Consider the following 72,089-nt stretch of genomic DNA (forward strand, 5'->3'; position numbering starts at 1 on the left):
AAGCGGGTCTCGCTTTGCTCAACATTTTTGATTCTAAGAGAGACAAAACTCAAATAGAATTTGAAAATCCAAGAAAATATTCTAAAGACTTGGTCTTCACTTGTTTAAATAAATTTATTTATTTTTTTACTTTGCTTCTTATAACTTTCAGAAAGACAATTTTAGAGAAAAAATACAATCTTAAAAATGATTTTAGGATTTTTAAACACATATACCTTTTTACCTTTCAAATTCCTTCCTCTTCTTTCCTGACAATTTAAATCAATGTTCAAGTAATTTTTTTATTGAAAAGAATAATAAATACATTTTAATTACATTTTTAATTTTAGCTTCTGTTTTTTCGACAAAGAATATTTGTGAAATATTTCTTCAAACTTATGATTAAAATTCAAAAAATTATTCTGGCAAATCTAGAAAATCTGTAGAATCAAATTTAAATCTTATTTCAAAAGTGGATTTTAGCCTATTTAAAACATGTCATCAAAATTCTAAAATTAATCTTTATCAAGAAAAATTATTAATGATGTTCCATAAATTCTATTTTTTATTTTTTCAAAAATATTCGAATTAGCTAGTTTTTGACTTCATTTTTTTTTTCGGTTGAATTTTGAATTTTAAAGAGTCAAAATTGAAGATAAACTGTTTCAAAATTTAATTTAATTTTTTTCGTGTTTCTTCTATTCTAAACCGTTTGATTAGGTGTTTTTTTCATCATTTATTCTCTACAAAAAAAACGTACGTAAAAGGGAAAAAAATGTAAGACGGAATGACAGACAGAAACACCCATTTTTTATATATATAGATGTATTTATTAAAGGTAAATTGAGCAAATTGGCTATTTCTGGCAATGTATTTAAGTGTGTATCAAACTGGTAGCCCTTCGCATTAATCAGTACCCAAGAAATAGCTCTTGGTTTTTAAAAGGTTGGTGAATCCTGCTTTTACGCATAACCAAGCATGCATCAATATAGCTCTTGTCTCAAAGTAGGTGTACTGTCACCACCTGTCACATCACACCCTGACTTATTTCGACTTGTTTTCTGTTTTCATGTGTGTAGTGTTTTACTTCTTGTCTTGCGCTCCTATTTTGGTGGCTTTTTCTCTTTTTTTGTTATTTTCCTGTAGCAGTTTCATGTCTTCCATTGAGCGATATTTCCCCCATCTACTTTGTTTCAGCAATCAAGAATATTTTATTGTTTTTATCCTTCTTTGTGGGGACATTGTTGATTGTCATGTCATGTTGGGATTTACATTGTGGATGCCGTCTTTGTTCCACAGTAAGTATTTGCTGTCGTCCAGCATTCTGTTTTTGTTTACTTTGTTCAGTCTTAGTTTCGTTCTTCATAGCCTTCCCTAAGCTTCAATGCGTTTTTTTAGGGGGACTCGTCTTTTGCTTATTTTTGGTTTAAGCATAAGACACCTTTTTACCTTCACGCTGCCTTCCGCTGTTTACGAAATCTACAAAGCAATTATCTATCTGCTGCCACCTACTGATATGGAAGAGTATTACATGGTTACTCTGCCGAGCTCTAGACAGCACCGACCACTCAACAACAACGCATCAATTGCCGACTATAATTACTGGTTTGCAAAAAAATTGTTTTTAACCCAAATAGGTGAAATTAGATAATCTCCCACGGCACACCAGACTGCGTCTCACGGCACACTAGAAACTCCACCAGGTCGTCGTACCTTATTTTCAGTTTGTTGGTGTTTTCTTGTGTGTAGTGCTTTAGTTCTTGTCTTGCACTGTTATTTTGGTGGCCCTTCCTGTTTTGTTGATGTTTTCCTGTAGCAGTTTCCTGTCTCCCATTGATCGCTATTCCCCGCACCTGCTTTGTGTTAGCAAGCAAGACTATTTAAGTTGTTGCCATCCTTCTTTGTGAGGACATTGTTGATTGCCAAGTCATGTGCAGGTGTAATTTGTGGACACCGTCTCTGCTCCACATGCTGCAAGTTTTTGCTGTCGTCCAGCATTCTGTTTCTGTTTACTTTGTAGCCAGTTCAGTTTTACTTTCATTTTGCATAGCCATCCCTATGCTTCAATGCCTTTTCCTTTCCCTTTTGCGCATTTTTGGTTTAAGCGTTACATACCTTTTCACCTTTTGCAAATTGGGTTCACGACAAACCGTCCTCATCTCACCCGGCACATTCCGACTTTTACAAAGCAATTAGCTACCTGCTGCCACCTACTGACACGGAGTATTAAATGGTTACCCTACCGAGCTCCACACAGCACAGACATTAAGGAACAGCAAATTAGTTGCGGGTTATAATTCTAAACTTGCAAAAAAAAATTTGGGGACCAATTAGGTGGAGTTGCATCATTTCCCACTGCACACCAGACAATATCTCAACACCGGCTTACGGGGCACAATTTATTGTGACCTGAGAATTCCGCCTGGTGGCTTGTTATCTGCCTGGCAACAAGCGTCCATGCAAATAAAGCGTTAATTTATATTTTTGAGTTATTTATATTTTTGAGTAATCATAATCCCTGAATGCAGCTGAGATAGGCTCCAGCACCCCCCGCGGCCCCAAAAAGGACAAGTGGTAGAAAATGGATGGATGGATGGATGGATGGATGGATAAGCCATCCATTAGTTTTTATCCAGTTGCAGGTCATAGTGGACACCCCACGCAGTCCAGCCATGCACACGTATTCATTTTCTACCGCTTGTCCCTTTCGGTGTGTTGAAGGTTGCTGGACCAATCCCAGCTGCACTCGGGCAGAAGGCAGCGTACACCCTAGACAAGTCGACACCTCATCGCAGGGACGTCGATCCCTTGGGTGCTTCAGGACCCGAGCACCCACGGACGATGCCAAGCACCCACGTGGGATTGTTGGCAAATTCTTTCTCACCATCAAGCAAAAACTGCGCATGCTCAGAAAAGTAGCTTCAGATTAACTTCCTGTCCGATCACCCACTGGCAGAAATGTAGATCGGTGCCTATGCATTCACACACTAAAGTTAAAAGTTAAATTCAAAGTACCAATGATTGTCACACACACACTAGGTGTGGTGAAATTTGTCCTCTGCATTTGACCCATCCCCTTGATCACCCCCTGGGAGGTGAGGGGGGCAGTGAGCAGCAGCGTTGCCAATCAACCTATCCCCAGGTGCATGTCTTTGGAGGTGGGAGTAAGCTAGAGTGCCCGGAGAGAACCCACACAGTCACAGGGATAACATGCAAACTCCGCATCGAACCCAGGACCTTGTCATTGTGAGGCACATTCACTAACCCCTGCTGCACCGTGCTGCCTGGGTTTAAACCCACAACCACAAATTCACACAAGAAATGTGTGCATCATTCACAGTCCTTATGTAAGACGAGAAGACATACAATGTTATTTTTTTATGCATTCTAACTAGTAACTAAATACAAAAGTCTGCTAACAATTGAGCATGGGGATTGCTCTATTCTGTCTATAAAGCGCTTACAAAACATCCAAAAACTTCCATCACTGTTTAATATACACGCTGTAAGTATATACCGGTATGTAATGTAATAACATGCACATTGATAATAAAATGTAATATTTACGTAGTTTTATCAATTTAATTTCACAAATGCGACTTGTCCAGGGTAGAATAGAATAGAATAGAATATACTTTATTGTCATTATATCTGCATATAACGAGATTAAAGACTCCAATTTAAGGTGCGGTTGTGGGAACAAATATGGGGTGAAATAAATAACACAAGAGGTAATAAAGGAAAAACTAACAAATGAAATAAACAGACTACTATCCAACAAAAATAACAAGCAATACTGTACAATATACAAAACACTGTAGAAATACAAAATATTGTACAATATACAGAACAAGACAGGAGTACCGAAGTAATAAATAACAATCAGTGTCGGACGTATTGCACTGGAAGGGTAGTATTGCACAGTAGGGTATTAAGGCAGGATATTGTACAGGGGTGAAGTGAAGTGAATTATATTTATATAGCGCTTTTCTCTAGTGACTCAAAGCGCTTCACATAGTGAAGCCTAATATCTAAGTTCCATTTAAACCAGTGTTTAAGGGTGAATTATTATTGTACCCCGGTTTCCACCAGAATGTAGCTGAGATTAGCTCCAGCAAACCCCCCCCCCCCCCAAAAGGGACAAGCGGTAGAAAAATGGATGGATGGGCTTTACATTGGCATTTTCCTTTGACAGCATCACTGACTACTGCACTGCAGACACCATGTGAGCCAACAAACATATTTCAACATCACTTACTGTACAATGTCTGCTGACACTGGTATGCAGACTGGTAGGATGTTTATATATTTCCGTTTAATGAAAAATGCCTTACAGTCCACTCAAATAAAAAAGGGGGGTGAAACCAAAATTATTTTTGTGTCATTCTCGCCATTGCGAGTCTAAATTGGTTGTCAAACTTCACCAACTTGTTGGATTATGTCCTCGTCCTTTTACTGTGAGAGTCATTATCTACAATGTGGAATAAACTTTTACGAGTTCCGAAGCAAGGAAACAGCTCACCATCCGATTATGTAAATATAGCAGCACAAGCTCGTTAGCTCTCTGTGATCACGGTGCCGCTAAAAATAGTTTGTCTACGTTAGTGCTTATAATAACAATTATCACTAATACTTAATATTCAGGTCACAAAATGTCAAATGGAATATTGTTGGCGGTTTTTGGAAGGTTTTTAAGCGCACTTTATGGGCGAAATAGATCAGTGTTTTTCAACCTTTTTTGAGCCAAGGCACATATTTTTCATTGAAATATTCTGGAGGCACACCACTAGCAGAAATCATTAAAAATGAAACTCAGTTGACAGCAAAAAGTCATTGTCACAATTGTTGGATATGACTTTAAAGCATAACCAAGCATGCATCACTATAGCTCTTGTCTCAAAGTAGGTGTACTGTCACCACCTGTCACATCACACCCTGACTTATTTTGACTTTTTTTTTCTGTTTTCCTGTGTGTAGTGTTTTAGTTCTTGTCTTGTCCTTCTAATTTGGTGACTTCTCCTGTTTCGTTGGTATTTTCCTGTAGCAGTTTCATGTCTTCCTTGAGCGCTATTCCCCGCATCTACTTGGTTTTAGCAATCAAAAATATTCAAGATGTTGCTATCCTTCTTTGTGGGGACATTGTTGATTGTCACGTCATGTTCAAATGCACTTTGTGGACGCCATCTTTGCTCAACACGCTTTAAGTCTTTGCTGTTGTCCAGCATTCTGTTTTTGTTTACTTTGTAGCCAGTTCAGTTTTAGTTTTGTTCCCTAAGCTTCAATGCCTTTTCTTAGGGACACTAACCTTTTGCTTATTTTTGGTTTTAGCATTAGATAGCTTTTTACCTGTAACCTACCTCCCACTGTCATCTGCAGATTGGGATCACGACAAACCATGTTTCCGACATCTACAAAGCAATTATCTACCTGCTGCCAGCTACTGACATTGAAGAGTATTGATGAGCTTTTTCTTGAGCCCCGGTGTGGGATTTGAGCCGAGGATGTTGTTGTGGCTTGTGCAGCCCTTTGAGACACTCGTGATCTAGGGCTCTATATAAGTAAACATTGATTGATTGATTGAAGAGTATACATTGTTACTCTGCCAATCCCTAAACAGCACCGACACTCAAAAACACATCATTTGCAGATTATAATTACTGGTTTGCAAAAAATATTTTTACCCGAAATATGTGAAATTACATTATCTCCCACGGCAAACCAGACTGGATCTCACGGCACACTAGTGTGCCGCGGCACAGTTGTTGAAAAACACTGAAATAGAGGACAACCCGTTGACTCTGTTGTAAACTGACTTTTGTCTACATTTATTTACGATTTAGACTGCATAAGAAAAAAACATGTGTGTTCTCGTCTCTTATAAAGATTGACTAAAAAAACTGAGTTTAACCTTCAAGTCAAGCAGCGCTAGCTATTCAAAAAAATGTTATGGGCTGTCAACTCATTGTCCAGCACACTTCCTAACCCGTCAGGAAGTGAGGTTTACACAACATACTACAGTATTGCACACATTGCACGTTAACTCGCACTGTTATAGGCTCCATCAGGTTACAGTGGGGCAAAAAAGTATTTAGTCAGCCACCGATTGTGCAAGTTCTCCCACTTAAAATGATGACAGAGGTCTGTAATTTTCATCATAGGTACACTTCAACTGTGAGAGACAGAATGTGGAAAAAAAATCCAGGAATTCACATTGTAGGAATTCTAAATAAATGTATTTGTAAATTATGGTGGAAAATAAGTATATGGTCAACCATTCAAAGCTCTCACTGATGGAAGGAGGTTTTGGCTCAAAATCTCACGATACATGGCCCTATTCATTATTTCCTTAACACGGATCAATCGTCCTGTCCCCTTAGCAGAAAAACAGCCCCAAAGCATGATGTTTCCACCCCCATGCTTCACAGTAGGTGTGGTGTTCTTGGGATGCAACTCAGTATTCTTCTTCCTCCAAACACGACGAGTTGAGTTTAAACTAAAAAGTAATATTTTGGTTTCATCTGACCACATGACACTCTCCCAATCCTCTGCTGTGTCATCCATGTATCCATTTTGGTATAAACTCAACTCGTTGTGTTTGGAGGAAGAAGGATACTGATTTTCATCCCAAGAACACCATACCTACTGTGAAGCATGGGGGTGGAAACATCATGCTTTGGGGCTGTTTTTCTGCTAAGAGGACAGGACGATTGATCCGTGTTAAGGAAAGAATGAATGGGGCCATGTATCGTGAGATTTTGAGCCAAAACCTCCTTCCATCAGTGAGAGCTTTGAATGGTTGACCTAATACTTATTTTCCACCATAATTTACAAATAAATTCTTTAAAATTCCTACAATGTGAATTCCTGGATTTTTTTTCACATTCTGTCTCTCACAGTTGAAGTGTACCTCTGATGAAAATTACAGACCTCTGTCATCATTTTAAGTGGGAGAACTTGCACAATCGGTGGCTGACTAAATACTTTTTTGCCCCACTGTTATATCATAGATAACAGAAGAATGGATGAAAGTGAACATTAGGGGTCTGCTTTGAGCAACACTTTAAAACGTTTAAAATCAGAATCAGAAATACTTAATTAATCCCCGAGGGGAAATTAAGATTTCAAGCACAACCCCATTCAAGATCAGACAAACATTACAGGGAGACAGAACAGGATCGCTGATGGGTCTGCCAACTCCCGGCGCCCCTTAAAAAAAAGGTGAGAAAGAGGTAAACGCTGGGGAGACAAAAACATATTTAGTCTAAGCCTAGGCTCTTGGAGAAGGGGCCCAGACTGAGAACAAGGAGAAAAAACTCATATAGCCATAGGACACATAAATGTGTTTCAGAGGGTAACATCAAAAAGCACCAAGGATGTTAAATACGTACATTAAAAGACCAGAGCTGATGTAATCAGCCACTTCTACACACAGCCACAAAAGTAGAATAACAACAAAAAATACTTGTACACTGTTGTGGCCTCTGCAGTGTTTCATGCCATCCTCTGCTGGGGTGGGGTGAGCATGGCCTGAGACAGGAGCAGACCCAACAAAGCAACCAAGAGAGCCGACTCAACCCTCGGCCGCCCACCAACTCTCAGCTAGTGTCCAGTGCGCATAGATGAGCGAAGATACGTCTAAGGCAGGGGTCTCAGACACGCGGCCCGTGAGACGTTATTTTGCGGCCCCCACCTTAATATGAAAGTTTAACGTTAGTGTGGCCCGCAAGTTTTGTATGAATGCCGCTTGACAGAGTTGTGTGCGGAGCTGAAGGAATCTACTAATCACAGTGTGGTATATGGCTCTTGAAGGCCGAACATAGACGTCACTTGCGTGATGCAAGCAAAGAAACCCCTCCGCCTCCCATTTGCTCCAGACAGAGACGATTTTTATTATTTGGGTCCAAAATGGCTCTTTCAATGTTCTGGGTTGCCTACCCCTGCGTTACTGGAAAAGCGGCAAATGAGCGAAAGCAAAAGAGACGTTGCCGTGGAGACGAGGGTTTTCTAACGTGCCTGGCTGCAGTCGCACCGCGACATCTGTCCGTAAGTAATACCGTCAGTAATAACATTCCCCGATAACCTGGATCAATTCAAACCGTTATTTTTATTTTTTTATTTTATTTGCATTGCCTAACATTTTTAACCCTCATTTTGTTCATTTATATTTTGATCTGTGTTGGCCCTGCGATGAGGTGGCGACTTGTCCAGGGTGTACCCCGTCTTTCGCCCGATTGTAGCTGAGATAGGCGCCAGCACCCCCCGCGATCCCAAAAGGGAGAAAGCGGTAGAAATGGATGGATGGATATTTTGATTTTATTTTGTGTTGAAAATAAAGATAAAGACATTTAAAAATATTTTTATTAAAAAAAATTTCTTGTGGCCTTGCCTTACCCAGACTCTGCATCCAGTGGGCCCCAGGTAATATGAGTTTGAGACCCCTGGTCTAAGGAGACCGAGGTATCCGATATCTGCTCATTCAGCTTCATCCGCATCTCCTCCAGTCTCTCCAAACTGACTCTGGTGTGGCAGAGACCCAGCAGCTGGTCTCCATGGCCAAAAGGCTCCCGGGAGGCAGATACAGAAGTTCACAAAAAAACACAACAGAAGCCACGAAAGTGCCAACCTTTGTCGCACAGTCACAAATGGTACCGAACCATAAGGCAAAAAATCCCCACGTGAAAACAAGAGGGAAACATCAGAATCTGATTGTGATTCTGAATAAAACAAGCTGAAAGTGAGTCAGAATGGCCCACAGGATGTAAACAGAGCAGTTCTAATCAAAGGGAACACTGTGTGAGGCACCAGAGCAGCATAATGAACTTTCTAGTTCCTCAACTGGAAGTTACGCTGTGTGTGAGAGAAGAATGAATTAGGGGTACTGTCAGCTTTTAGAGGGGAAGTGACATTTTATTTTTTAATTTTTCCCAAGATGGCGCTGCTGTAGTGGCTGCTCTTGGCAGGAGCTCTGTGCTCTTGTGTCATCTTTTTGTGTTTCTCTCTTGTTTTCATGTGTTAGGTAGAAAATGGATGGATGGATGTTTTTTTGCCTTTTGGTCCGGGACCCTTTGGGACTGTGTGACAAGGGGTGGCACTTTCGTGACCTCTGCGGTGCTTTTTTTTGTGGACTTCAGGATCGGCCTCCCGGGAGCCTTTTGGCCATGGGGACCAGCTGCTGGGTCTCTGCCACACCGGAGTCGGTTTGGAGGGACTGAAGGAGATGCGGATGAGGGGACAGGGCTGCGGAGCTAGCACTGAGCGCCGGGACGGAGAGGCTTCGCGGTGTCTTGGCCGGGTGACCAGTTGTTGGACACCTCAGTCTCCTTGGACGTATCCTCGCTCATCCATGCGGACTGGACACTGGCCGAGAGTTGGTTGGCGGCCGATAGTGGAGTCGGCTGTCTTGGTTGCTTTGTTGGGTCTGCTCCTGTCTCTGGCCATGCTCCCTCCACCCCAGAGGACAATGGCGTGGAACACCGCAGAGGCCACCACAGTGTATATGTTTCTTTTACTTTTTATTCATAGCTGTATGTAGAAGTGTCTGGTTGTATCCGCTGCTTTAATGTCTTTAATGTCCTTTGTGTTCTTTGATGTTTGATGTTTCCCTCTTACGCACATGTGAGAGGGATGTGTACTATGGCTATGAGTTGTTTTTGTTATTTTTTTCCTTTGGCCTCAGTCTGGACCCCCTCTCCAAGGCCCAGGCTTAGACCGATTTTTTTATTTTATTTTAATCTTCTATTTTTTTCTCCCATTCCCCCCCACTTGTTTACCTGTATCTCACCTTTTTTGTAAGGGGCGCTGGAAGCCGGCAGGCCCATCAGCGATCCCGTTCTGTCTGCCTGTAATGTTTGTCTGATCTTGAATGGGATTGTGCTGAACATTTTTATTTTCCTGAAGGAATATATAAAGTACTATCTAATCTAATCAATCAATCAATCAATGTTTACTTATATAGCTCTAAATCACTAGTGTCTCAAAGGGCTGCACAAACCACTACGACATCCTCGGTAGGCCCACATAAGGGCAAGGAAAACTCACACCCAGTGGGACGTCGGTGACAATGATGACTATGAGAACCTTAGAGAGGAGGAAAGCAATGGATGTCGAGCGGGTCTAACATGATACTGTGAGAGTTCAATCCATAATGGATCCAACACAGTCGCGAGAGTCCAGTCCAAAGCGGATCCACCACAGCAGCGAGAGTCCCGTTCACAGCGGAGCCAGCAGGAAACCATGCCAAGCGGAGGCAGATCAGCAGCGCAGAGATGTCCCCAGCCGATACACAGGCAAGCAGTACATGGCCACCGGATCGGACCGGACCCCCTCCATAAGGGAGAGTGGGACATAGGAGAAAAAGAAAAGAAATGGCAGATCAACTGGTCTAAAAAGGGAGTCTATTTAAAGGCTAGAGTATACAAATGAGTTTTATCTAATCTGATCTAATCTAATCATATTTATGACACACATTTGTACTTTTACAAGGTCAAAAACTCATATTGAATCAAAGCATTTGTTTTTCCGTATGAAGAATGCATCGTCTTTGTGAAAAGTGTGAAATGCAAATGTATTACAATTACAAAATTGGTAATGTATTCATTTAGTCAAATTTTGCCCAATCACTGGTGCCTTTTCCTGCGATATACTGTATGTTTTATCAATGGCGATAACAGGATGTTATAGAACTCCGGTCTGCTGGGATATACAGTACTGTACGTCATGCCAGCAGAATTCTTCACACTCGGCTGCTAAATTGCAGGGTCTCCAGGAAGTTATTCAATTGTGCATTTATACTGTGGCAGCTACACAAGACACTCCTAAGGACACATTAAGCTGTGCTTTTCACTAAATAGAGTGGAATGCAACAGTACTTCAGTGTTACTGAAAGTGGCTGAATCATTTAATGAAGCTGACTTATCTGCTTGTCTGTTTATTTACAGCGTCACTTCCTGACCTCTTTGCTGTCTAAGCTCTCCTTCCCTGATTCACATCTGTTTATTTGCCAACTCTTCATTTACCCGAGGTGATTCATCCCAACTAGGATTGGTGTAATAAAGAGCAGGATGTGTTTACTCAAAAATAATTTTATTGTTGGATAGGGTTGGGTGACCAAAGTACAGCCAGGTTTTGATGGTCGCAGCATATTGTCAGAAAAAGAATATTTAAAACGGCAAAAAAAAATACAAATAAAATAGAAATAAATAAAAAACACAAAATCAAATGCAATGCGAAAAAGTGGAAATTTTCAAACTAAAAGCTGTTAATAATACACCATATCACCTATACCACAAAGCTGACACAAAGTTTGGTCTTTAAAGGCCTACTGAAACCCACTACTACCCACCACGCAGTCTGATAGTTTATATCAATCAATCAATCAATGTTTACTTATATAGCCCTAAATCACTAGTGTCTCAAAGGGCTGCACAAACCACAACACAAACCACTACGACATCCTCGGTAGGCCCACATAAGGGCAAGGAAAACTCACACCCAGCGGGACGTCGGTGACAACGATGACTATGAGAACCTTGGAGAGGACGAAAGCAGTAGATGTCGAGTGGGTCTAACATGATACTGTGAAAGTTCAATCCATAATGGATCCAACACAGCCGCGAGAGTCCAGTCCAAAGCGGATCCAACACAGCAGCGAGAGTCCCGTTCACAGCGGAGCCAGCAGGAAACCATCCCAAGCGGAGGCGGATCAGCAGCACAGGGATGTCCCCAGCCGATACACGGGCGAGCGGTCCATCCTGGGTCCCGATTCTGGACAAGCGGTTCATCCTGGGTCCCGACTCTGGACAGCCAGTACGTCATCCATGGCCACCGGATCGGACCGGACCCCCTCCACAAGGGAGAGTGGGACATAGGAGAAAAAGAAAATAAACGGCAGATCAACTGGTCTAAAAAGGGAGTCTATTTAAAGGCTAGAGTATACAAATGAGTTTTAAGGTGAGACTTAAATGCTTCTACTGAGGTGGCATCTCGAACTGTTACCGGGAGGGCATTCCAGAGTACTGGAGCCCGAAATGAAAACGCTCTATAGCCCGCAGACTTTTTTTGGGCTTTGGGAATCACTAATAAGCCGGAGTCCTTTGAACGCAGATTTCTTGCCGGGACATATGGTACAATACAATCGGCAAGATAGGCTGGAGCTAGACCGTGTAGTATTTTATACGTATATATATCAATGATGAAATATTAACATTGCAACACATGCCAACACGGCCTTTTTAGTTTACTAAATTGCAATTTTAAATTTCCCGGGTATTTCTTCTTGAAAACGTCGCGTAATGATGACGTGTACGCGTGACGTCACGGACTGTTAGGAAATATTAGCGCTGCACACACACACAGCTAAAAGTCGTCTGCTTTAATCGCATCATTACACAGTATTTTGGACATCTGTGTTGCTAAATATTTTGCAATTTGTTCAATTAATATTGGTGAAGTCAAAGTAGAAAGATGGAGTTGGGAAGCTTTAGCCTTTAGCCACACAAACACACGGTGATTCCTTGTTTAAAATTCCCGGAGGTGAAACTTTACTATGGATCAGAGCGGTCAAGCGAACATGAATCCCGACCAAATGTCAACCAGCAGGTTTCGGTGGGAAAATTGTGGTAAAAAGTCGCTTCTTACCGGAGATCAGCTGAGCTTGCGCCGTCGACTTCCCTCAGACACTGGCGTCAAAACACCCGTGGACACACCCCTCCGACTATCAGGTACTGTTAAACTCACTAAAACACAAGCAACACAATAGAAAGATAAGGGATTTCCCAGAATTATCCTAGTAAATGTGTCTAAAAACATCTGAATCCGTCCCAATGCAATCGCGTTTTTTTCCTCAAACATCCTCGCTCAAATTAATGGGGAATTTAGCGTTTTCTCAGTCCGAATATCTCTTTTTGTTGGAGGCTCCCATTAAAAACAATGTGAATATGTGAGGAGCCATCAACGGGTGACGTCATCGTCTGCGAATTCCGGTAAAGGCAGGGCTTTTCTGTTAGCGACCAAAAGTTGCAAACTTTATCGTGGATGTTCTCTACTAAATCCTTTCAGCAAAAATATGGTAATATCGCGAAATGATCAAGTATGACACGTAGAATGGACCTGCTATCCCCGAAAATCCCGAAAATCTCATTTCAGTAGGCCTTTAAATATAATATTTGTTTTTTTTATGGAGGTTCATTTTAGTCTTTAGAATAGAAGAATACAATAGAATAGAGTTTTATTGTCATTATTGCAATGAACAGGTTCAAAGAACAACGACATTGGAGCAGATCCTCCTAAGGTGCATATACAATATGGTAGTATAAATAGTAAAAAAAAAAGATAGAGATGACAGATGTATCTATGTGCATATATATATATCCACACAGTGTGTATATATGAATATATATACACACATACATATAACATTATTGCACATTGTAGTCTGAAAAAATAGAAAAAAATTTAAACATTACACATGAGGACATGATGGACATATTGTGCTCACTCAGTGCCTGTTTAATGCTACTATGGCTCTTGGGTAAAAGCTGTTTTGTAGTCTATTGGTGCTCGCTTTTAGCACCCTGTAGCGTCTGCCTGAGGGTAGTAGTTCCAGGTGGCTGTGCCCGGGGTGGAATGGGTCTTTCAGGATGCTTTGTGCTTTCCTAAAACAGGTCAGCCAGGGGGGAGGGGGCATCCGATTAACTTCTGGGCGGTCTTTATGACTCTCTGCAGCGCCGTTGTCTCTGCGGCCGTGCCGCTGCTGAACCACACGCAGATGCAGTAGGTCAGGATGCTCTCAATGGAGCACCAGTAGAAGGACACCAGCAGTTCCTGTGAGAGGTGGTTGTTCCTGAGTATTCTCAGGAAGTGCAGTCTCTGGTGTGCCTTCTTGTTGGTAGCCGTGGTGTTGGTGCTCCAGGATAGGTCGTTGGCCAGGTGGAATCCCAGGAAGCGGAAGTCGGAGACCCTCTCCACACAGTCACCACTGATGATCAGGGGCAGGATGTCCGTTTTTTTCCTCCTGAAGTCTATGACCAGCTCCTTGGTCTTGGAGGTGTTCAGGGCCAGGTTGTTGACTTTACACCAATCCGACAGCTTCTCCACCTTGTCCCGATATGCAGCCTCGTCTCCCTCCGAGATGAGCCCCACTACGGTGGTGTCATCCGCAAATTTGATGATAGAGTTGCTGGAGTGGGCAGGTGTGCAGTCGTATGTGTAGATGGAGTAGAGAAGGGGGCTCAGCACGCAGCCTTGTGGAGAGCCGGTACTGAGGTACAGGTTTGATGACATGTGGCGACCCAACTGCTCCCTCTGGGGGCGGTTGGATAAGAAGTCTTTAATCCACATGCAGATGGAGTTCGAGAGACCCAGGTCTGACAGTTTGGACACCAGTCTATCAGGTGTAATGGTGTTAAATGCCGAACTATAATCCACAAAAAGCAGCCGCACGTAGCTCCCCCCCTTCTCCAGGTGACCCAGGGAGGATTTTAGATTAGATTAGATAGTACTTTATTTATTCCGTCAGGAGAGTTCCTTCAGGAAAATTACAATTTTCAGCACAATCCCATTCAAGATCAGACAAACATTAAAGGGAGACAGAACAGGATCGCTGATGGGTCTGCCGGCTTCCAGCGCCCCTTACAAAAAAGATGAGATACAGGTAAACAAGGGGGGGGGAGGAAAAAATAGAAGACAAAATAAAAAAAATCGGTCTTAGCCTGGGCCCTGGAGAGGGGGTGCAGACTGAGGCCAAGGGAAAAAAAACAACAACTCATAGCCATAGTACACATCCCTCTTACATGTGTGTAAGAGGGAAACATCAAACATCAAAGAACACATAGGACATTAAAGACATTAAAGCAGCAGATACAACCAGACACTTCTACATACAGCTATGGATAAAAAGTAAAAGAAACATATCCGCTGTGGTGGCCTCTTCGGTGTTCCACGCCATCGTCCGCTGGGGTGGAGGGAGGATGGCCAGAGACAGGAGCAGACCCAACAAAGCAACCAGGACAGCCGACTCCACTCTCGGCCAGTGTCCAGTCCGCATGGATGAGCGATGATACGTCCAAGGAGACTGAGGTGTCTGACACCTTCTCACCCAGCCAAGACACCGCGAAGCCTCTCCGTCCCAGCGCTCAGTGCCAGCTCCGCAGCCCTGTCCCCTCATCCACATCTCCTCCAGTCCCTCCAAAGCGACTCCGGTGTGGCAGAGACCCAGCAGCTGGTCTCCATGGCCAAAAGGCTCCCGGGAGGGAGATCCAGAAGTCCACAAAAAAAGCACCACAGAGGTCACGAAAGTGACACCCCTTGTCACACAGTCCCAAAGGGTCCCGGACCAAAAGGCAAAAAATATATAATAACACATGAAAACAAGAGGGAAAGACAAAAGGATGATACAAGAGCACAGCGCTCCTGCCTACAGCAGCCACTACAGCAGCGCCATCTTGGAAAAAAAAAAAAGTAGGGAGTGTAGGGCTGTGGCGATGGCATCCTCTGTGGACCTGTTGGCTCTGTAGGCAAACTGGTGTGGGTCGAGCTCGGGAGGGAGCACTGAGGTGATATGGGTCCGTACCAGCTTCTCGAAGCACTTCATAGCTATAGGTGTAAGTGCCACTGGACGGTAGTCATTCAGACAGCTGACAGAGTTCTTCTTCGGCACCGGGATTATTGTGGAGGTCTTCAGGCATGATGGGATGACGGCCTGGGAGAGGGACTGGGTGAAGATCTTCGTAAATACTCCGGCCAGCTGGTCTGCACAGTCTCTTAGTACCTGTCCCGGGACTCCATCTGGGCCTTCCTCGGGTTCACTGCCTTCAGCGTGCGTCTCACCTCATGCTCCTCCAGTATAGGGGTGCAGCTGCTGTGGGTGTTGGGTGGGAGTGTTGTGACGGCTGCAGGTGTTTTTCTCTCGAATCGGGCGAAGAAGCTGTTTAACTCCCCCGCTCGAGAGGCGTCGCCGTCAGCCGAAGGGTTACTGGGTCTGAAGTTGGTCATGGCTTTTATTCCTTTCCATACCTCCTTGGTGTTGCTGCTCTGCAGGTGGGCTTCCATTTTCCTCCTGTGTTCGGCTTTTGCTTCTCTGATGCTTCTCTTCAGATTGGCTCTGGCAGCACCGTAGAGTGCCTGGTCCTGCGCTTTGAAGGCACTGTCTCTCTCTTTGAGTAAGCCCTGGACTGTTTTTGTCATCCAGGGCTTCCTGTTGGGGTAGACCCGGATGCGCTTGTCCACTGTGACAGTGTCTATGCAGTGTTTGATGTACCCCAGGACTGCTTCTGTGTACTGCTCCATGTCTGGGTTTTCAAAAACTGAATTACTTTATTACAAGACTGTAATACTTTATTACAAAATCTATTTTTGACATTGTGTCTATGTACCAGAATTTATTGCATTTGAATTGTGTGAACTTAATTTTTTTTTACAACAAATTATGCTGACAATTTAAATTTTGTTTTAAAATTCAGTGTATAAGAAAATCAATGTATAAAAATTCAGTGTATAAGTATGGAAATTGTAAAACAAAACAGTGTATAAAAATTCATTGTATACTAAATCAGTGTAAAAAAAATTCAGTGTATAGAAATTAAGTGCAAAAAAAAAAATTTAATCCTGAAAAATTCAGTGTCGAAAAATTTACAACTTCAAAAAACAAGACCACTCCCAGTAAATTAAGACTGAAGCGACCCATTCTTTCCAGCCAATAGGGTGTCACGTTTGAAGTCATGTGACACGGGTCTTGAAAAACAGGATTAAAAAAGGCAGTTAACTGGGCTACCTGGGCATAATACAACATATCGGTAATTAACATTTCAATGCGGCCCGCTGGACATTTTCAAACTACAGAAATGGTTCCAATGGTTGAAATTTGAACTTTTCAGTGACATACGGTTTCTAGGTTTTATAATATGCAGCTAAATTGACTGTGATACACAATGTGACCAGTAGGTGGTGCTTGATGATGACGTTCAGGTAAACGTAATGAGGAAGACGTGTTTGAAAGTGAGCCCGTTGTTTGGTCCTTCATAGATGAACAACACATTACGGTGAACATTTGAACAGATATGTTATAGCAAATGAGTAGATATTTTTTATCCTTTGCCTTTTATTTTTCGCAGCGTTTTGTGAAGCATCTCGGTTACTCTTGCTCGATTCTAAAATATGTCCATCAAGGGGTGGTCTGCAGTAGAGGAGCAAGGTTCATTTACTTTAAATATTCAGTGTTTTATTGTTCATAGGTAATATTGTAAATCCCTCATTCTCAATGTTCATGTACATTCGAGTGTCCATCCATCCATTCATCCATTTTCTTCCGCTTATCCGAGGTCGGGTCATGAGGGCAGCAGCCTAAGCAGAGAAGCCCAGACTTCCCTCTCCCAGGCACTTTAGCCAGCTCCTCCCAGGGGATCGCGAGGCGTTCCCAGGCCAGCTGAGACACAGTCTTCCCATCGTGTCCTGGGTCTACCCCGTGGCCTCCTGCCGAACGGACGTGCCCCAAACGCATAGGGAGAAGTTTGGGTGGCATCCTGACCAGATGCCCAAACCACCACATCTGGCTCCTCTCGATGTGGAGGAGCAGCGGCTTTACTTTGAGCTCCACCTGGATGACAGAGCTTCTAACCCTATCTCTAAGGGAGAGCCCCACCACCCGGCGGAGAAAACTAATTTCGGCCGCTTGTACCGGTAATTTTGTCCTTTCGGTCATAACCCAAATCTCATGACCATAGGTGAGGATGGGAACGTAGATGGACCAGAAAATTGAGATCTTTGCCTTCTGGCTCAGCTCCTTCTTCATCACAACGGATCGATACAGCATCCGCATTACTGAAGACAGCGCATCAATCCGCCTGACGATCTCACGGGCCACTCTTCCCTCACGAGTGTACAAGACTCTGAGGTACATGAGCTCCTCCACATGGGGCAAGATCTCCCCCCCAACTTGGAGATGGCACTCCACCCTTTCCCGTGCGAGAACCATGGACTCTGACTTGTTGATTCTCATCCCAGTCGCTTCACACTCGGCTGCCAACCGATTCAGTGAAAGCCGAAGATCCTGGCCAGATGAAGCCATCAGGACCACATAATCTGCAAAAAGCAGAGACCTAATCCTCCAGTCACCAAACTGGATCCCCTCAACGACCCGACTGCGCCTAGAAATTCTGTCCATAAAGTTATGAACAGAATTGGTGACAAAGGGCAGGTATGGCAAAGTCCAACCCTCACTGGAAGTAGGTCTGACTTACTGCCGGTAATGCGGCCCAAGCTCTGACACTGATCATAAAGGGAGCGAACCGCCCCAATCAACAGTCCAATAGCCCATACTCTCTGAGCACTCCCCATAGAACTTTCCAGGAGGGCACAGTCAAATGCATTTTACAAGTCCACAAAGCACATGTAGACTGGTCGGGCAAACTCCCATGCACCCTCAAGGACCATGCCGAGAGTATAGAGCTGGTTTAACGTTCCACGACCAGGACAAAAACCACACTGTTCTTCCTGAATCGAGGTTTCACTATCTGGCATAGCCTCCTCTCCAGTACACATGAATAGACCTTACCGGGAAGGCTGAGGAGTGTGATCCCACAGTAGTTGGAACACACGCTCCGATTCCCCTTCTTAAAGAGAAGAACCACCACCCCGGTCTGCCAATCCAGAGGTACTGCCGCCAATGTCCATGCAATGTTGCAGAGTCTTGTCAACCAAGACAGCCCCACAGCATCCAGAGCCTTAAGGAACTCTGTGTGGGTCTCATCCACCCCTGGGGCCTTGCCACAGCGGAGCTTTTTAACTATCTCAGCAACCTCAGCCCCAGAAATAGGAGAGCCCACAACAGATTTCCTAGGCACTGCTTCCTCATAGGAAAACGTGTTGGTGGGATTGAGGAGGTCTTCGAAAAATTCCCTCCACCGATCCACAACAGCCGCAGTAGAGGTCAGCAGAACACCATCCTCACCATACACCGTGTTGACAGTGCACTGTCCATGTGCATTGCTTGGTGGTCCAGAATTGCTTCGAAACTGTCCGGAAGTAATTTTACATGGCTTCCCCAAACTCCTCCCATGTAGGAGTTTTTGCCTGCGCGACCGCTGAAGCCACACACTGCTTGACCTGTTGGTACCTGTCTGCTGCCTCTGCTGTCTCTGGAGTCCCAGAGGCTGTTTAACATCCTACCCCACCATCGGAGCCAGCTCACCACCAGGTGGTGATCGGTAGAAAGCTCTCCCCCTCTCTTCACCCGAGTGTCCAAAACATGAGACCGCAAATTCGATGACAGAAGTACAAAGTCGATCATAGAACTGCGGCCGAGGGTGTTCTGGCGCCAAGTGCACATACTGTATGGACACTTATGTTTGAACATGGTGTTTGTTGTGGACAATCCCTGAGGAGCACAAAAGTCCAATAACAAAACACTACTCGGGTTCAGATCCGGGGCGGCTATTCTTCCCAATCACGCCTCCCCTGGTTTCACTGTCGTTGCCAACATGAGCGTCGAAGTCCCCCAGCAGAAGAAGGGGATCACCCGAGGGAGCACTCTCCAGTACTCCCTCAAGGGAATCCAAAAAAGGTGGGTACTGTGAGCTGCTGTTCGGCGCGTAAGAACAAACAGTCAGAACCTGTCCCCCCACCCGAAGGCGGACGGAAGCTACCATCTCGTCTACTGGGTTAAAGTCCATCGTGCAGGCTTTGAGCCGGGGGGGCAACAAGAATTGCTACCCAAGCCCATCGCCACTCACTGCGTGCAATGCCAGAGTGGAAGAGGGTCCAGCCCCTCTCGAGAGAACTGGTTCCAGAGCCCTTGCTGTGCGTCGAGGTGAGTCTGACTATATTTAGCCGGAATTTCTTCACCTTGAGCACCAGCTCTCGCTGCTTCCTTCCCAGGGAGGTGACGTTCTCCATCCCAAGAGCTAGCTCATGTAGCCAAAGATCGTACCGCCAAGTGCCCTGCCTTCACCTGCCGTCCAGCTCACAATGCACCCGATCTTTATGGCCCATCCCATGAGTGGTGAGCCCATTGGAGGAACAGGCTGCGACAATTCTTGTTATAATTATTCTACTCTTACAGGAGAGGCCCACAACATAATGTCTAAAAAAACCCAGTAATTATTATATACTTTGTCACCCACAATTTCGCCACACTTTGTGTGTGTGTGACAATCATTGGTACTTTAACTTTAATTACACATAGCTGGGACTATTGTCTTTAAGTATATATGATGTCCGTTTTCATCATTTTTCTTTTATAAAATAAAAAATCAAAAACAAAATGGCCCTCACATATTTGTCTTTTCAGTGTGCAACCCTCTGTGGAAAAAGTTTGGACACCCCGATGTAGAACGAACAACATGGACAATTCAACAATGTTTATTAGTGTTTTTGTAACTGTAGTTGTGAAGAAATCCACTGCATAATAGTTTGTCAAGCACTGTTACAAAAATAGTGCAATTACATACACTTCTTTAGGAACACCTGCAGGAACAATCCAAAGATATTCAATGCAAGAGACAAGCTATCTTTGCAAAACCAGATTTTTTTTGCAAACATTTCTGGTTCTTAATGTGATTATCTTGTGTTTGAGTACCTCATAATATAGCCTGTGAGCTCAGATTGATGTCTCCTGGTTAGCAGCTTTCACGTGACAAGTCATCTGATTGCCTGTAGATTCTGCAGAAACTTTAAAGGGGAACATTATCACAGATTCAGAAGGGTTAAAACCAATAAAAATCAATTCCCAGTGGGTTGTTTTATTTTTCGAAGTTTTTTTCAAAATTTTACCCATCACGGAATATCCCGAAAAAAGGCTTTAAAGTGCCTGATTTTCGCTATCTGTAAATCCACCCGTTCATTTTCCTGTGACGTCACATAGTGACGCCAATACAAACAAACATGGTGGATAGCACAGAACGATATAGCAACATTAGCTTGGATTCAGACTCGGATTTCAGCGGCTTAAGTGATTCAACAAATTACGCATGTGTTGAAACGGATGGTTGGAGTGTGGAGGCAGATAGCGAAAACGAAATTGAAGAAAAAAAATGAAGCTATTGAGCGAATAGCTATTGAAGCTATTCGGGGATCGCCTTCTAACCAACGATTGCATCTTTTGACCACTGGAGCAACTTAAATCCGTCGATTGGTAAGTGTATGTTTGGCATTAAATGTGGATGGAAGGAAAGGCTTGATGCAAATATAGCTACAAATGTACATACAGCTAGCCTAAATAGCATGTTAGCATTGATTAGCTTGCAGTCATGCCGTGACCAAATATGTGTGATTAGCACATAAGTCAATAACATCAACAAAATTCACCTTTGTGATTTCGTTGACTTTATCGTTGGAAATGCATCTGCTTTGAGTGTCGCAGGATATCCACACATCTCTGTCACATTGCTGTCGTCGGTAAAATGTGCAGAACAAACGAGGGACTTTCCCATCTTTTGACACTGGTGCAACTTGAATCCGTCGATTGGTATGTGTTTGTTTGGCATTAAATGTGGGTGGAGGGAAAGGCTGGATGCACATATAGCTACAAATGAGGCATAACGATGCAATATGTACGTACAGCTAGCCTAAATAGCATGTTAGCATCGATTAGCAAGCCGTGCTAATCGATGCACATTCCATGTAAGTCAACTTGAATCCGTCCCTGATCGTGTTGTTACACCCTCCGACAACACACTGACGAGGCATGATGTCTCCGAGGTACGGAAAACAGTCGAAAAAACAAAACATAACGGCTGATTTGACTTGTGTGTGTTATGTGTTTGAGAAAATGGCTTCCCATTGTAATGTCACTGGTGAAAGATCATCGCTTCGACAGTGAACAATTGAAAGGCGTTTAAATCACCAAATTCACCCTTTTAGAGTTCGAAAATCGGTTAAAAAAACATATGGTCTTTTTTCTGCAACATCAAGGTATATATTGACGCTTACATAGGTCTGGTGATAATGTTCCCCTTTAAGTGCAAGAATGAAACTGTAGGCTCTAAGGGCGTGCAGAGTGAGTTAAAAAAACAGCGTGTTTGGCTTGGCTCTTGCTGTCTATCAGATAGAGCTGGTACACCTTGTGGTGCATCACCATCTCATCCAGGCTGCGGAAAACCTGGAAGAGCGGAGAGTTGCAGTCATCTCTAAGAGTGCTCTATTTAGAAGTTATATTTCCAGGGCCTATTTAATTCTCCAAGCGTACCTCTTCGCTTTTCTTGCCCTCTTTTCCCAGAGCAAAACCTTGCATCTCCTCCAGGAAGCGGATGGGAACATTGTAAACCTTCTGCTGGTAGAGCACAGCAAGGGTGAAAGGTTGGCGGGCTGTCTGGCCCGAGCTGTGTCTGATGAGGAAAGTGCCGTCCTATAACAGGTACACCATTTAGGACAGTTAATAAGTAATGACAACAACAAAACATTGCTCATAAGTGAGGACAACCCTCCCATCTTCTCAAGGGACATTACTTTAGAAATTCTACATTTTTGTAGAAGTGCAAATGAACTTTGCCCGATAATTACTAAACACACAACTATTCAACACAAGTGAGCATGCAAGGTAATTGTCCCTTAAGTTGCCATATAGTCAAGCATAGTGGTGTTAGCATCATGGGCTGGGGCTGCATGAGCGCTGCCAATTCTAGGGAGCTGTAGTTTGTTAAGAGAATTCCAACGTGACTCTGTGAATTCCATGCCCAATAGGATTATGCAATGTTTGATAACAATGTTGCTCACGCCTAATAGTCGACTGATTACCCAATTTGGACATGATCACCAGCGCACCCCTCGACCCAAAAGGGAATAAGCGGTAGAAAAAGGATGGATGGATGGCACTGTAAAGCATAAACCCCGTTTCCATAAGAGTTGGGAAATTGTGTAAATATAAACGGAATACAATGATTTGTAAATCCTTTTCAACCCATAATAAGTTGAATGCACTACAAAGAAAACATATTTGATGTTCAAACTCATAAACTTTATTTTTTTTTGCTAATAATAAATAACTTTTGAATTTCCAGGCTGCAATATGTGCCAAAGTAGTTGGGAAAGAGCATTTTCACCCCTTTGTTACATAACCTTTTCTTTTAACAACACTCAATAAACGTTTAGGAACTGAGGAAACTAATTTTGAAGCTTTGAAAGCGGAATTCTTTCCCATTCGTGTTTTATGTAGAGCTTCAGTCGTCCAACAGTACGGAGTCTCCGCTGTCGTATTTTACGCTTCATAATGCGCCACACATTTTCGATGGGAGACAGGTCTGGACTGCAGGCGGGCCAGGAAAGTACCCACACTCTTATACTACGAAACCACGCTGTTGGCATTGTCTTGCTGAAATAAGCAGGGGCGTCCATGATAACGTTGCTTATATGACAACATATGTTGCTCCAAAACCTGTATGGACCATTCAGCATTAATGGTGCCTTCACAGATGTGTAAGTTACCCATGCCTTGGGCACTAATACACCCCCATACCATCACAGATGCTGGCTTTTGAACTTTGCACCTATAACAATCTGGAAGGTTATTTTCCTCTTTGTTCCGGAGGACACCACATCCTCTGATTCCAAATATAATTTGAAATGTGGACTCGTCAGACCCCAGAACACCTTTCCACTTTGCATCAGTCCATCTTAGATCAGCTCAGGCCCAGCAAAGCCAGCGGCGTTCCTTGGTGTTGTTGATGAATGGGTTTTGCTTTGCACAGCAGAGTTTTAACTTGCACTTACAGATGTAGCAACCAACTGTAGTTACTGACTGTGGTTTTATGAAGTATTCCTGAGCCCATGTGGTGATATCCTTTACACACTGATGTCGGTTTTTGATGCAGTACCGCCTGAGGGATCAAACGTCTGGAATATCATCGCTTACGTGCTGTGATTTCTCCAGATTCTCTGAACTTTTTGATGATTTTACGGACCGTAGATGGTAAAATCCCTAAATTCTTTGCAATAGCTCGTTGAGAAATGTTGTTCTAAAACCGTTCAAAAAATTGCTTACAAATTGGTGACCCTCACCCCATCCTTGTTTGTGAATTACTTAGCATTTCATGGAAGCTGCTTTTAAACCCAATCATGGCACCCACCTGTTCCCAATTAGCCTGCACACCTGTAATGTTTAAGTGTTTGATGAGCATTCCTCAACTTTATCAGTATTTATTGGCATCTTTTCTTACGTCTTTGTTACGTGTTGCTGGCATCAAATTCTAAAGTTAATGATTATTTGCACAAAAAAAATGTTTATCAGTTTGAACATCAAATATGTTGTCTTTGTAGCATATTCAACTGGAAATATGGGTTGAAATGGATTTGCAAATCATTGTATTCCGTTTATATTTACATCTAACACAATTTCTCAACTCATATGGAAATGGGGTTTGTATTTGCATGCATTGCCAGCTATTTGTGTTGAATCATTTAAATCAAAACATGGTTACATTTAGTAAGCTTAATGTAAGAATTTGGATGACTGTATATAAAGTCGTACCGTATTGATTCTCAACAAGAGATCCTCTGCTGTCTTCCTGTCACAATTTCCTGCAAACCACACTGGATCCTATTGTATAATAGCAATATAAACATACAGTATATGCCTCCTATTTTGCACAGCAATTTATTTTCTTTCTTTACCTCATTCTCTGTCCCTTCAGTTACTCTTGCTCCACCAAAAGCTCAAAATAGAGAGAAAAAAATGTCAATATGCAATACTTCATTCATTTGTATTTATAGATTTGTATTAAAGATATACACACATATATGTGGTGTGGATGTGCGTGATTCCAAAGAGAAAATGTGTGGTGATAAACAGTACATTTACAGTAACTCATTGGAAAGTCCGCTTTCCTCTGTTTGGTGTCATTAAAGGTTGAATGAAGAATACATTTAGTTTTATTAGACATAAACACAATAGTTAACTTATGCTGTATGATGTATGCAAATGTTAGTAAATACTAAACACATTTTCTGTGCTTTTGATGTAAGTTTGCAAAACATAAACTTTACATTATTCTGGGAACATTTGGAAAATGTGTGTAAAAAAAAATCTGAATCATTTAAAGTCAACGAGAATCACTGTTCCAAACGTTGCACTGCGTTATTATAAATCTGGGTATTAAAAACAGCTAAATACTGTACTATCATAAGTAGCAGTGTTAATAAAATAATTGTGCTTACTTGCATGCTTCATATCCGTTAAGCGAGGATTTAGAGGGCTAGAATGCAGACAGGAATGTTAAAAATAACATGCAGTTTTTAGCGTAAATACTCTAATAAAGTACAATAAATACAAACCCCGAAACCAGTGAAGTTGGCACGTTATGTAAATCGTAAATGAATAAAAAATACACTGATTTGCAAATCCTTTTCAACCTATTTTCAATTGAATGGACTGCAAAGACAAAATACTTAATGCCCGAACTGGACAACTTTGTTATTTTTGGGGAATATTAGCTCATTTGGAATTTGATGCTTGCAACATGTTTCAAAAAAGCTGGCACAAGAGGCAAAAAAAACTGAGAAAGTTGAGGAATGCTCATCAAAACACTTATTTGGAGCATCCCGCAGTTGAAGAGGCTAATTGGGAACAGGTGGGTGCCATGATTGGGTATAAAAGCAGCTTCCATGAAATGCTCAGTCATTCGCAAACAAGGATGGGGCCAGGGTCACCACTTTGTGAACAAATGTGTGAGCGAATTGTCCGACAGTTTAAGAACAACATTTCTCAATGCGCTATTGCAAGGAATTTGGGGATTTCACCATCTGTCGTCAGTAATATCATCAAAAGGTACAGAAAATCTGGAGAAATCACTGCACGTAAGCGATGATATTACGGACCTTCAATCCCTCAGGCGGTACTGCATCAAAAAGCGACATCAGTGTGTAAAGGATATCACCACATGGGCTCAGGAACACTTTAGAAAACCACTGTCAGTAACTACAGTTGGTCGCTACATCTGTAAGTGCAAGTTAAAACTCTACTATGCAAAGCGAAAGCAATTCATCAACAACACCCGTTAACGCAGTCGGTTTCGCTGGGTCTGAGCTCATCGAAGATGGACTGATGCAAAGCGGAAAAGTGTTCGGTGGGCTGACGAATCTACATTTCAAGTTATTTTTGGTAGCTGTGGATGTCATGTCCTCGGAACAAAGAGGAAAAAAACATCCGGACTGTTATAGGTGCAAAGTTCAAAAGCCAGGATCTGTGATGGTATGGGGGTGTATTAGTGCCCAGGGCATGGGCAACATACACATCTGTGAAGGCACCATTAATGCTGAAAGGTACATACAGGTTTCGGAGCAACATATGTTGTTATTCAAACAACGTTATCATGAACGCCCCTGCTTATTTCAGCAAGACAATGCCAAGCCACGTGTTACAACAGCATGGCTTCATAGTAAAAGAGTGTGGGTACTAGACTGGCCTGCCCGTAGCCTAGACCTGTCCCATTAAAAATGTGTGGCGTAAAATGAAGCCTAAAATACGACAGCGGAGACCCTGGACGTTGAACCACATAAGCAAGAATGGGGAAATAATTCCACCTGAAAAGCGTCAAAATTTGGTTTCCTCAGTTCCCAAACGTTTACTGAGTGTTGTTAAAAGGAAAGGCCATATAACACAGTGGTGAAAATGCCCCTGTATCAACTTTTTTGCAACGTGTTGCTGCCAATAAATTCTAAGTTAATGATTATTTGCAAAAAAAAAAATTAAGCTTCTCGGTTCGAACATTAAATATCTTGTCTTTGCAGTCTATTCAATTGAAAATGAGTTGGAAAGGATTTGCAAATCATTGTATTCTGTTTTTATTTACCAATTACACAATATGCCTACGTCACTGGTTTTGGGTTTTGTAGAATATAAAGCCGATATGAAATTAAACGCACAGTTCACCAAGTTTCCTACCTTAGCATGGCTGGGAGAGGGGGCTTAAAACCTGGCATTGTTGGGGGTGGTTTGGAGGGAAAGGTGGCAGCTCTTGCTTCAAAAGTAGGAGCTGAAATGTGAAAACATGCTGATAATATACTTGTTAACACTTTACGATGTAGTACAAAAGTGTTACTAAGAGGAATGTTGCTTCATACCTGTCTTTACCTCAATCAAGGAAGGCAGGAAGGAATTCTGAAAAAAAATGATTAAATTAATGCAAAGTTGTGCACTCTTTAAGTATAGAATGGGGATGAGTTACTGTAGAGCAGGGGTCACCAACCTTTTTGAAACCAAGAGCTACTTCTTGGGTACTGATTAATGCAAAGGGCTACCAGTTTGATACCATGAATTGATTAAACAAGTTGAAAAACTTATTCGGGTGTTACCATTTAGTGGTCAATTGTACGGAATATGTACTGAACTGTGCAATTTACTAATACACACTTAAATAAATTGCCAGAAATAGCCAATTTGCTCAATTTACCTTAAACTCTATGTTATTATTAATAATTAATGATATTTATCTTTGTGGAAACACTGATAATTTTAATGATTTTTCACAATAAATACAAATAGAAACTGATAAATATATTTAAAAAAAGGGGTATTTCTGTCCATCATTCTGTTGTACATTTTTTTTCCTTCTACGCAAGGTTTTTTGTACAGAATAAATGATGAAAAAAACACTTAATTGAACGGTTTAAAAGAGGAGAAAACACGAAAAAAATTAAAATTTATCTTCAATTTCCAATCTTTAAAATTCAAAATTCAACCGAAAAAAAGAAGACAAAAACTAGCTAGTTCGAATCCTTCTGAAATTTTTTTTTAAATAATTTATGGAACATCATTAGTAATTTTTCCTGATTAAGATTAATTTTAGAATTTTGATGACATGTTTTAAATAGGTTCAAATCCACTTTTGAAATAAGATTTAAATTTGATTCTGCAGATTTTCTAGAATTGCCAGAATATTTTGGGGGGAATTTTAATCATAATAAGTTTGAAGAAATATTTCACAAATATTATTTGTCGAAAAAACAGAAGCTAAAATGAAGAATCAAATTAAAATGTATTTATTATTCTTTACAATAAAAAAATACTTAAACATTGATTTAAATTGTCAGGAAAGAAGAGGAAGGGATTTAAAAGGTAAAAAGGTATATGTGTTTAAAAATTCAAAATTCAACCGAAAAAAAGAAGACAAAAACTAGCTAGTTCGAATCCTCCTGAAAAAATGTAAAAAATAATTTATGCAACATCATTAGTATTTTTTCCTGATTAAGATTAATTTTAGAATTTTAATGACATGTTTTAGATGTTAAAATCCAATCTGCACTTTGTTAGAATATATAACAAATTAGACCAAGCTATATTTCTAACAAAGACAAATCAATATTTCTTCTTGATTTTCCAGAACAAAAATTAAAAAAAAAATTCAAAAGACTTTGAAATAAGATTTAAATTTGATTCTACAGATTTTCCAGATTTGCCAGAATATTTTTGGGGAATTTTGATCATAATAAGTTTGAAGAAATATTTCACAAATATTCTTCGTCAAAAAAACAGATGCTAAAATGAAGAATTAAATTAAAATGTATTTATTATTCTTTACAATAAAAAAAAATAATTTACTTGAACATTGATTTAAATTGTCAGGAAAGAAGAGGAAGAAATTTAAAAGGTAAAAAGGTATATGTGTTTAAAAATCCTAAAATCATTCTTAAGGTTGTATTTTTTCTCTAAAATGGTCTTTCTGAAAGTTATAAGAAGCAAAGTAAAAAAAACTAATGAATTTATTTAAACAAGTTAAGACCAAGAATTTTAAATATTTTCTTGGATTTTCAAATTCTATTTGAGTTTTGTCTCTCTTAGAATTAAAAATGTCGAGCAAAGCGAGACCAGCTTGCTAGTAAATAAATACAATTTAAAAAAATAGAGGCAGCTCACTGGTAAGTGCTGATATTTGAGCTATTTTTAGAACAGGCCAGCGGGCTACTCATCTGGTTCTTACGGGCTACCTGGTGCCCGCGGGCACCGCGTTGGTGACCCCTGCTGTAGAACATCCAGTTGAAATGAAAATGTGGATCTGGACACTTACAGATTTTGCTCTGGGAACTGGAGGCTTCATTCTGCATAGTGACAGTATGTCAAAATCCATTGAATGTACAAGGAATGTTAAACACTACATCGAAAAAGATTATATGTACCCTGGATAATACAACCAACAGATTTGATAGGATTTAAAACAAAAGGCAATATTCTCTAACAACTGTATTGAAAATGAGGCATCAGTAATGCTGATTATGTTAAGTTCCCTTTACCTTACATGCACACTTCTTGGAATTTTCAAATAATTGTCCGTAGAAAGTCACAACAATTTATGTGAATTATAGGGAATACAGGGACATTTAGAAGAGAAAACTCGGGAAATAATCTCAGAAAAAAACAACAGATTTATGGTCATGTTTTGCCGCATATATAATCACAAAAGGCAATATTATGTATTTAATGAATTTACATTACTACTGAAAATACATAATTGATATATACATCCAACTATGTGATATCTCAATCAGATAGTTTGAAATATATATACATTTTTTCTAATATTTCTGAAATAGCCATAAAAAAAAAAACACAGTAATGTGTCCAATTGTTTGTTGTTTTTTTCTGAAGCAATAAACAATTCAATGCTTAATAATATACACATAACATAAATAGTTATACTACATATAATAATATTTATAACATTCAAAATAAATTATTAATATAATATGTATTTAAAAATATAATAATAAAAACAAATTGATAAAACAATAATTAAAAATAATTCAACTGCTGCACTTATGGTGTTGGTGTTAAAAACGTATGTATGGAAAGATATAATAACATAAACATTTATTCCCCACATTGCATTATATAATAAACACACAGCTATGTGCCAGACAACCTGGAGTATTGGCATGTGATGCTGGCATATCAGTACACTATTTTGTGGATTTGGTACTTATACCAAATCCATTGACGAAATTCCATCCATCCATTCATCTTCTTCCGCTTATCCGAGGTCAGGTCACGGGGGCAGCAGCCTAAGCAGGGAAGCCCAGACTTCCCTCTCCCCAGCCACTTCGTCTAGCTCTTCCCGGGGGATCCCGAGGCGTTCCCAGGCCAGCCGGGAGACATAGTCTTCCCAAAGCGTCCTGGGTCTTCCCTGTGGCCTCCTACCGGTTGGACGTGCCCTAAACACCTCCCTAGGGAGGCGTTCGGGTGGCATCCTGACCAGCTGCCCGAACCACCTCATCTGGCTCCTCCCGATGTGGAGGAGCAGCAGCTTTACTTGGAGCTCCTCCCGGATGGCAGAGCTTCTCACCCTATCTCTAAGGGAGAGCCCCACCACACGGCGGTGGAAACTCATTTCTGCCGCTTGTACCCGTGATCTTATCCTTTTGGTCATGACCCAAAGCTCATGGCCACAGGTGAGGATGGGAACGTAGATCGACCGGTAAATTGAGAGCTTTGCCTTCCGGCTCAGCTCCTTCTTCACCACAACGGATCGGTACAATGTCCGTATTACTGAAGACGCCGCACCGATCCACCTGTCGATCTCACAATCCACTATTCCCTCACTCGTGAACAAGACTCCTAGGTACTTGAACTCCTCCACTTGGAGCAGGGTCTCCTCCGCAACCCGGAGATGGCATTCCACCCTTTTCCGGGCGAGAACCATGGACTCGGACTTGGAGGTGCTGATTCTCATTCTGGTCGCTTCACACTCGGCTGCGAACCGATCCAGTGAGAGCTGAAGATCCTGGCCAGATGAAGCCATCAGGACTACATCATCTGCAAAAAGCAGAGACCTAATCCCGTGGCCACCAAACCGGAACCCCTCAACGCCTTGGCTGCGCCTAGAAATTCTGTCCATAAAAGTTATGAACAGAATCGGTGACAAAGGACAGCCTTGGCGGAGTCCAACCCTCACTGGAAACGTGTCCGACTTACTGCCGGCAATGCGGACCAAACTCTGACACTGATCATACAGGGAGCGGACCGGCACAAAAAGACAGTCCAATACCCCATTCTCTCTGAGCACCCCCCTCAGGAAGTCCCGAGGGACACGGTCGAATGCCTTCTCCAAGTCCACAAAGCACATGTAGACCAAACTCCCATGCACCCTCAAGGACCCTGCCGAGAGTCTGGAACTGGTCCACAGTTCCACGACCAGGACGAAAACCACACTGTTCCTCCTGAATCCGAGGTTCGACATTGACGGAATTGGACATTTAAAATTTTTACATAAATACAGATGGATTTAACCCGTTTAGCAAGATGGGAGGGGTGCAGTTATTCACCAACGCAAAGTACGACACAACAATAAACATACTGAATACCACCTCTCTGACAGTATCAATCAAAACTGAGCATTATTATATTCGTAAAGACAAAATTCCTGTATTAGATTATTCACGTGTCCCTAATGTTTCGGCCAGTTAGAGTATCTGGTAGACAGGCACATACATGGGTGAAGACGTGAGTGACGTCTTGGTAGATGAAGAAATTCTAATCAGGCCTCGGGGACCCGGCGGGCAAGCTGAAAGGGAAGAAGGAATAAAATGAAATCGTTTTGTCTAGAGCAGGGGTCACCAACCCTTTTTGAAACCAAGAGCTACCTCTTGGGTACTGATTAATGTGAAGGGCTACCAGTTTGATACACACTTAAATAAATTGCCAGAAATAGCCAGTTTGCTCAATTTACCTTTAATAAATAAATCTATATATATATATAAAAAAATGTCTATTTCTGTCTGTCACTCCGTCGTACATTTTTTTCCTTTTACGGAAGGTTTTTTTTTTGTAGAGAATAAATGATGAAAAAACACTTGATTGAACTGTTTAAAAGAGGAGAAAACAGGAAAAAAATTAAAATTACATTTTGAAACATAGTTTATCTTCAATTTTGACTCTTTAAAATTCAAAATTCAACCGAAAAAAAATGAAGAGAAAAGCTAGCTAATTCGAATCTTTTTGAAAAAATAAAAAATAAATTAATGGAACCTCATTATTAATTTTTCCTGATTGAGATTCATTTTAGAATTTTGATGACATGTTTTAAATAGGTTAAAATCCAATCTGCACTTTGTTAAAATATATAACAAATTGGACCAAGCTATATTTCTAACAAAGACAAATCATTATTTCTTCTGGATTTTCCAGAACAATATTTTTTAAAAGAAATTCAAAAGACTTTGAAATAAGATTTAAATTTGATTCTACAGATTTTCTAATCATTTTTTTAAATTTTAATCATAATAAGTTTGAAGAAATATTTCACAAATATTCTTCGTCGAAAAAACAGACGCTAAAATGAATAAGTAAATTAAAATTTATTTATTATTCTTCACAATAAAACATTAAAAATACTTGAACATTGATTTAAATTGTCAGGATAGAAGAGGAAGGAATTTAAAAGGTAAAAAGGTATATGTGTTTAAAAATCCTAAACTCATTTTTAAGGTTGTATTTTTTCTCTAAAATTTTCTTTCTGAAAGTTAAAGGAAGCAAAGTAAAAAAATAAATGCATTTATTTAAACAAGTAAAGACCAAGTCTTTCAAATATTTTCTTGGATTTTCAAATTCTATTTGAGTTTTGTCTCTCTTAGAATTTAAAATGTCGAGCAAAGCGAGACCAGCTAGCTAGTAAATAGATGACATTTTAAAAATAGAGGCAGCTCACTGGTAAGTGCTGCTATTTGAGCTATTTTTAGAACAGGCCAATAGGCTACTCATCTGGTCCTCACGGGCTACCTGGTGCCCGCGGGCACCGCGTTGGTGACCCCTGCTCTAGAGTATTGTTCATTGTAAATATGCAAACATTTCGTCAGCTTAATCACGTCCACATTTATGCACCCTACCAGCTGCTGGTTCTAAATAGAGGTCATCATCATCCCCCTGAAACATGAGAACACACAGTTTGATGAGAGCAAGCACAGTAAATGGCACTCTAGTATACAGAGTGGCTATTCATACTCTATATGTAGAAGAATTGGTCGTTATAATTGTCTTTTGTTTGCATTGTCTTGAAGCTGCACGGTTAAATCAATAGAATTCAAAGTAGATATACATTGGAATGCATTGCATTTACCTGTTCTTCATTTGGATTGAGATAAACATCTGAAACAAAGAAAAACATCAAACACCCTCACACACTGGAATATAACAATGTTATTAATTGTCATACAATACATTTATAGTAAACTGCCCCTTTAGATCAGTGGTGTCAAAGTCAAGGATCGCGGGCAAAATCCGGCCCGTAAATTAATTATTTATGGCCCCCGGGATATTTGATTAGTATTAGACCCGGCCCGCAGGCCACAGCCGCCTGCTGCGGTTTTGTACGTACTAGTTCATCAGTGTTGGCGCTAGGAATATTCGAAATGGAGTTGCAGGGACCCCATCAAGTCATAAAAATGGGGTCCCTGTCATAAACGTTTCTTAATTTATATTAAAAAAAATACAAAAGAAATCAAATTTCTATGCACATTTCTATGCACATTCCTGAACTCGACCGCTGTTGGTATTTTTTTCTATATTTTTATTGTAATGTTTTCAGAATGTGTTTGTTCTATTTTTGGCCAAAGCAAGAAAGAAAGAAAACAATCTGAAGTCATCTGTATTTTTTAGTTTTAATGCTTTAGATTCATCTCCAGAGACAAGGTGGCACCATTATTGTATGGTTCAGTCGCAGAATGGCTGCTGTTTCACTGAATCTCACATGAAATGTATTAAAAAAATATACAGTGGGGCAAAAAAGTATTTAGTCAGCCACCGATTGTGCAAGTTCTCCCACTTAAAATGATGACAGAGGTCTGAAATTGTCATCATAGGTACACTTCAACTGTGAGAGACAGAATGTGAAAAAAAAAAATCCAAGAATTCACATTGTAGGAATTTTAAAGAATTTATTTGTAAATTATGGTGGAAAATAAGTATTTGGTCAACTATTCAAAGCTTTCACTGATGGAAGGAGGTTTTGTCTCAAAATCTCACGATACATGGCCCCATTCATTCTTTCCTTAACACGGATCAATCGTCCTGTCCCCTTAGCAGAAAAACAGCCCCAAAGCATGATGTTTCCACCCCCATGCTTCACAGTAGATTTGGTGTTCTTGGGATGCAACTCAGTATTCTTCTTCCTCCAAACACGACGAGTTGAGTTTATACCAAAATGGATAAATGGATGATACAGCAGAGGATTGGGAAAATGTCATGTGGGCAGATGAAACCAAAATAGAACTTTTTGGTATAAACTCAACTCGTCGTGTTTGGAGGAAAAAGAGTACCGAGTTGCATCACAAGAACACCACACCTATTGTGAAGCATGGGGGTGGAAACATCATGCTTTGGGGCTGTTTTTCTGCTAAGGGGACAGGACGATTGATCCGTGTTAAGGAAAGAATGAATGGGGCCATGTATCGTGAGATTTTGAGCCAAAACCTCCTTCCATCAGTGAAAGCTTTGAATAGTTGACCAAATACTTATTTTCCACCATAATTCACAAATACATTCCTAGAAATTTCCACAATGTGAATTACTGGATTTTTTTGTCACATTCTGTCTCTCACAGTTGAAGTGTACCTAGATGAACAGATAGGCAATTATATCATCCGTGACCGCATCACCAAAGTCGTCATCCACCCGTCATCCACCCGAACCAACCTTTTATCAGAACCGCAACTGCCCGCCACTCGCCCGCTGAAATACATCAAAGGTCGGCCGCCTTTACCACTCACAGAGCTATTTAAACCCGTTTCACAGAGTAATGAAGACGATTGGAGCCGCTAACGTTCTCGCGAATATCCAATTGGCATTCATCCTGATGACAAGAATATGGGCGTGCTGTGAAGCAATTGCCTTTGACACCTTCAACAACATGTACACACCAATTGATAGTCCGGCAATATGTTGTGTGCAGCTTCCGCAATCACACGTACAAGATTGAAAGGCATACTGGGTGATACAGAGTACACTGATGGTTGTGATATAAACAACTTTAACACTTACTAATATGCGCCACGCTGTGAAGCCACACCAAACAAGATTGACAAACACATTTTGGGAGAACATCCTCACAGTAACACAACATAAACGCAACACAACAAATACCCAGAATCCTTTGTATCCGTGATACAGCCTGAATATATTTTACACCCCGCGCCCCCAACCCTGCCCACCTTACCGACGCACGGGGGAGGGGGGGGGGGGCGCGGTTTGCTGCTAGTGGGGTGTATAAAATAGTCAGGAACTGTCATGGATACAAAGGATTCTTGGTATTTGTTGTGTTGCATTTATGTTGTGTTACTGGGAGGATGTTCTCCCGAAATGTGTTTGTCATTCTTGTTTGGTGTGGCTTCACAGCGTGGCGCATATTACTAAGAGTGTTAAAATTGTTTATATCACAACCATTAGTATACTCTGTGTCACCCAGTATGCCTTGCAGTCGTGTGCGTGTGTCTAAGGAAGCCACACACAACATGTTGCTGGACTGACATGCAGATCGTACATGTTGTAGAAGGCGACAAAGTCAATGGCTTGATAGCACGCCCTAATACTTATTATCAGTGTGACTGCCGGCAGTCATTCTTCGCTTTGTGACACGGGTCTTAAATGGCTCTTTGAATGGCAAAGGATACCGATCCCAGAACCATGTTTATCAAATATTTCAGGATGGTTCAACCGCCACCCGCCCGAATCTAATTAAAATCTATTTTTTCGTCATGTCACCCGCCCGACCCGCGGTTTATCCGCTGACTCCGCGGATGAGACCGCAAACCACGTGGATCATGACAGTCTTGGCATTCTCTCGATGAGCTTACAAGAGGTAGTCACCTGAAATGGTTTTCACTTCACAGGTGTCATAGTTTTGATGCCTTAAGTGACAATTTACAATGTAAACAGTCATGAAAATAAAGAAAGCACACTGAAATGAGAAGGTGTGTCCAAACATTTGGCCTGTACTGTACATATTTAACATATAATAATTTTTTAACTTTAAAAGGGAACATTATCACCAGACCTATGTAAGCGTCAATTTCTACCTTGATGTTGCAGAAAAAAAACCATATATTTTTTTAACCGATTTCCAAACTGTAATTGGGTGAATTTTGGCGAATTAAACGCCTTTCTATTATTCGCACTCGGAGCGATGACGTCACAACGTGACGTCACATAGGTAATCAATCCGCCATTTTCTTAAACACATTACAAACACCGAGTCAAATCAGCTCTGTTATTTTCCGTTTTTTCGACTGTTTTCCGTACCTTGGAGACATTATGCCTTGTCGGTGTGTTGTCGGAGGGTGTAACAACACGATCAGGGACGGATTCAAGTTGATTTACATGGACTGTGCATCGATTAGCACGGCATGCTAATCGATGCTAACATGCTATTTAGGCTAGCTGTATGTACATATTGCATCGTTATGCCTTATTTGTAGCTATATTTGCATCCAGCCTTTCCATCCACCCACATTTAATGCCAAACAAACACATACCAATTGACGGATTCAAGTTGCACAAGATGCGAAAGTCCCTCGTTTGGTCTGCACATTTTACCGGCAATGCTATATATATACAAAATATGTACAGTACAGGCACAGAGGGACGTGTTGATATCCTGCGACACTCAAAGCAGATGCATTTCCAAAGATAAAGTCAACGAAATCACAAAGGTGAATTTTGTTGATGTTATTGACTTATGTGCTAATCAGACTGCCAGCTAATCGATGCTAACATGCTATATAGGCTGGCTGTATGTACATTTGTAGCTATATTTGCATCCAGCCTTTCCCTCCACCCACATTTAATAATAATGTGAAGTGAATTGTATTTATATAGCGCTTTTTCTCTAGTGACTCAAAGCGCTTTACATAGTGAAACCCAATATCTATTTTTTTTTTTTACATTTAAGCCAGTGTGGGTGGCACTGGGAGCAGGTGGGTAAAGTGTCTTGCCCAAGGACACAACGGCAGTGAGTAGGATGGCGGAAGCGGGGATCGAACCTGCAACCCTCAAGTTGCTGGCACGGCCGCTCTACCAACTGAGCTATACCGCCCCACAATAATAATAATAATGATAATGGATTAGATTTAAATCGTGCTTTTCTATTGTTAGATACTCAAAGCGCTCACAGAGAAGTTGGAACCCATCATTCATTCACACCTGGTGGTGGTAAGCTACATCTGTAGCCACAGTTGCCCTGGGGTAGACTGACGGTAGCGTGGCTGCCAGTTTGCGCCTACGGCCCCTCCGACCACCACCTATCATTCATTCACCATTCATTCACTAGTGTGAGCGGCACCGGGGGCAAGGGTGAAGTGTCCTGCCCAAGGACACAACGGCAGCGATTTGGATGTCAATAGGTGGGAAGCAAACCTGCAACCCTCAGGTTTCTGGCACGGCCGCTCTACCCACTACGCCATGCCGCCCCATTTAATGACAAACAAACACCTACCAATCGACGGATTTAAGTTGCTCCAGTGGTCTGGTCAAAAGATGCAATCGTTGGTTGGAAGGCAATCGCCGAATAGCTTCAATAGCTATTCGCTCAATAGTTTCAGTTTCTTCTTCAATTTCGTTTTCGCTATCTGCCTCCATAGTCCAACCATCCGTTTCAATACATGCGTAATCTGTTGAATCGCTTAAACCGCTGAAATCCGAGTCTGAATCGGAGCTAATGTCGCTATATCTTGCTGTGCTATCCGCCATGTTTGTTTGTATTGGCGTCACTAGATGACGTCACAGGAAAATGGACGGCGGATTTACAGAAAGCGAAAATCAGGCACTTTGAAGCCTTTTTTCGGGATATTCCATGATGGGTAAAATTTAGAAAAAAACTTTGAAAAACAAAATAAGCCACTGGGAACTGATTTCTATTGGTTTTAACCCTTCTGAAATTGTGATAATGTTCCCCTTTAAATAAAATACTCCACCTTCCTCCATGTCTGATGTAAGAAAGAGAGCTGCAGGTGCCGGAGGAGGTGTCATCTTTTTCCTGCCCGGCTTCTCGTTTCTGTCAACCTCAGGTGCTGATCAACATGAGTAGACAAAGAGGATGCAACATGTTCACAACATGAAATGCTTCAAAGCAAACTGCACACTCACTCACGCTTCTTGGTGTTGGAATCAACGCCAGACACTTTAGGCTGCTGCAGAGGCTTCTGGGTATCAGAAGAAAGGCAAATGAGGTTTTTAACAGACAGCCAGGACAGTGAGCTGTATTAACCTGAGGTCTGGTGCCGAGCCTCGGTGGTGGTGCGGCCATTCTTTGAGGAATCGAAGAGCTGGTTGTTCTTTCTGCAAAATTAAACTCATCAACAGATCACAAAAATCATTTTAATGAGCGTTTAGGTAATATTTCTCTTACCCATATAAACGTTTTCTTCGACTTGTTTCTGTGCGACGTTGACAGCTGGGCGCCCACAAGGCGGCGCTTCATACATGTCTCCTTCCTCTTCCTGCCATTGAACACATGCAAAATGACTCACTAAATCAGGGGTGTCAAACTCATTTTAGATCGGGGGCCACTTGGAGAAAAATCTACTCATGGCACGATAACTTGAAAATAAAGGCAACTTCACATTGTATTCTTTGTTTAAAAATAGAACAAGCATATTCTGAAATGATAAAATCATGATGTTGTTGAGTTTTTTTATACTTACATGTGCGCTGTTCTAAATGTGTCCACTAGATGTCACAATAGCAATTCCTTGTATCTTTGTAGATGATGCTACATATGTACAAAATAAACCACATGATGTCCCTGCGATAAGGTGGCGACTTGTCCAGGGTGTATCCTGCCTACCACCCATATGCAGCTGAGATAGGATCCAGTACCCCCCCACCCCATGACCCCAAAAGGGACAAGCGGTAGAAAATGGATGGATGGATGTTGCGGTTAATAATTTATTTGTCGTTATTTATACTGTCTGAATGACATATGTGATAATGTTCATCAATCCACTCATTGGTGTTAATTTTCAATCTATTAAGATAAAAAAAAAATATCAAAATCAAATTACAGTATTTTATTTATGTAGTTTGCTCATTTTGTACATATGTAACATCATCTACAAAGATACTAACAATTGCTATTGCGACATCCAGTGGACACATTTAGAACAGCAGTTTCTTTCATTCAAAAATTTCAGGTTAATTTTTGTACTTAGCAAACTCATCCCGTGGGCCGGATAAAACCTATTCGTGGGCCTGATCCGTACATTTCTCGTTAAGGTAGTGGTGTCCCAATTGACTCATTGCATGTACGGCCAAAGACGAATGCACAATTTCTGCATAAGTTACACTATATATTACATGTTAGTTCGGAACGTTAGTTTGTAATGTTAGCCAGCTAGCTATGCTAGTCGATGTTAGGCTAAAATACTAAATAATACTTAAATACTAAAACTTTAAAGTTTGTGAGGTGAATTATACCACACGCCATTTATTTATATGATTGTGAGCAAGCATTTTTTCGTATTTGGTCACAGAATCCTTTAGAGGATTATTCTACTAGCTTTCACTGTTATGCTGATGACACCCAACTTTACATGCCCCTAAAGCTGACCAACACGCCGGACTGTAGTCAGTTGGAAGCGTGTCTTAATGAAATTAAACAATGGATGTCCGCTAACTTTTTGCAACTTAATGCCAAAAAAACGGAAATGCTGATTATCGGTCCTGCTAGACACCGACCTCTATTTAATAATACAACTTTAACATTTGACAACCAAATAATAAAACAAGGTGACTCTGTAAAAAATCTGGGTATTATCTTCGACCCAACTCTCTCCTTTGAGTCACACATTAAAAGCGTTACTAAAACGGCCTTCTTTCATCTCCGTAATATCGCTAAAATTCGCTCCATTTTGTCCACTAAAGACGCCGAGATCATTATCCATGCGTTTGTTACGTCTCGTCTCGATTACTGTAACGTATTATTTTCGGGTCTCCCCATGTCTAGCATTAAAAGATTACAGTTGGTACAAAATGCGGCTGCTAGACTTTTGACAAGAACAAGAAAGTTTGATCATATTACGCCTGTACTGGCTCACCTGCACTGGCTTCCTGTGCACTTAAGATGTGACTTTAAGGTTTTATTACTTACGTATAAAATACTACACGGTCTAGCTCCAGCCTATCTTGCCGATTGTATTGTACCGTATGTCCCGGCAAGAAATCTGCGTTCAAAAGACTCCGGCTTATTAGTGATTCCTAGAGCTCAAAAAAAGTCTGCGGGCTATAGAGCGTTTTCCGTTCGGGCTCCAGTACTCTGGAATGCCCTCCCGGTAACAGTTCGAGATGCTACCTCAGTAGAAGCATTTAAGTCTCATCTTAAAACTCATTTGTATACTCTAGCCTTTAAATAGACCTCCTTTTTAGACCAGTTGATCTGCCGCTTCTTTTCTTTCTCCTATGTCCCCCCCTCCCTTGTGGAGGGGGTCCGGTCCGATGACCATGGATGAAGTACTGACTGTCCAGAGTCGAGACCCAGGATGGACCGCTCGTCGGGACCCAGGATGGACCGCTCGCCTGTATCGGTTGGGGACATCTCTACGCTGCTGATCCGCTTCAGATGGTTTCCTGTGGACGGGACTCTCGCTGCTGTCTTGGAGCCACTATGGATTGAACTTTCACAGTATCATGTTGGACCCGCTCGACATCCATTGCTTTCGGTCCCCTAGAGGGGGGGGGTTGCCCACATCTGAGGTCCTCTCCAAGGTTTCTCATAGTCAGCATTGTCGCTGGCGTCCCACTGAATGTGAATTCTCCCTGCCCACTGGGTGTGAGTTTTCCTTGCCCTTTTGTGGGTTCTTCCGAGGATGTTGTAGTCGTAATGATTTGTGCAGTCCTTTGAGACATTTGTGATTTGGGGCTATATAAATAAACATTGATTGATGATTGATTGATACTAAGGTCAAAAGTGCATATGTCCATCACAAGCTGTCCAGAGAATGGTGGCTTTTGCCCCCAGGATATTGGAATCCTACAGGAATGCAGAGTTGGATTTTAGGAGTGATACTAAAATAACAAATAAATTATAATAAAAACATTAGCTGGTAGGAAGCCCCCACAGGTAGGAGTAGAAGATAGGGGTCAAAGGTGACCAAACTCAAACTGAACAAAAGAATAATGTCAGGGAAAGATTGAATGGTCGATTCTAAAGCTATAGTTACAAAGAGTAGGGTTTTTTAAAATCACCAAAATGATTCCTGAGCGTGGCCAATGCTACTGCTCACTGCTCCCCTCACCTCCCAGAGCTGGAACAAGGGGATGGGTCAACCGCAGAGAGTAATTCCACCGCACCTAGTCTGTATGGGACTATAAGTGGTACTTTAACTTTTAACGTTCGGGAAGTGGTATTTAGTCACTGTGGTCCGAGAGGACATCAGAAGAGTGATCCGGCCCAAACTCTTTCTCCTGGAGCTGCAGTTCCAGTCTGAGGCTCGCTGAAACAAATAAAGATTTTTGTTTGACGATTCCTCGTTGGCGTCTTTTTGGTTCATCATCACCCATCGCACGACCAACAAATATACAACAATTGCAAATGTGAAAACAATAACGTTACATACCTTCAAAATGTTCACAAAAGAGAACAGTCATATAGTGGGGCAAAAAAGTATTTAGTCAGCCACCGATTGTGCAAGTTCTCCCACTTAAAATGATGACAGAGGTCTGTAATTTTCATCATAGATACACTTCAACTGTGAGAGACAGAATTTGAAAACAAAAATCCAGGAATTCACATTAAAGAATTTTAAAGAATTTATTTGTAAATTATGGTGGAAAATAAGTATTTGGTCAACCATTCAAAGCTCTCACTGATGGAAGGTTTTGGATCAAATTCTCACGATACATGGCCCCATTCATTCTTTCCTTAACACGGATGTCCCCTTAGCAGAAAAACAGCCCCAAAGCATATTTCCAATCCCATGCTTCACAGTAGGTATGGTGTTCTTGGGATGCAACTCAGTATTCTTCTTCCTAAAACACGACGAGTTGAGTTTATACCAACATGGATACATGGATAATACAGCAGAGGATTGGGAGAATGTCATGTGGTCAGATGAAACCAAAATATAACTTTTTGGTATAAACTCAACTCGTCGTGTTTGGAGGAAGAAAAATACTGAGTTGCATGCCAAGAACACCACACCTACTGTGAAGCATGGGGGTGGAAACATTATGCTTTGAGGCTGTTTTTCTGCCAAGGGGACAGGACGATTGATCCGTGTTAAGGAAAGAATGAATGGGGCCATGTATTGTGAGATTTTGAACCAAAACCTCCTTCCATCAGTGAGAGCTTTGAATGGTTGACCAAATACTTATTTTCCACCATAATTTACAAATAAATTCTTTAAAATTCCCACAATGTGAATTCCTGGATTTTTTTTCCCATTCTGTCTCTCACAGTTGAAGTGTACCTATGATGAAAATTACAGACCTCTGTCATCATTTTAAGTGGGAGAACTTGCACAATCGGTGGCTGACTAAATACTTTTTTGCCCCACTGTAAGTCGCACCCCCAGCCAAACTATGAGGAAAAACTGTGACTGATATTCCGAATAATATGATATTTATATTTGTGTGTAAAGTCTGTAAAATAACCGTTTTCCCAATTTCCTTAAGGCGTGGAGCTGTCAAATATTGAAGTGTCAACATATATATATATATATATATATATATAATATATCTCTATAATATACTAGAAACTGTTTTTTTCAATCGTATCATTATATGAGGATATATTGAAGATATAATTACAAATTAATAAAGCTCTCATCAGTGGCTTTGATTTGAGTTATTACTCGATGTGGTTTGTACAAACTCTTTCTTGACCTCGCGACAAGTGAACCAAACCTGCTACCGTTGGGGAGCAAGCATCAACTCAATCACAACCATCATTATCATTTTGTTATTTACAAACGTCTGTTGTCTCCTCCCAAATGCATCGCTTTGGCCTGGTAAAGACACAAAGATGCACACAGGTTAGTTGTGCTGTAAATAAACAAAGCGGTCCATTTTTTTAGATGAGAGGTAGTGACCTCACCTGTCCTTCGAGGTGGTGCCGGAGGAGGGCCGCTGTGGGAAAGGAGAAACAGGAGCTCAGAGCTACAAATACATGAACACTACATTGTGTTTTGTTTCAAGGCTTTCAACTTACATGTTCTTTAGTTTGCCAAAGAAGCTCTGTTTGATAAAGAAAAGTACAAAGAGATTTCAGTATGTTCTGTAAGAATAGATAATCAGTTTGTTTGCATGCTCTTGAACGCATGCCTGATCATTATCCATGCGTTTGTTACGTCTCGCCTCGATTACTGTAACGTATTATTTTCGGGTCTCCCCATGTCTAGCATTAAAAGATTACAGTTGGTACAAAATGCGGCTGCTAGACTTTTGACAAGAACAAGAAAGTTTGATCACATTATGCCTGTACTGGCTCACCTGCACTGGCTTCCTGTGCACTTAAGATGTGACTTTAAGGTTTTACTACTTACGTATAAAATACTACACAGTCTAGCTCCATCCTATCTTGCCGATTGTATTGTACCATATGTCCCGGCAAGAAATCTGCGTTCAAAGGACTCCGGCTTATTAGTGATTCCCAAAGCCCAAAAAAAGTCTGCGGGCTATAGAGCGTTTTCATTTCGGGCTCCAGTACTCTGGAATGCCCTCCCGGTAAAAGTTCGAGATGCCACCTCAGTAGAAGCATTTAAGTCTCACCTTAAAACTCATTTGTATACTCTAGCCTTTAAATAGACTCCCTTTTTAGGCCAGTTGATCTGCCGTTTCTTTTCTTTTTCTTTTATGTCCCACTCTCCTTTGTGGAGGGGGTCCGGTCCGATCCGGTGGCCATGTACTGCTCGCCTGTGTATCGGCTGGGGACATCTCTGCGCTGCTGATCCGCCTCCGCTTGGGATGGTTTCCTGCTGGCTCCGCTGTGAACGGGACTCTCGCTGCTGTGTTGGATCCGCTTTGGACTGGACTCTCGCGACTGTGTTGGATCCATTATGGATTGAACTTTCACAGTATCATGTTAGACCCGCTCGACATCCATTAATTTCCTCCTCTCCAAGGTTCTCATAGTCATCATTGTCACCGACGTCCCACCGGGTCATTATTGTCACCGATGTCCCACTGGGTGTGAGTTTTCCTTGCCCTTATGTGGGCCTACCGAGGATGTCGTAGTGGTTTGTGCAGCCCTTTGAGACATTAGTGATTTAGGGCTATATAAGTAAACATTGATTGATTGATGATTGATTTACTCGCAGTCAAACATTATCAGACGCTTTATTTAAGCACAATGAATCGATGCTGCATAAAAGTTGTGCATTAATGGGTATACATCCGAAAATATATTTGCAAACATCCATCCATCCATTTTCTACCGCTTGTCCCTTTTGGGGTCGCGGGGGGTGCTGGAGCCTATCTCAGCTGCATTTGGGCGGAAGGCGGAGTACACCCTGGACAAGTTGCCACCACCATGGTATAGCTCAGTTGGTAGAGTGGCCGTGCCAGCAACTTGAGGGTTGCAGGTTTGATTCCCGCTTCCGCCATCCTAGTCACTGCCGTTGTGTCCTTGAGCAAGACACTTTACCCACCTGCTCCCAGTGCCCCCCCCCCACTGGTTTAAATGTAACATAGATATTGGGTTTCACTATGTAAAGCGCTTTGAGTCACTAGAGAAAAGCGCTACATAAATATAATTCACTTCACTTCACATCACATCACAGGGCCAGCACAGATGGAAGTGACAATATGAATATTTTTTGAGCATTTGGGTTTTTTTCAATCAACCACACAATTGGAATAGCATTTATACAGCTGTTTATTCAAAATTAATATCACAAATCTCACTCTGCCAGGCAGCCAAACTATTTGATAATTTGTAGTCAATCATCAGAGAGGTAATATTAATGCTTATGTCAAATCCATTTTTAATTACAGGCTATACTTGTGTGACTTAAGTCAATGATTTTATTTTTTAAATATAACTGTTTAACATTTTGTCTGTTTACGTACTGGAAGAGTTTGAGTGTCCCAATGATCCTAGGACAGGGGTCACCAACGCGGTGCCCGCGGGCACCAGGTAGCCCGTAAGGACCAGGTCAGTAGCCCGCTGGCCTGTTCTAAAAAAAGCTCAAATAGCAGCACTTAACAGTAAGCTGCCTCTATTTTGTAAATTGTATTTATTTACTAGCAAGCTGGTCACGCTTTGCTCCACATTTTTAATTCTAAGAGAGACAAAACTCAAATAGAATTTGAAAATCCAAGAAAATATTCTAAAGACTCGGTCTTCACTTGTTTAAATACATTCCTTTATTTTTTTACTTTGCTTCTTAAAACTTTCAGAAAGACAATTTTAGAGAAAAAATACAACCTTAAAAATGATTTTAGGATTTTTAAACACATACCTTTTTACCTTTTAAATTCCTTCCTCTTCTTTCCTGACAATTTAAATCAATGTTCAAGTAAATTTATTTTTTTTATTGTAAAGAATAATAAATACATTTTAATTTAATTCTTCATTTTAGCGTCTTTTTTTTCGACAAAGAATATTTGTGAAATATTTCTTCAAACTGATTAAAATTCAAAAAAATTATTCGGGCAAATCTAGAAAATCTTTAGAATCACATTTAAATCTTATTTCAAAGTCTTTTGACTTTCTTTTAAAATATTTTTTCTGGAAAATCTAGAAGAAATAATGATGTGTCTTTGTTAGAAATATAGCTTGGTCCAATTTGTTATATATTCTAACAAAGTGCAGATTGGATTTTAACCTATTTTAAACATGTCATCAAAATTCTAAAATTAATCTTAATCAGGAAAAATTACTAATGATGTTCCATAAATTCTTTTTTTAATTTTTTCAAAAAGATTCAAAATAGTTAGTTTTTCCCGAACTGCTTTTTGAATTTTGAGTTTTAAAGAGTCGAAATTGAAGAGAAACTATGTTTCAAAATTTAATTTTCATTTTTTCCAGTTTTCTCCTCTTTTAAACCGTTCAATTAAGTGTTATTTTCATCATTTATTCTCTACAAAAAACATCCCGTAAAAGGAAGAAAAATGTATGACGTTTATATATATATACATTTATTTATTAAAGGTAAATTGAGCAAATTGGCTATTTCTGGCAATTTATTTAAGTGTGTATCAAACTGGTAGCCCTTCGCATTAATCAGTACCCAAGAAGTAGCTCTTGGTTTCAAAAAGGTTGGTGACCCCTGTCCTGGGAGCTATGTTGTCTATGCCCCCTGGCTGTGTCTTCCGAGACAAACAGGTCCTAGTTGAGGGTCCAGACAAAGAGCAGCTCAAAGACCTTTACGAAAAAACACAGGTGGGGCTCGATGGCGAGCGCCTGATGGCCGGGCTTGTCCCCACGGGTCTCGGCCGAGCACAGCCCAAAAAGGCAAAGTTGGTCCCCCCTCCAATAGGCTCGTCACAGACGAACACCATGTTCAAACATAAAGGTGTCTAAATGTGCACTTGGTACCAGGACACTGTAGGCCCGAGTTTGATGATCGACTTTGTGGACACTCGGGTGAAGAGAGGGGCGGAGGTTGTTACCGATCGGTGGTGAGTTGGCTCCGATGGTGGGGGAGGATGCCGGTTAGACCTGGCAGGCCCAAACGCATTGTGAGGGTCTGCTGGTAACACCTGGTAGAGTATTGCGTCAGAGAGAGTTTCAATTCCCACCTCCGGAAGAAGTTTGAACATGTCACGAGGGAGGCGCTTGACATTGAGTCCAAGTGGAAGATGTTCCGTGCCTCTATTGTTGAGGCGACTAATGGGAGTTATGGCTGTAAGGTGGTCGGTCCCTGTCGTGGCGGTAATCTCAGAACCCGCTGACACCAACGATGAGGGATGCCGTCAAACTGAAGAATGAGTCCTACCGGGTCCTTTTGGCTCATAGGACTCCAGAGGCAGCGGACAGGTACGGACAGGCCAAGTGGTATTTGGCTTTAGCGGTTGCGGAGGCTAAAACCTTGGACATGGGAGAACTTCGGGGGAAGCCATGGAAAATGACTCCCGGACTGCTTCAAAGCCATTCTGAACCACCATCCGCCGCCTGGGGAGGAGGAAGCAGTGCATTGTCAACGCCATGAATGGTGGGGATGATGTGCGGCTGACCTCGACTCGGAATGTTGTGGATCGGTGGAGGGAATACTTCGAAGACTTCCTCAATCCCACCTACATGTCTTCCTGTGAGTGAGTGGCCGAAGTATTATAAAAGCTCCTCTGTTGCAGAGTGATATTCGCCCAGAGTTCCTTAAGACTCTGCAACATCGAGGGCGGTACCTCTGGATTGGCAGAAGAAGGGGAACCAGAGGGTGTTACAACTATCGTGGGATCACACTCCTCATCCTCCATGGTAAGGTCTATTCAGGTGTACTGGAGAGGAGGCTACGCCAGATAGTCGAATCTCGGATTAAGGAGGAACAGTATGGTTTTTGTCCTGGTCGTGGAACTGTGGAGCAGCTCTATACTCTCGGCAGGGTTCTTGAGGGTGCATGGGAGTTTGCCCAACCAGTCTACATGTGCTTTGTGGACTTGGAGAAGGCATGCGACCGTGTCCCTCGGGAAGTCCTGTGGGGAGTGCTCAGAGAGTATGGGCTATCGGACTGTCTGATTGTGGCGGTCCGTTCCCCGTATGATCGGTGTCAGAGCTTGAACCGCAGTGAGGGTTGGATTCGGTCAGGGCTGCTCTTTGTCACCGGGTCTGTTCTTAATTTTCATGGACAGAATTTTTAGGCGCAGTTGGGGTCTTGTGGCTGCAGGATTTGGTGTCTGATCTATGCAGATGATGTGGTCCTGCTGGCTTCATTTGACCAGGATATTCAACTCTCACCGGATCGGTTTTCAGCCGAGTGTAAAGCTGGAATGAGAATCAGCACCTACAAGTCCAAGTCCATGGTTCTCGCCCGGAAAAGGATGGGGGATATATCCGGGTTGAGGAGGATATCTTGCCCCAAGTGGAAAAGTTAAAGGACCTCAGAGTTTTGTTCATGAGTGAGGCAAGAGTGGATTGTGAGATCAACAGGTGGATCAGTGTGGTGTCATAAAAAAAGAGCTGAGCCGGGAGGAAAAGTTCTCGATTTACTGGTCGATCAATGTTCCTTGCCTCACTTATGGTCATGAGCTTTGGGTTACGATCGAAAGGACAAGATCACGTGTACAAGCGGCCGAATTGAGTTTCCTCCATCGAGTGGCGGGGCTCTCCCCTAAAAATAGGGTGAGAACTTCTGTCATTCGAGAGAAGCTCAGAGTAAAGCCGCTGCTCTTCCACATCGAGAGGAGCCAGATGAGGTGGTTCTGGCCTTTAATTAGGATCCCCTCCATCGCTTTCCTGGGGAGGTGTTTAGGGCAGGTCCCACCGGTCGGAGGCTATGGGGAAGACCCACAACACATTGGGGGGGACTATGTCTCCTAGCGGGCCTAAGAACGTCTCAGGATCATCCGGTAGGAGCTGGACGAAGTGGCCGGGGAGAGGGAAGTCTGGGTTTCTTTGCTTGGGCTGCTGCCCCCGCGACCAGACCTCGGGTAAGCAGTAGAAGATTGATGAATGGATATTTAATATAACCGTTTTGTCTGCTTATGTCCAGCACATTTTATTTAATTTTTTAATTAGAATTCAACAATATGATGAACACCCTTCTCATTTTAATTATTCATTTATATATCTTAGACCAGTGATTCTCAAACTGTAGTACGGGTACCAGTAGTGGTAAGCAGGCTCCATTTAATGGGTGCAAATATGTACTGTATATGGACTATCATGGTGATGTTCGTGCATTGTGTCACATGTGATGTTAAAGTGGACAAAAATATTAAAAATAAGTATTACATAAAATCTCTGCCTTTTGTTTTAATGAATACGTAGGCCTACTATGCACCTGTATTTTAATGTTGGCCTTTAATGATGGTATTTGGTGAGACACGTTTTTCCTGAGGTGGTACTTGGTGAAAAAAGTTTGAGATCTCGACATACTAGTCTACAATACATACTCTTTTTTTGGTACTCACTGGGCTACATATGAGGGATCGGGTATTAAAGGCCTACTGAAATTAGATTTTCTTATTTAAACGGGGATAGCAGGTCCATTCTATGTGTCATACTTGATCATTTTGTGATATTGCCATATTTTTGCTGAAAGGATTTAATAGAGAACATCCACGATAAAGTTCGCAACATTTGGTGCTGATAAAAAAGCCCTGCCTTTACCGGAAGTCGCAGACGATGACATCACAAGTGTGAGGGCTCCTCACGCCCTCACATTGTTTATAATGGGAGCCTCCAACAAAAAGAGCTATTCAGACCGAGAAAACGACAATTTCCCCATTAATTTGAGCGAGGATGAAAGATTCGTGGCTGAGGATATTGATAGCGAAGGACTAGAAAAAAATAAAAATAAAATAATGTTAAAAAAAAAAGGCAATTGCATTGTGAGCGATTCAGATGTTTTTAGACACATTTACTAGGATAATTTTGGAAAATCCCTTATCTTTCTATTGTGTTGCTAGTGTTTTAGTGAGTTTAATAGTACCTGATAGTCGGAGGGGTGTGTCAACGGGTGTGTTGACGCCAGTCTCTGAGGGAATTAGTCACGGCAGCAGCAGCACGACAGAAGTTCCGCTGATCTCTGATCTAGGGACGGCGTGGCGCAGTGGAAAAGTAGCCGTGTGCAACACGAGGGTCCCTGGTTCAATCCCCACCTAGTACGAACCTTGTCACGTCCGTTGTGTCCTGAGCAAGACACTTCACCCTTGCTCCTGATGGGTGCTGGTTAGCGCCTTGCATGGCAGCTCCCTCCATCAGTGTGTGAATGTGTGTGTGAATGGGTAAATGTGGAAGTAGTGTCAAAGCGCTTTGAGTACCTTGAAGGTAGAAAAGCGCTATACAAGTACAACCCATGTGTCTCCGGTAGGAGGCAACTTTTTACCACAATTTTCTCACCGAAACCTGCCGGTTGACAAGTGGTCGGGATCCGTGTTCGCTTGACCGCTCTGATCCATAGTAAAGCTTCACCTCCGGGAATTTCAAACAAGGAATCACCGTGTGTTTGTGTGGCTAAACACTAAAGCTTCCCACCTCCATCTTTCTACGTTGACTTCTCCATTATTAATTGAACAAATTGCAAAAGATTCAGCAACACAGATGTCCAGAATACTGTTTAATTGCGTGATGAAAAGAGACGACTTTTAGCCACTAGTGGTGCTGCGTTAATATGTCCCCTCCAACTCGAGACGTCACGCACACGCATCATCATTCCGCGACGTTTTCAACAAGAAACTCCAAGGGAAATTTAAAATTGTAATTTAGTAAACTAAACCTGCTGTATTTGCATGTGTTGCAATGTTAATATTTCATCATTGATATATAAACTATCAGACTGCGTGTTGGGTAGTAGTGGGTTTCAGCAGGCCTTCAAATGTCATGCATCCTAGTCTAAATATATTTTTTATTAGATTGCATCATAACGTTAGTATTTAGCAGACAGAGTGGCAAAATGGAAAAATCAGGAAGTGTAATAAAAGTTGAGTATCAGTTTTCCCACACCACTCCTGAGGCTGAGTAAATGATTATAGAAGGCTGGACAAGGTGACAAATCTCTTGTGTGTACACATTCTTTTTGAACACACATCACGCACACTACTGATAAAAAAATAGTGCAAACAGGTGTAGATACAATTAGAATTCCTATTTTTTTGTAAAGGTTCCAGTAATAATTCTGCTCTTTGTGTCTGCTATAAATGATGACATAACTAAAGACCAGAAAGAAAGTTGTTGTTTTTTTCCTAAAAACTCTCTTTTTCTAAATGTGTTTGTTCTCGGTCATGTTTTTAATGGAAACACAACCAGGGCTTACACCAGGGGTCTCAAACTCAATTTACCTGGGGGCCACTGGATGCAGAGTGTGGGTGAGGCTGGGCCGCAAGAAAAGATTTCTTAAATTTTTTTTTGCATATTCCTCAGCATGTCTAGATGTCTAATGACGTTTCAAACTGTATTCCTTGTGCACTGCAACGTTCTCTGTGCAAATAAGACAAGTCGGGGTGCTCCTGTGTTCAACAAAGAAATGTTGCATCTCCCACTTTTCCTGGAATTGTCTTTGCTCATCAATAACATTTATCTTCACTGCAGGCTTTGAAAAAGACATGTTTGGGGTTGTGGAATATATTAGTATTTAGCCGACGCACGGAGAATAATTTTCAGGCTTTCCCCTGACAGTTTGTCTATGTTTTAATTTTCCTCTGCATTTGTCTGTTTCCTCTGTGTTTAGTATCTCCTGTCTTTAGTTCCTGTCTAGTGCTCTTATTTTGTCAGCTTCCTGTCTTGTTCCCTGATTGCTGTGTTCCTCCTCAGCTGCGGCTGATTGGCACTTGGTCACACCTGTTGCCAATCAGCCCGCTCGTATTTGTACCTGCTTTGTCTTGTGTCAGTTGCTGGATCATTGTATTGTATTGTCTTGTCGATGTCACGTCTAGTCGCTCTTGTGATGTGTTATCGCTCCTGTCGTGTCGTACCTTGTCTTTGCAGCGTAGCGATAAGCTATATTCAGTTGATGTTTGTAGCTTACTGTTTTTCGTTCCCTGCTTCCGTTTTATTTTTCATTATACAAGTACGACTTCTGTTTGCCTGTTCGCTACCCGCTAGCCTCCACGCTAAGCTCCTGTTCGTTATTTTCTAGCTCCCAGGCTAGCTCCTTTTGTTTGATTATCCGCCTCGTGCGCGCTTTGTGTTTGTACCCTTTTGGTTTTGTTTTTCGTCTTAGTATTTAATTCATCTTTTCACATTCCAAGCCTGCCTCCATCTCTGCATCTTGGGGTTCAACACCAAATAACCCTGACAATAATTTTATTTCCGCAATGTGTGTCATTCCGCTTTTCTTCCCTACAGCAACATGGCGGTCGGTGGAAAATAGTACCGGGATAGCGAGCGCAAAAAAGTGATGGCTGCCGGAGTGTTACCCAGCGTCATATAGAAAATATGCAGTGTTCATCGTGTGAGGCAATGCAACTTAAACAATAAAAAAAAAACAAATAACGGTTTGAATCGGTTCGGGTTGTCAAAGTTTGTTGTTGACGAACCCCAAGATGCAGAGAAGGAGACAGGCACGGAGTGAGAAAACATGGTTTTAATATAAACAACTAGAACGAAAACAACAAAAGCGCGCACGTGGGCGGATAACAACCAAAAGGCCTAGCATGGAAGCTAACAGGTATCTAGCAGGAAAGAGAAAAACTGGAAACAGCTAATGGCTAACAAGAAAACACGAAACCAAAAAGCTAGGCGAAAACAAACTATAAATAGCTAACAGGAACAGCTTACCGACTACAAGGACAAAAACTAGAATGACAGGTAGTAGCTGTAATGATGACATCGACGAATCACGACAGGTAGCAACGACACAAGAGCGACAATAACCCAGCACTGACTGGAGAAACAAAGGAGGTAAAATAGGAACTGGCTGATTGACATCAGGTGTGGCCAGGTGCCAATCAGCCACAGCTGAGGGGAAACAAAGCACTTAGGGAGACAAACAGTAAGCTGAACCAAAATAAGACTGCTGACAGGAACTTAGGACAGGAAATACTAAACACACAGAGGAGAAACTAAAACACAAACAAACTGTCAGTGGCGAGCCTGACACAGGTTGTTGGGGACTGTTATTCCTGACGGACAGGTGTCGCGGTGTGACTGCAGCCAGGCACGTAAGAAAACCCTCGTTTCCATGGCAACGTCTATGTCGCTTTGCCGCTTTTCCCCTAACGCAGGGGTAGGCAACCCAGAACGCTGAAAAAGCCATTTTGGACCCAAATAACACGACGCTGTCAAGCTCCATTCATATAAAACTTGCAGGCCGAACTAACATTAAAGGCCTACTGAAACCCACTACTACCGACCACGCAGTCTGATAGTTTATATATCAATGATGAAATATTAACATTGCAACACATGCCAATACGGCCTTTTTAGTTTACTAAATTGCAATTTTAAATTTCCCGCGGAGTTTCTTGTTGAAAACGTCGCGCAATGATGACGTGTACGCGTGACGTCACGGACTGTAAGGAAATATTAGCGCTGCGCACACACACAGCTAAAAGTCGTCTGCTTTAACCGCATAATTAAACAGTATTCTGGATATCTGTGTTGCTGAATCTTTTGCAATTAGTTCAGTTAATAATGGACAAGTCAAAGTAGAAAGATGTAGTTGGGAAGCTTTAGCCTTTAGCCACACAAACACACAGTGATTCCTTGTTTAAAATTCCCAGAGGTGAAACTTTACTATGGATCAGAGCGGTCAAGCCAACATGGATCCCGACCAAATGTCAACCAGCAGGTTTCAGTGAGAAAATTGTGGTAAAAAGTCACCACTTACCGGAGATCAGCTGAGCTTGTGCCGTCCATACAGCTGCCGTCGACTTCCCTCAGAGACTGGCGTCAAGACACCCGTGGACACACCCCCTCAGACTGTCAGTTACTATTAAACTCGCTAAAACACTAGCAACACAATAAAAAGATAAGGGTTTTTCCAGAATTATCCTAGTAAATGTGTCTAAAAACATCTGAGTCTGTCCCAATGCAATCGCCTTTTTTTTTTTTTTTTTTACTTGATTTATTTTTCTTAGTTTTTTTTTCTAGCCCTTCGCTACCAATATTTTCAAACACGAATCTTTCATCCTCGCTCAAATTAATGGGGAAATTGTCATTTTTTGGTCTGAATAGCTCTTTTTGTTGGAGGCTCCCATTAAAAACAATGTGAGGATGAGAGGAGCCATCAACATGTGACATCATCGTTTGATATTTCCGGTACAGGCAAGGCTTTTCTATTAGCGACCAAAAGTTGTGAACTTTATCGTCGATGTTCTCTATTAAATCCTTTCAGCAAAAATATGGCAATATCGCGAAATGATCAAGTATGACACATAGAATTGACCTGTTATCCCCGTTTAAATAAGAAAATCTCATCTCAGTAGGCCTTTAAAGGGGAACATTATCACCAGACCCATGTAAGCGTCAATATATACTTTGATGTTGCAGAAAAAAGACCACATATTTTTTTAACCGATTTCCGAACTCTAAATGGGTGAATTTTGGCGAATTAAACGCCTTTCTGTTTATCCCTCTCTGAGCGACGACGTTAGAACGTGACGTCACATCGGTACTCAACGCCATTTTTCCCTACCACATCACATGCATCGAGTCAAATCAGCTCTGTTATTTTCCGTTTTTTCGACTGTTTTCCGATATCTTGGAGACATCATGCCTCGTCGGTGTGTTGTCGGACGGTGTAACAACACGATCAGGGACGGATTCAAGTTGATTTACGTAGAATGCGCATCGATTAGCACGGCATGCTAATCGATGCTAACATGCTATTTAGGCTAGCTGTGTGTACATATTGCAGCATTAGGTCTCATTTGTAGCTATATTTACATCTAGCCTTTGCCTCCATCCACATTTAATGCCAAACAAACACTTAGCAATCGACGGATTTAAGTTGCTCCAGTGTCAAGAGATGCAAAAGTCCCCCGTTTGGTTTTTACCGGCGATGCTTCGACAGAGATGGCACAGAGATAACAAGAATGTCTGGATATCCTGCGACACTCAAAGCAGATGCATTCCCAACGATAAAGTCAACGAAATCACAAAGGTGAGTGTTGTTGATGTTATTGACTTATGTGCTAATCAGACATATTTGGTCGCGGCATGACTGCCAGCTAATCAATGCTAACATGCTATTTAGGCTACCTGTATGTACATTTGAAACTATATTTACATCCAGCGTTTCCTTCCACTCACATTTAATGCGAAACAAACACTTACCAATCGACGGTTTAAAGTTGATCCAGTGTCAATGCGAAAGTCCTGATCGGTTGGTCTGCACATTTTACCGGCGATGCTAACGCAAAGATGGCCGAATAGCGTCAATAGCTATTCGCTCAATAGCTTCAGTTTCTTCTTCAATTTCGTTTCCGCTTACTCCAACCATCCGTTTTAATACATGCGTAATCTGTTGAATCGCTTAAGCCGCTGAAATCCGAGTGTGAATCTGAGCTAATGTCGCTATATCTTGCTGTGCTAGTCGCCATTGTTTGTATTGGAATTGCTATGTGACGTCACAGGAAAATGGACAGTGGCTTAAGCAAATAGCGAAAATCAAGCACTTTAAAGCTTTTTTTACGGATATTCCGGGACAGGTAAAATTTTAAAAAATTTTTTCTAAAAATAAATTAAGCCACTGGGAACTGATTTTTATTGGTTTTAACCCTTCTGAAATTGTGATAATGTTCCCCTTTAAGGTGGGGGACGCAAAATAACGTCTCGCGGGCCACAATCGGCCTGCGGGCCGCGTGTCTGAGACCCCTGGCCTACACACTCCACATAAGCAAAAAAGGTCAGAACACATTCAAGTCAATTTAAAGCTGCATTGTTTATATTTTCAATAGTTGGTGACATTTGAAACATTAGGGGGTTCAATTTGATTAGCCACTTATTAAATTAAACCCTTGTACTATTAAAGACCAAAATGGGGCCCCAATGAGCCGGCACTGCACACAATGACACAAATGTTCCCACTATGACAGGAGGAAAAGGAAATAAAGTCTCACAACCATGAAGTGAAATCTGCTGCATTCAAATGCGTCTCTTTGCATACAACACAAAGTGTGCTTTATAATGACTACTGCAGTGTTCAGTGTTTATTATATTAAAGCATTATTTAGCAATGTTAGCCCTGAATGTTGTAGTTATTAAAACATTAGACTAACATTAGTTAGGGTAAATATTGCACTACAGCCTTTTTGTTACATGTGACAGCACAATTCTGATTGAATTGATTTTGAAAGAATTATGTAAATTAACAAACAAAGTTGAAAAGGAAGTTTTGTGACCACTGAATTAAGCAATATTGGATCAGGTGTGTATTCCATTCGGTTGAATAAAACATTGGCGACTGCTCACTTTGGCTATAATGGGGTAAATCCACTAATCAGAACAAAATAATACGTTACCATTTTCATGATTTGGGTTCAATGTGGGTCTCTCTGCTTGGTTGATGAGGAGATCGCCGTCCTTGTTTGGTGTCCAGGCTGCAAATGGTTTAAGGATTAAGAACACACAGAAGCATGATGGGCTGGTCTCATTTGCATTTCCTCTAACGCAGGGGTGTCAAACTCAAATACAGAGTGGGCCAAAATGTAAATCTGAACAAAGCCGCGGGCCGAGGTTGGACAAATTAACCTTTTAATAGGGACCCAAACAAGTTTTGCATTGAATATTGAACAAGCAAGGCTTATATTACTTTATAGTGACATGCACATTTTAAATACTAATAATAATAATTAAAAAATATCAATGGCATTGGCATATCAAATAAAATTTTAATAAAAATTGAATGCATCGTTTTGTATTTAATGCCTTCTGAGGTAAATATCAAAATTTACTTTTTCCACAGGCTAATCATACATTTGAAAATAAAATAACAATATTGAATCAAACATTCAAGCCTTAAAGGAGCAAGAGAAAGTTAATTATTGCTTAGTCTGCTACACTGATTTGCTTTCAATCATTCAATCAATGTTTATTTATATAGCCCTAAATCACTAATGTCTCAAAGGGCTGCACAAACCACAACGACATCCTCGTTTCAGAGCCCACATAAGGGCAAGGGAAACTCACCCCAGTGGGACGTCGGTGACAGTGACAATGATGACTATGAGAAACCTTGGAGAGGACCTCATATGTGCCCCCCCCCCCTCCCCCGAAAGGGGACTGAAAGCAATGGATGTCGAGCGGGTCTAACATGATACTGTGAAAGTTCAATCCATAGTGGATCCAACACAACCATGAGAGTCCAGTCCAAAGTGGATCAAACACAGTAGCAAGAGTCCCGTCGATAGTAGAGCCAAAAGGAAACCATCCCAAGCGGAGGCGGATCAACTTTAAAACTGAATATGGAACAAGCAATGCTTATATAACTTCATAGTTAAAATCAACTTTTTAAAAAACTAATGAGAAAACATCAATGATATATTAAATACAATTTAAATAAATAATTGAACACCTCTTTCCTATTTGCAGTCTTCTGAGGTAAATATTAACATTAACTTTTTCCACAGGCTAATGAATTTGAAAACAAAATAATGAAGCCTATCTCAGCTGCATTCGGGCAGAAGGCGGAGTACACCCTGGACAAGTCGTCACCTCATCGCAGGGCCAACATAGATAGACAGACAACATACACGCTCACATTCACACACTAGGGCCAATTTAGTGTTGCCAATCAACCTATCCCCAGGTCATACTTGCCAACCCTCCCGGATTTTCCGGGAGACTCCCGAAATTCAGCGCCCCTCCCGAAAACCTCCCGGAAGAAATTTTCTCCCCAAAATCTTCCGAAATTCAGCTAGAGCTGGAGGCCATGGCCCCTCCAGCTCAAACATGCACAGTTTGAAGCTTGAAAAGGAGGATTGCAGGCGGATCTGACGGCATTTCAAGTCATTTTTAAAAACGACTGCTAATCTTCCTCCTTTTCGACCGGACGACCGCAGAGAAATAAAGTAGGAACACTCCAGAGGCAGAAGTTCATTAAGAGGGGTGGACTCACCGGCTCTCAGCCGTGTTTCCGTCACACAGAGGAAGTCAAGTCGGCCGCCCGCGGGAGGTGAAGAAACCCTTCAGGATAAACGTTTTGTTTGTGAAAGGTCTTGCGTTCACAAGACCTAACCTAGCGGGGGCCAGCACGTCCAAGGGCGCAGCTAATCCAGGTGGGGCCCGACATACAGCCCGCAGGTGACGGGGGAGAGGAGCCATGAGGCGAGAAAGGAAGGCAGGAATCCGGCCAGGTGAAATAGCTGACTAAGACGAAAATAGACGCAAACAACACAAAAACGAACAGAGCTGACAGTGCGAGACGTCAGGCCAAAGCACAAACTCGGAAGTGACGTTACTCAAATAGTGAAAGGTAAGTGTTGTTGTTTTTTTAGTAACCAGCAAGCACAGTACAGTTAGTAGAACAACTGTGTTTTTATTACTGTGTATTTGATAGGTGCCGTCTGAAATTCAACTATTTCTTTTATTTATGTATATAATAAAATAAATATATAAAGCTAAAATTCACTGAAAGTTAAGTATTTCATACATATATGTATATATATATCCATCCATTTTCTACCGCTTATTCCCTTTCGGGGTCGCGGGGGGCGCTGGCGCCTATCTCAGCTACAATCGGGCAGAAGGCAGGGTACACCCTGGACAAGTCGCCACCTCATCACAGGGCCAACACAGATAGACAGACAACATTCACACTCACATTCACACACTAGGGCCAATTTAGTGTGGCCAATCAACCTATCCCCAGGTGCATGTGTTTGGAAGTGGGAGGAAGCCGGAGTACCCGGAGGGAACCCACGCATTCACGGGGAGAACATGCAAACTCCACACAGAAAGATCCCGAGCCTGGACTTGAACCCAGGACTGCAGGAACTTCGTATTGTGAGGCAGACGCACTAACCCCTCTGCCACCATATGTATATTTCAATTGTGTATATGTATATATATATATATATGTAGGTGTGGGAAAAAATCACAAGACTACTTCATCTCTACAAATTTGTTTCATGAGGGGTTCCCTCAATCATCAGGAGATTTTAATGGAAGCATTCACATAGAATGGTTTATATAGAGCACGGAGTAGGTGGGTACAAGCAGGCGTAGGGTGTGGTGATTGGCTCATGTGTTACCTAGGAGGGGTTTCCGTCTATGGCGGCATGTTGAAATGATTTCACTGCGCTTGTTGAAATTCTTGCATCCAGCACACCTTACAACAGTGGTAATATAAGATGCAATCTATGCTTAAAAGAGAAACTGTTTATTATATATCATCCAGATCTATCATCCCTCAACAAGCGCAGTGAAATCATTTCAACATGCCGCCATAGACGGAAACACCTCCTAGGTAACACATGAGCCAATCACCACACCCTACGCCTGCTTGTACCCACCTACTCCGTGCTCTATATAAACCATTGTATGTGAATGCTTCCATTAAAATCTCCTGATGATTGAGGGAACCCCTCATGAAACAGATCTGTAGAGATGAAGTAGTCTTGTGATTTTTTCCCACACCTACATATTGCGCTCTACCACGGTATCGAGCACTATTCTCCGGATAATCCAATCAAGACATATTCCGCTCCAAATTGACATTTGTTGAGCACTGTACGACGATCCGAAATGGAAAGGTTCAGCATCGACTACTCCACGAAGAACATTCCCATACCCACGCAGAAGGACTACAAGCAAAGACTCATAGAAAAGACGGAACACTTCCTAAGAAGGATGCGGTGGAAAGCACACTTTTTCCTCCACCCTGAAACAAAAGGAACGCAAAAGGAAACTTACGGATTCAAATCTACCAAGAACCCACCCACAGTCAAGGAATTAAAGGACTTTGAGAACGACATGCTCAAAATGATACAATCAGTCAAATTTAAGCCAGCCCGCAACCCATTCCTCACCAAGCTGAAAAATGACACGGAGCGCATCAAGAAAGTAAGCAACCTCATCATAGCCGCCGATAAAACCACAAACTTCTACAGAATGGACATACCAGAACATAACTCTTTACTGGACAAAAGCATCACCAAATCATACAAAAAAGCGCAACCCAACACTTTACAGAACATCCACCTGGAAAACAAGCGGATCGCAACCGAACTGGACATTGAGGACAGGGTGGACGCCACAGCCAACAAAGAAGCCTTCATCACACTGAAGGACCACAAACCCAACTTCGCAAATAACCCAACATGCCGACTAATAAACCCAACTAAATCCGAAATAGGAAAAATCAGCAAAGTAATCCTGGACAGAATCAACGCAAAAATCAAGGACAAAACACCACTCAACCAATGGAGAAATACAGCAGCAGTAATCAAATGGTTCAACAACATCCAAGACAAACAACAACACAACTTTATCTCCTTCGACATCGAAGAATTTTACCCTTCCATCACGCAAGACCTACTGACCCAAGCACTAAACTTTGCCTCGGACTACGACTCAATCACAGGCAACGAAAGAAACATCATCATCCACGCAAAGAACTCCATACTCATCCGCAACAGCACACCATGGCAAAAAAAGAACAATTCAACATTTGACGTTACTATGGGGAGTTTTGACGGAGCAGAAACGTGCGAACTTGTTGGGAGTTTCCTCCTCTCCCAGCTTGCTAGCCTCAACCTGAACCTTGGTATTTACCGTGATGATGGACTGGCGGTGTGCCGCGCCTCGCCAAGGAGCAGCGAGAACACCAAGAAGCGCATATGCCAAATCTTCAAAGAAAATGGCCTACGGATCACGATTGAAGCCAACAAGCAAACCGTCAACTTCCTCGACGTCACTTTCAACCTGAGAAATAACAGCTACCAACCATTCACGAAACCCAACACAACACTCCAATACGTGCACCACGACAGCAACCACCCACCCACCACCACGAAAAGAATACCTACCGGAATTAATAAAAGGCTATCGATGCTGTCATCCAGCAAAGCTGAATTCGACCAAGCAACCCCCCCGTACCAGAAAGCACTTGATGAAAGCGGATACAACTTCACCCTCACCTATGAACCCACCCCAGGAAACCAACCAAAAAAGAGCAGAAAACGAAACATCATCTGGTACAATCCGCCATTCAGCAAAGACGTCTCAACCAACATCGGCCGCAAGTTCCTCACTCTGATCGACAAACACTTCCCCAAAGGCAACACCCTAAGAAAAATATTCAACAAGAACAACATTAAATTGAGCTACAGCTGTATGAACAACATGCAACAAATCATTTCAAACCACAACAAAGCAACTGCAAAAGGACTGCCTACCCCCAGACTAAACGACTCTGAAACCAATAATGAATGTAACTGTCGCAAGAAACCTGATTGCCCTCTCAACGGAAGGTGTTTACAGACATCAGTCGTTTACCAAGCAAAGGTAATACGCAAGGACATTAACACATCCGACACGTACGTAGGATTAACCGAAGGAGCGTTCAAAACAAGATGGAATAATCACAACGCCTCCTTTAGAAACCAGACTTTGCAGAATTCTACCGAACTCAGCAAACACATTTGGAACCTCAAAGACAATAATGTTGAATATTCAATAACATGGCAAATTCTTGCATCCAGCACACCTTACAACAGTGGTAATAAAAGATGCAAACTATGCTTAAAAGAGAAACTGTTTATTATATATCATCCAGATCTATCATCCCTCAACAAGCGCAGTGAAATCATTTCAACATGCCGCCATAGACGGAAACACCTCCCAGGTAACACATGAGCCAATCACCACACCCTACGCCTGCCTGTACCCACCTACTCCGTGCTCTATATAAACCATTGTATGTGAATGCTTCCATTAAAATCTCCTGATGATTGAGGGAACCCCTCATGAAACAGATCTGTAGAGATGAAGTAGTCTTGTGATTTTTTCCCACACCTACATATTGCGCTCTACCACGGTATCGAGCACTATTCTCCGGATAATCCAATCAAGACATATATATATATATATATATATATATATATATATATATATATATATATATATATATATATATATATGTATATATATATATATATATATATATATATATATATATTAATTACAGCCAATATAAAAATATGGGCTTCACGGTGGCAGAGGGGTTAGTGCGTCCGCCTCACAATACGAAGGTCCTGCAGTCCTGGGTTCAATCCCAGGCTCGGGATCTTTCTGTGTGGGGTTTGCATGTTCTCCCCGTGAATGCGTGGGCTCTCCGGCTTCCTCCCACCTCCAAAGACATGCACCTGGGGATAGGTTGATTGGCAACACTAAATCGGCCCTAGTGTGTGAATGTGAGTGTGAATGTTGTCTGTCTATCTGTGTTGGCCCTGCGATGAGGTGGCGACTTGTCCAGGGTGCACACCGCCTTCCGCCCAATTGTAGCTGAGATAGGCGCCAGCACCCCCCGCGACCCCAAAAGGGGAATAAATGGATGGATAAAAATATTGGCTGTAAATATACTCTCCTCTTAACCACGCCCCTGCCCCCCACCTCCCGAAATCGGAGGTGTCAAGGTTGGCAAGTATGCCCCAGGTGCATGTCTTTGGAAGTGGGAGGAAGTCGGAGTACCCGGAGGGAACCCACGTAGTCACGGGGAGAACACGCAAACTCCACACAGAAAGAGCGCGAGCCCGGGATTGAACCCAAGACAACTCAAGACCTTTGTATTGTGAGACACATGCACTAACCCCTGATCCACCGTGCAGTATATTTTCTAAAAACATATTGTATTTTTTGTACAACAAGTTGCATTTTCATTTCCTTTCATTTTCTAGAAAATTGACAGTGCGCCTTATAACCAGGTACGCTTAAAATATGTATTCATTTTGGTTGTGCGTACCGACCTCCAAGCAATTTTATTCGGTGCACGATGCAATGGTATGTGTGTCCAGCAGATGGCAGTCATGCATAAGCAATACCAGAGTTGTGCTTATATGGCCCTCTAAACGAGAGGTGCCATGATTGCTACCAATGATGTGGATTGAGGGGAAATGGTTAGACCGGCTGTGCCAGAAATATGAGGGTTCCCTGCCTCTTAACATTCAAAGTGCTGCCGTTGTGTTGGGCAGGACACTTCACCCTTGCCCTCAGTGCTGCCCACACTGGTGAATGAATGATGAATGAATATGCTTACCACCACCAAGTGTGGTGGTAAGCATAGCTTATATATATATATATATATATATATATATACATATATATGCATATATATATATATATAAAGTATTTAGTGAGCCACCGATTGTGCAAATTCTCCCACTTAAAAGGATGATCGAGGTCTGTAATTTTCATCATAGGTACACTTCAACTGTGAGACACAGAATGTGAAAAAAAACCAAGAATTCACATTGTAGGAATTTTAAAGAATGTATTTGTAGATCATGGTGGAAAATAAGTATTTGGTCAACCATTCAAAGCTCTCACTGATGAAAGGAGGTTTTAGCTCAAAATCTCACGATACATGGCCCCATTCATTCTTTCCTTAACACGGATCAATCGTCCTGTCCCCTTAGCAGAAAAACAGCCCCAAAGCATGATGTTTCCACCCCCATGCTTCACAGTAGGTCTGGTGTTCTTGGGATGCAACTCAGTATATGTCTTCCTCCAAACACGACGAGTTGAGTTTGTACCAAAATGGATACATGGATGATACAGCAGAGGATTGGGAGAATGTCATGTGGTCAGATGAAACCAAAATAGAACTTTTTGGTATAAACTCAACTCGTCGTGTTTGGAGGAAGAAGAATACTGAGTTGCATCCCAAGAACACCATACCAACTGTGAAGCATGGGGGTGGAAACATCATGCTTTGGGGCTGTTTTTCTGTTAAGGGGACAGGACGATTGATCCGTGTTAAGGAAAGAATGAATGGGGCCATGTATCGTGAGATTTTGAGCCAAAACCTCCTTCCATCAGTGAGAGCTTTGAATGGCATTAGCAATTTTCCACTATAATTTACAAATAAATTCTTTAAAACTCCTACAATGTGAAATCCTGGATTTGTTTTTCACATTCTGTCTCTCACAGTTGAAGTGTACTTATGGTGAAAATTACAGACCTCTGTCATCATTTAAGTGGGATATATATATGTATATATATGTATATATATATATATATATATATATATATATATATATATGTATATATATATCTATATATATATATATATAGGCACCAGAGCCCCTCGCAGCGCCAAAGGGAATAAGCGGTAGAATATGGATGGATGGATAAATATATATAAAAGGTGGGAATTGAACCAGTAATCCTCAAATTGCTGGCACGGCCACGCTCCCAAGTTCGCCACGCCGAAGCCCAAAATATATTTTTAACATATTATCATGGTTTATTTTGTCAGCTCTATACATTATTGTAGTGTTTACTGACGAGTGTTTAGTTTCTGCAACTCCACCTGTCTACATGCAAGAGCATCCCCCGCCTGCCCCACTATGGACTGGACTCTAGTATTATTAGCTGGGGGTCCTCACATCTGCAGTCCTTACCAGGGTTTCACGTTGACCCTCATTGGGATGAGTTTTTTCTTGCCGTGATGTGGGATTTGGGCCGCAAAATTTGTTCGACTTGGAATGATCTTCTGCTCTTACAGAATTGCATCATTTTAGTTTTACAGAGATTCAAAAATACTCTTTTTTTTTTTGTCAAACCATCTCTTAAATGATTCGGCTATCATTTGTATTAGCTTTTGTGTGTTGTGTCCTAAACAAAAGGCAGATGCTGAGTTGTGTGGTTACCTGGCACAAGACCCCTGAATCGGTGGCTCCCCACTGTTGACCGAAAAACTTTCACTTCCCATATTTTGCTTTTTTCCGGGTTGTGGGGAAAGAGATGTAAAAGCTTTCCATATTTCAGGGCATTTTTACACATCAATAAACTAACAAGGAAGCACCATAAACACCATAAACACATAGCATAGCTCGGTTGGTAGAGTGGCCGTGCCAGCAACTTGAGAGTTGCAGGTTCGATTCCCGCTTGTGCCATCCTAGTCACTGCCGTTGTGTCCTTGGGCAAGACACTTTACCCACCTGCTCCCAGTGCCACCCACACTGGTTTAAATGTAACTTAGATATTGGGTTTCACTATGTAAAGCGCTTTGAGTCACTTGAGAAAAGCGCTATATAAATATAATTCACACAATTCACTAATAGCATTAGCTCAAAGTTAGCAGTTATGGTGCCATGTTGTCACATAAGTGTCTTAGGATCAATCATTGGGGAAATCGCCCGAAACTGGGTTGGCCATGCTTTTTCTATACATTACTAAGAAATACATGTGGACGACAAGTTGATGCCCGTTCATTAAATGATGCTAGCAAGTAGCAGTAAGTAAGCAACACCAAAACTAAGATGTTTCATTGAGAATATAGAACAGGGGTCCCCAAACTACGGCCCGCGGGCCAGATAAGTCCCAAAAAATAAAAAAATAAAGTTTTAAAAAATGATTAGTTTTGGTGGCGCATTAGGAAGTGTAAAATACAACAGCGGAGACCCCGGACTGTTGAACGACTGAAGTTCTACACAAAACAAAAATGGGAAAGAATCCCACTTTCAAAGCTTCAACAATCAGTTTCCTCAGTTCCCAAACATTTATTGAGTGTTGTTAAAAGAAAAGGTGATGTAACACAGTGGTGAACATGCCCTACTCATATGGAAACGGGGTTTGTATATATATATATATATATATATATATATATATATATATATATATATATATATACACACATACACGTTTGTATATAGCCCGGCCCTGGCCAAACGTTTTTAACCCAATGCACCCCCCGGGCCAAAAAGTTTAAGGACCCTTAATATAGAACATTGCACATGCCGCTCAAAAATCTGTCAAAACATTTTAGTTCGACTTTGGTGAGCGAGGAAGCCGCACCGCTTGATAGATTGTTGGGGTATTACAGCTACCATAGTCAGACGTACTGTGCTTCAACATACGTGTATTAGTGCATTTGGACCCCAACATGGCACCTATTAGGGGACATATTATCTGGCGTTTTGTTTTGCAATACTACACATAACCAACTTTTGTTACCTCTTAGCTCCTGTTGATGTGTATCGGGGATCTGCATAAGTCCTGAAAATTTGCACGCGTCCGCCATTGTAGTCTGCGCTATAGTCAAAATGCTGCTTTTTGTTCTCTCTTTCATGTTGTTGTGGGTTATTCATCCTACGCTGTTGTAATTTCTAATACAAAGTAAAACGGCGCATCCAGAAGAGGCGGTAGAAAAACCCTAATCATGTTGCAGAAAATAAAAAATAAGGAGATAGGGAAGAATAACAGACAAAGAAAGTTGTTGAAGGAAATTTGTTATATGATTAGGTTTTCCAGTTTAAAACAAAACCCAATTTAACATGATCGTAATCAATTTGACGGAGAAAATATGACATGTCATTATGAATATGCCTGTTACTACGCTACATATATACTTACAGCATTTCTCTATAGAGCGACTACTATTGGCTCCATTGTCCATTGCTAAAGTTTATTCATGGTTTAGAATGCATAAAAAAAAGAAAAACACATGTGTTCTTGTCTACTATTTATACTCGTAACGTTTACTTCTATGACCCAATCCAAACAACCTTCCCTAACCATAGTGCAGTAACTAAAAAATAAGGATATAGGGAAGAAAAACATACACCTCACCGCTCGATAGATTGTTGGGGTATTACAGTTACCATAGTCAGACGTACTGTGCTTCAACATACGTGTATTAGTGCATTTGGACCCCAACATGGCACCTAATAGGAGACATATTATCTGGCGTTTTGTTTTGCAATACTACACATAACCAACTTTTGTTACCTCTTAGTTCCTGCTGATGTGTATTGGGGATCTGCATAAGTCCTGAAAATTTTCACGCGTCCGCCATTGTAGTCTGCGCCATAGTCAAAAAGCTGCTTTTTGTTCTCTCTTTCATGTTGTCGTGGGTTATTCATCCTCCGCTGTTGTAATTTATAATACAAAGTAGCATGCAGTTCACTTATATCACTCACTATGGAAGCTCTAAAAACAAATGGAACAACAAAGATGACAGGGAGAGGACGCTGTTGAAGTATGCACGTAAATATGACTAACTTCAAAACGACGCATCCAGAAGAGGCGGTAGGAATACCGCTTCATGTGCCTTAAAATCCCTTGTGCTAGTGTATGAGTAAAAAAAAAAAGACAAAGTTTAACTCCAAATAATATTTATTGTATTTTACCAGATAAGATTATATGACAATAAATTATTTACAACACAAGTACGTCTCTATGAAATACACATAAATATTAAATTAGTACAAATTGTTGTAAAACCATGTTCCCTGGGGAATACAAACGATTTATAGTTAAGAGATAAACTGTGCAGCTAAAAAATAAAATAAAAAAGCAGGTAAGTAAAATATTCAAGGCAATTTACAGACAATACATGACGCCTGATGTACTTGCTGGGTTCAACCCAGGGGTCTGGGGGAGTGTTATGTTCCAAAAAGAGAGGACAAGAAATCTTTCCTTAACCGAAAACAGTCCAAATCTGAACCAGCAGATTAGTTTTGAAATATTTTCGAGGCATAAGTCTGTACTGAAACTGCTGTCCACCTCTGTAACCTCAGCACTGGAGGGCGACAACTAAACACGTCTCCGCGTGAAAAGACAAAACATTGGTGAGGAACAGGAAAGAGGAAATATTCTGTCCATTCACACAGGAAGTGAAGAAGCTTCTGAGTGGCAAATCTCACGACTTTCTTGGTCCCGTCAACCCTCTGAAAAAGTGGTTTTGCCGGTTTTAAACCTCCACCAGTTTGATTAAGATCATAAACATACTGCACATTTGTTTCTCAGATCGGGTTGGCCTTGATCTTGTTTCGTATCCAGTCGATGTAACGGGTGACACGCGTGTAGACGCCAGGCTTATCTCTCTGGCCGCAGCCGTCACCCCAGCTGATGACACCCATGAGAGTCATCTTGTTGTTGTTGCGACAGACGAGTGGACCGCCGGAGTCTCCCTGTAGGGGTGTGGTAAGGGGAGAGGCTTACCAAGAAATCGTTATGAATGAGCACAGCATCATATGAACATAAAAGGCCTACTGAAATGAGATTTTCTTATTTAAACGGGGATAGCAGGTCCATTCTATGTGTCATACTGGATCATTTCGCGATATTGCCATATTTTTGCTGAAAGGATTTAGTAGAGAACATCCACGATAAAGTTCGCAACTTTTAGTCGCTAATAGAAAAGCCTTGCCTTTACCGGAAGTCGCAGACGATGACGTCACCCGTTGAGGGCTCCTCACATCTTCACATTGTTTATAATGGGAGCCTCCAACAAAAAGAGCTATTCGGACCGAGAAAACGACAATTTCCCCATTAATTTGAGCGAGGATGAAAGATTCGTGTTTGAGGATATTGATAGCGACGAACTAGAAAAAAAAAACAACGCGATTGCATTGGGACGGATTCAGATGTTTTTAGACACATTTACTAGGACAATTCTGGGAAATCCCTTATCTTTCTATTGTGTTGCTAGTGTTTTAGTGAGTTTAATAGTACCTGATAGTCGGAGGGGTGTGTCCACGGGTGTGTTGACGCCGCAGTGTCTCAGGGAAGTCGATGGCAGCTTTATGGACGGCGCAAACTCAGCTGATCTCCGGTAAGAAGCGACTTTTTCCCACAACGGGCGGTATAGCTCGGTTGGTAGAGCGGCCGTGCCAGCAACTTGAGGGTTGCAGGTTCGATCCTTGCTCCCACCATCTTAGTCACTGCCGTTGTGTCCTTGGGCAAGACACTTTACCCAACTGCTTCCAGTGCCACCCACACTGGTTTAAAATGTAACTTAGATATTGGGTTTCACTATGTAAAGCGCTTTGAGTCACTAGAGAAAAAGCGCTATATAAATATAATTCACTTCACTTCACAATTTTCGCACCGAAAACTGCTGGTTGACATTTGGTCAGGATCCATGTTCGCTTGACCGCTCTGATCCATACGAAAGCTTCCCCTCCGAGAATTTTAAACAAGGAATCACCGTGTGTTTGTGTGGCTAAAGGCTAAAGCTTCCCAACTCCATCTTTCTACTTTGACTTCTCCATTATTAATTGAACAAATTGCAAAAGATTCGGCAACACAGGTGTCCAAAATACTGTGTAATTATGCGGTTAAAGCAGACGACTTTTAGCTGTGTGTGTGTGCAGCGCTCTTATTTCCTGACAGTCCGTGACGTCACGCGTACGCGTCATCATTCCGCGACGTTTTCAAGAAAGAAACTCCCGGGAAATTTAAAATTGCAATTTAGTAAACTAAAAAGGCCGTATCGGCATGTGTTGCAATGTTAATATTTCATCATTGATATATAAACTATCAGACTGCGTGGTGGGTAGTAGTGGGTTTCAGTAGGCCTTCGAGGTGAATACAGTAAGTAGGTTTTGCTTAATGCTAACCTAACTAACTACAATTAAAATATACTGTATTTCAACTTGCTTATTGTGTTTATTATTGTGGTTGTAGTGGTACTACACAACGTTACGTTGACATAATGCTCTGAGTATGATGCCCTGCGCTGCAAACTACAACGTGGTGAAAAACAACATACTCTCACCTTGCAGGCATCATCCAAGCCTCGGGTGTCACCCGCACAAAGCATGTTGGCGGTCACCGGACGTCCGGACAGCACATCAGGGATGCAACGTTCTCTGGGCCACAGACGAACAAAACCTCTCTTGACCCGCTCGGAGTAATGAGCAGAAACTGTGGGCAAGAAAGTTCAGGTGAATGATCATTATCATCCCCTTTAAATGGGAAAACTACGCTGTTTAAGTGGAGTGACAGCATTCAGGGAGAGGTGTTTGGCGTACACTCTGTGTCTTTTCCGTAGCCTGAGATCTCACACTCAGTCCAGTCCGGAAGCACCAGACCGGCTTCGGGGAGACATGCAGGACGAACCTCTGCAGAGTGTATGGCACAGAAGCCGATGTCTGACTTCAGCTTTAACAGAGCTAGGGAGAATCGTAGGGAACAAAGTCAGGTTGGTGCTCCATTGTTTTATTCATTTTGCAAAAATGTGTTTAGAGCAGGGTGGCATGTTTCATTTATTCATATATTGTATTTCTTTAAAAAATGGTCCGTGATTTTACCAACGATATGTCTCAATTAGTTGCCAGTTGAAGAAATAAATGCCGGCTTACCTCAACTAAAATCCCTTTTTTTTTCTTCCCAAGAGTAAAGAAAATACCATGTATTGCCACTAGATGGCTGTATTTACCTTTACTAAGAGACCACCATGTGTACAGAAGGGAAGAGATTCATATGGCCCCTTTCCTGGGTGGGTCTGTGTGAGCATACTTGCCACCCCTCCCGGATTTTCCGGGAGACTCCCGAAATTCAGCGCCTCTCCCAAATACCTCCCAGAAGAAATTTTTGGGGCGGTATAGCTCGGTTGGTACAGCGGCCGTGCCAGCAACATGAGGGTTGCAGGTTCAATCCCCGCTTCCGCCATCATAGTCACTGGCGTTGTGTCCTTGGGCAAGACACTTTACCCACCTGCTCCCAGTGCCACCCACACTGGTTTAAATGTAACTTAGATATTGGGTTTCACTATGTAAAGCGCTTTGAGTCACTAGAGAAAAAGCGCTATATAAATATCATTCACTTCACACTTCACTTCACTCCCGAAAATCTCCCGAAATTCAGCGTAGCTGGAGGCCACGCCCCCTCGAGCTCCATGCGGACCTGAGTGGGGACAGCCTGTTTTCACGCCAGCTTTCCCACAATATAAACAGCTTGCCTGCCCAATCCCGTTACAACATCTACGGATTTTAATAAAAAACTGCACACTCAAGGAGACGAAGCAGAAGAACGAGGAAGTTACAGCCATGGCGACGCCGTCTGTAATAGAGTGATTCCATGTTGTCTGTCGCCATCTCCTGGTAATTGTTGGCTATAGCGTTGTGGGGTTGCTTTTTGATTGGCCAACAATTTATGTGGTGTTGCGCACCTGACGGCAAGCGACTCTCGCCAGTACGCTAATGGCAGAACAAAGGTTACTCAAATAGTGAAAGGTAAGTGTTGTTGTTGGTTTTATTTTAGTAACCAGCAAGCACATTACAGTTGGTATAACAACTGTGTTTTTATTACCGTGTATTTGATAGGTGCTGTCTGAAATTCAACTATTTATTTTATTTATATATATAATAAAATATACAGCTAGAATTCACTGAAAGTCAAGTATTTCATGCATATATTTATATTTATATATATGAAATATATATGAAATACTCGAGTTGGTGAATTATACTCCCCTCTTAACCCCCCCCCTCCCCCTCCCCCGCCCCAACCATGCCTCCGCCCCACCCCCGACCACGCCCTCCCCACCCCCCACCTCCCGAAATTGGAGGTCTCAAGGTTGGCAAGTATGCGTGTGAGACAAAGTGGGGTATATCATTCTGCAATGCAGTCTGCAGAAAATGATGCAAAGCGGCACTCTACATAGCAACTGGCATTGTGGCCAATGTTGCCACAAAACGTTTTCAATCAATCAGTCAATCAATCAATCAAAGTTTACTTATATAGCCCTAAATCACGAGTGTCTCAAAGGGCTGCACTAGCCACAAAGAGATTGGCTCAGATCCCACATCAGGGAAAGAAAAAACTCAACCCAATGGGATGACAATGAGAAACCTTATAGATAGTGCCCCCCACACCATTCATCACGTTTCATCTGTCAGGTAAACCGAATGGGGCCATATGAATCTCCTGCCTACCGTAGATGTGATGGCATTGCCGTGTTAACAAAATGGCGATTATTTTATTAAAATACTATAAGGTTTAATCATAATAGACAATGTTTTAAAATACAGTTATTATGTTATTGTTTGAGTGTGTGTACAGCAGTACTTATTTGTTCTGTTAAATGTGTTAATGATGCAATTACTGTATATTAATATCTCCTTTAGTGGTCTTAATTTACAGTCAAAACTTTTGTACTTGAAAAAATAGACTTTGAAACTAAAAAAATAAAGTTTTGATTTTGAATTTTGAAAAATACATCAGCGTATTGAAAATAAAACCGTGAACACATTTTGTTTTCGGGTTGAAGATAATTATGATTTACTCTGGTAATTATCCATCCATCCACTTTTCGACCGCTTATTCCCTTTGGGATCGCTGGTGCCTATCTCAGCTACAATCGGGCGGAAGGCGGGGTACACCCTGGACAAGTCGCCACCTCATCGCAGGTCCAACACAGATAGACAGACAAAATTCACACTCACATTCACACACTTGGGCCTATTTAGTGTTGCCATAATTATTTTGAATACATTATTTATTTAACATTTTCACTTCTATTTCTCTTGATCTTTGAGTATCTGTTTTTTCAGACCCTTTTTTTTCCCAGATAAAGTAGTTTTGTTTTTTTTGGTTCCAATTTTTCCTGAATTTTGAATGCCATCAACTGCGAGGACATATATGAAATAAATTGAAAAATAATCGCCGGAGTGAATCCTAATTATATTCAACAAGAAAAAAATAGTGTGCACTTTTTTGTGT

At 41.7% G+C, this 72,089-nt stretch overlaps 2 protein-coding genes across 12 annotated transcripts in view; both read right to left on the reverse strand.

Annotated features, from left to right (window-relative positions):
• Positions 1 to 20,315: 20,315 nt before the first annotated feature.
• Positions 20,316 to 56,056, reverse strand: si:dkeyp-117b11.1 (B-cell linker protein). Of its 2 annotated transcripts, none has more exons than XM_061898357.1 (19): positions 55,940 to 56,056; positions 43,086 to 43,111; positions 42,972 to 43,003; positions 42,845 to 42,882; positions 38,289 to 38,382; positions 38,148 to 38,218; positions 38,031 to 38,082; positions 37,855 to 37,950; positions 33,009 to 33,037; positions 32,779 to 32,815; positions 31,385 to 31,457; positions 28,968 to 28,998; positions 27,025 to 27,061; positions 26,846 to 26,936; positions 25,120 to 25,157; positions 24,577 to 24,617; positions 24,434 to 24,502; positions 22,157 to 22,315; positions 20,316 to 22,069 (listed from the first exon to the last, which is right to left on the reverse strand). In XM_061898357.1, the coding sequence occupies exons 1-19, from the start codon at positions 55,946 to 55,948 to the stop codon at positions 21,953 to 21,955; spliced, it is 1,140 nt and encodes a 379-aa protein (XP_061754341.1). In that variant the 5' UTR covers positions 55,949 to 56,056; the 3' UTR covers positions 20,316 to 21,952. The 2 variants fall into 2 exon arrangements, with proteins under 2 accessions (XP_061754341.1, XP_061754347.1); XM_061898363.1 differs by having other exon boundaries at positions 38,027 to 38,082; positions 55,940 to 56,019.
• A 10,681-nt stretch (positions 56,057 to 66,737) lies between these two features.
• Positions 66,738 to 72,089, reverse strand: part of plat (plasminogen activator, tissue) — a 48,988-nt gene continuing 43,636 nt past the window's right edge. For all 10 annotated transcript variants that reach the window (XM_061898477.1, XM_061898457.1, XM_061898397.1 and 7 more), the window contains 3 exons: positions 69,398 to 69,538; positions 69,142 to 69,290; positions 66,738 to 67,552 (listed from right to left, as the gene is read on the reverse strand). In XM_061898477.1, the coding sequence (XP_061754461.1) occupies positions 67,385 to 67,552; positions 69,142 to 69,290; positions 69,398 to 69,538 (458 nt within the window). In that variant the 3' untranslated portion in view covers positions 66,738 to 67,384. The remainder of the gene's footprint in view (positions 67,553 to 69,141; positions 69,291 to 69,397; positions 69,539 to 72,089) is intronic.

This window comes from Nerophis ophidion, linkage group LG01, assembly GCF_033978795.1.
Source record: "Nerophis ophidion isolate RoL-2023_Sa linkage group LG01, RoL_Noph_v1.0, whole genome shotgun sequence".
Lineage (NCBI taxonomy): Eukaryota > Metazoa > Chordata > Actinopteri > Syngnathiformes > Syngnathidae > Nerophis > Nerophis ophidion.

Bases quoted from the DNA above. Each gene is read 5' to 3' on its own strand.
- si:dkeyp-117b11.1 (XM_061898357.1), bottom strand. The intron at 43,004-43,085 runs GTAAGTTGAAAG...CCTTTCCCACAG, and splicing joins TTTGGCAAACTAAAGAACAT to CGGCCCTCCTCCGGCACCAC. The intron at 31,458-32,778 runs GTAGGGTGCATA...CTTCCCTTTCAG, and splicing joins CTATTTAGAACCAGCAGCTG to CTTGCCCGCCGGGTCCCCGA.